This window comes from Manduca sexta, unplaced genomic scaffold (genome assembly GCF_014839805.1).
Source record: "Manduca sexta isolate Smith_Timp_Sample1 unplaced genomic scaffold, JHU_Msex_v1.0 HiC_scaffold_1041, whole genome shotgun sequence".
NCBI classification, from domain to species: domain Eukaryota; kingdom Metazoa; phylum Arthropoda; class Insecta; order Lepidoptera; family Sphingidae; genus Manduca; species Manduca sexta.
In genome coordinates, this window is record NW_023591867.1 from 1 (window position 1) to 67,111 (window position 67,111).

At 33.9% G+C, this 67,111-nt stretch overlaps 3 protein-coding genes and 1 pseudogene across 3 annotated transcripts; 3 read left to right on the forward strand and 1 right to left on the reverse strand.

Annotated features, from left to right (window-relative positions):
- The first annotated feature begins 12,808 nt into the window (after positions 1–12,808).
- LOC115445594 (homeotic protein proboscipedia) lies at positions 12,809–55,201 on the forward strand. Its single transcript, XM_037444988.1, has 3 exons — positions 12,809–13,462; positions 52,816–52,958; positions 53,051–55,201. The coding sequence occupies exons 1-3, from the start codon at positions 12,976–12,978 to the stop codon at positions 54,455–54,457; spliced, it is 2,037 nt and encodes a 678-aa protein (XP_037300885.1). The 5' UTR covers positions 12,809–12,975; the 3' UTR covers positions 54,458–55,201.
- A 1,514-nt stretch (positions 55,202–56,715) lies between these two features.
- On the reverse strand, positions 56,716–61,273 carry LOC119191106 (annotated as a pseudogene).
- LOC119191105 (glutaredoxin 3-like) lies at positions 59,557–63,611 on the forward strand. The gene is made up of 4 exons (XM_037444987.1): positions 59,557–59,846; positions 61,353–61,521; positions 62,713–62,972; positions 63,352–63,611. Exons 1-4 carry the CDS (start codon positions 59,797–59,799, stop codon positions 63,527–63,529), a joined length of 657 nt encoding a protein of 218 aa, XP_037300884.1. The 5' UTR covers positions 59,557–59,796; the 3' UTR covers positions 63,530–63,611.
- A 520-nt stretch (positions 63,612–64,131) lies between these two features.
- Positions 64,132–67,108, forward strand: LOC119191104 (golgin-45-like; the record flags this gene model as incomplete). Its single annotated transcript, XM_037444986.1, is given in 7 exon segments — positions 64,132–64,143; positions 64,227–64,664; positions 65,200–65,233; positions 65,236–65,336; positions 65,904–65,965; positions 66,768–67,077; positions 67,079–67,108. Coding segments are annotated over 7 exon segments (987 nt in total), but the record flags the coding sequence as incomplete, so codon positions are not given.
- Between the last annotated feature and the right edge of the window lie 3 nt (positions 67,109–67,111).

A 67,111-nucleotide genomic window follows, 5' to 3' on the forward strand; every position in this document is an offset into this window, starting at 1 on the left:
TGTATTAAATTGGCCGCGAAGTTTTATTTAAGGTTTTTATTTCCTCGAGTTATATAATATAACTTTCCTAGAGGTTTCTATAAAAATATAATAAAAATATAAAGTTATATAAATATATGTTATATAAACTACTATATAACCTCTGTTGTTGAACACAATACATTTTTCAGCCAAAGGTAGATCTAGTTTTCATCATCGTCTGTCTTACAGAAAGATTATCGATTTAATACCTAACAAACCTGCCTATGTATTAATTAAATTAAATAATAAGCACAGAAGCAATGCAAATATACTACTTATAGTATAAGTCACATTTCTAATTAATTCACAAATTCCGCAGTTATAGTATGACATGACGAATGATGTAAATATTCCTGTTTTGTTACTTGATCTCTGCTATTGTTCAGTTATCAGTAGTTTGACTCATTCCTAGTTAAAATAAAGGAATTACCGCCGGTTTTTAGTCGTTTATGTAGAGATTTTAAACCGTGTAGCAAGTAACCGTCGATGTAACTAAACTGCGCAATACAAAACTAATAAAATTTTAAGAATATCTTTAATGTCTGATAGGATTTAACCAACTTAGGCAACGGATTTTTTTAGTGCAATGCAAGAAACTCGGGTAATATTTTGTGCTACTGAGTCAACGATTTAAACTGTTGGTTGTACGGCCAAAAACAAATCTACAAAATTAAAAAGAGCTAACTTTTAACTCTTTTCAATATTATGATCTAGAATTAAAGAAAAATAAAGCGAAGTACATTCAATATTGTTACCAATAAGTCTAAGCCTGCGATGTTTACCTCCAATTTTATTTAATAAATAAGCCTGAATACACTTCAATCGAGATATATTTCGTTAATCAAAAATCGAGACGCATCACGAGACATGGTAAATTTTTCAGTTTGGAATGATATGTAAACTCTTTACCTCGTCAATATATTTACAACGTTAAGCTGTTATTTAAAATCACCTAAAATAGCTTAGGAAGTTAGATTACTGTTTTCTGAGACCTGAAGAGCGTCATAAAAATATTAGGTTCATTGGTCCAACAGCTAGATTCTAAAATAAGACACGTAAGTGTAGAGTTTGTAGAGATAAAGTATCTCAAGTTTTGTATCAAATCAAGTGTGAAATGTTAAGGAATATGATTGTGTCCATACACAATATTATGTTATCCATATAAGATGCTATGCAAGGGTTTGTATTGTTACCGTTTTGGTATAGATTTTGGATTTTGAACAAAAACAAAAGAGGTAGAGGCTTCCTTGCAACATACATTTGCGATGCAATTGTAGGAGATCGAAGGTTTGGTATGGTTCTGGTATTCTATAAAGTAATAATAATTTAACAGCCTGGCACAGGCCTCCTATTAGGTAAGTTTGAGTTTAGGCCATAGTTCACTACGCTGGTCTAGTGCAGGTTGGCAGGCTTTACATATCTTTGAAATCATTTTATAGAATTCTTAGCCATGTGGATTTCCTACCGATGCTTTCCTTCACCGTTAAAACGCATTATTATTAACAAAAAATACACATGTTAATTCGAAAATTCAACGGTATTTCCGCGAATCTTCGACTCGACACTCCGTTCCAATCATAACCAAGCTATAGTGCACTATTTCATAAAACACAAAAAAATAGCATCTTATTATAGCTTTTCTGAAGCAAAAATATTTTATCAATTTGTATTTTGTAATCTCTGTTACATTATTTGAAATAGAACATTTCATCATAAACACAATCGCGTTAACAAGAAAACTGTTTAAATTCTATGATAACTATAGATACCTCTGTTTCATCAGTGAACAATCAACAACAAATTCAAATAGTACTTCAAAATATAAGAACATTTCAAATAAACGTAAAAGCACATTTAACGGTGAATCTAACATCATCTGCTTACAGAACAAATGGCATGAAGTGGAGTAAACAATGTTCCCATCTTACGTGATAAGTCGATACAAGTACATCACCCCTTCGTGATCGATCACTGACTCAATCTCGGAAACGTATTTCGTGGGACGCCACTCTTTATTATGTGGGAACATTGAAATTTCCACTGATTAATATTATTGCTTAATGGTATTGTGTGATAGTGACTTCATAAATTTGGATGGATATGAAATGAATACTATTCTAAAATGTATTTTCTTTTGTCGCCTAAAGGATACCCAATCAGCTTGATTTTTATTTATAAAGATAAATTAAACCAGGAGATCTACATCTATTTTTAACATTAGTTCTAATAAAATTTATAAATACGTTCATTCGTTCGTAGATAATTTAGCTGGTGAAAAGGGATTGCGGACTTAGTAGTCTTTAACCCCGCGGTCAGTCGAGCAATGGCTGTTTCGGGTTATTACGTAGGTTTTCTAAAGATAACATGTACGGGTCTGGATTTCCCAGTTGACGTAAAACCTAAGCCAACTTCTTTGCAAAACGCTTTATATAGTGTGACGCGCCGAACACACCTTTGTGTAGAATAAAGGCCCATGAAGATATTTTGAATCAATAATACTTAGTACTGTTTCGCAAACAGCGTCATCAGTGCTGATAGTTCAGACGCTTACGAGTTTAATCAGTACAAATTAAGTAAATGACCTGTTAAGTGTACCTGGCTTTGTCATAAAATTTTAATATTGCCCAGTCTTTGACTACCTATTTTGAACTTAAATCATTGTCGTTGCCGTAATCATAGGATATCAAGGGAAGTAAGCCTAGAGTATCCCTTCCAATGAATGAAGAGTCCAAAACTAGCGATGAATGGTAACCGCGCCACTATTGACGTACCTTAAATTACGAATTAAATTAAAACACAAACAAAACTTGCGAATTTTTTTGATGATATTGTCCTTTACTGTCTGATCTGTAAGTTCTTTTTTCATTAACCCATAATCTTTGTTAACCACAATAAGTTCATTCATTACCCTTTAATAGAATGTATCCAATCTCTACCCCATAGGACTTGAGAAAGGTGCAGCGCCCCTACGCCATCCATCAGGAATCCGCGGTGATGTACCCCAGACGTTTACGAGCTGAATTATGACGTATACTTTCCGCTACACGCACTTTGTCACAACTGCTCGCGCTTGGCTTGTAAAATTTATTGATACTCTATTTTAAAATGGGATATATTGTCTTAGAATGTGTGTTGTATTTGGAAAGTAGGCTTAATATAATGTTTAACTCTGATTCTTTATTTTTTTCTATTGCACTACAAAGTGACTCCACTACAACTGATGATCCCGAAATGCAACACACTTACGAGGGCTACTTCCCTTTTGTACGGTGATCGCTATCCGAGCAAAGATTCAAGAAGCTTTAAATTTTATACACAAATTTCTTAGACAATTAAATACTCCGAAGAGATTTTCCAAAATTCGCTCTCTGAGAAGGTTAAATTCCAGTGCCTAGAAACTAAATGATTTACTCCTTTAATAGAGAACTCTACGCATAACACAAGAGGAAGACCATAGCACACCAAGGCAATTGATTAGATAGAAAATAGTCAATTACATCGTCTTCTGATGTTGAATGATGATAATGATTCCTTATATTTACGCGAATGTTTAACATTGTAATAAAATTGCTACACAGATTTTACGCGTTTTTTATATTTAATTTTATCGAAGGCTTTGCATCCTTCATGGTCACGAGACGAACAGATTATTTTTTATATATTCGTGCAATTGTAATTATTTATTTTAGCTAGGATTATTAAAAATCTGGTTAAAATCCTAAATAATTACTATTTAGGTGTATAACATGAAGTAAGATCAGATCTTTATACCAAAAATGTTATTTTTAAGTGTATATTTGAGCGTACATGTACGTCCCATTTTATGATAGAGGACGAGCCATTTCAAGCACATAAAAATTTATATTCTACCTACACATTATGTATACAATATAAATACATACCTAAATAATATACATATTTCCCTATCAATTAAAAAGCTGTTTCCACGTCAAATATCTACTACAAAAAATGTAGAGTGGTTAACTCTACATAATTACACGTATAAAAGAAATAATGACAAACCCCTATCAACTGTAGCTCCATTGAAAATAGAAAGTCAACGTATAGAAAATAGGTAAATTTCTAATGAAGTCCATCGCAACTTTTTAGTGGGCGCACGGTTTCACTTCAGATTGATTACAGTTTTTCCTATACGTGTAAACTAAAATTATCAAATCTCTCTTTTATGCCTAGAGCTCTCTCTGCATACTGACCGAGCCCAAATGATTACTTTATCTCTTACATTAATTTGTATTAAGATTCTCAAGTAAAAAATACCTTGATATTATTTTGTGATTCTAAAATCTTATAGAACTTTTAACTATATATTTTGTAAGGTAAAGGAACCTTTAAGGACCACCTAATTTTAAAATCTTCATAATATTGTTTTATAGTATAAGTATATCAAAACATATTAAAACATTTAATAAAGAAAAATCATAGTATTATTGTGTTTACACTAAAACACAGAAAGTACGAAAAACATTGATGGCGGGCCTTTTAGTAACCGGGCTTTCTTCGCTCACACTACCTTTGACTTTAATCTATGTTTGATTCGATAAATTATTTGTATAAAACTGGTCCATTTAAAACCATAAATACTTTATACGTTATTCATTACAAGTACGTTTTTCAAAAATGGTTTAAAACCAATAATTCTGGATAGGTTATTTCATATATTTCTGCCACCACGCATGAGAGTGCCAATTTTTACTTCACTGTGGCCAATGTATATACTGACTACTAAATTTATAATTAAATGTTTTGCAGTGATAAGTGCAATTAATTTCTATGTAGAATTTTGTAATCGAATCTGAAGAATGGTGTTTATAATTATATTTATGAACAAGCATAGCGCTTATCTATCATGTGTGTATTCTTTGTGAATTTATCGTTCGCTGTAACGGTGAAGGAAAACATCGTGAGGAAACCTGCACATCTGAGTAGTTCTCTATAGGAATTTTGAAGGTGTGTGAAGTCTACCAATCCGCACTAGGCCAGCGTGGTGGACTAAGGCCTAATCCCTTTCAGTAGTAGAGGAGGCCCGTGCTCAGCAGTGGGCAAGTATATAATACATAGCTGATATTATTATTATTATTATTATAGCGCTTATCTTCGTATAAAAACTCTAAACTATATTCCAAATAGCATTATTGATATTTATGGCAACCGCTCTTGAGGAGTATATGTCATTATGAACATATTACCTACAATGGTTAAACTAAAAAGTTCACACACCTAATTCAAATTATGAATTTATTTTACTTGATTTTATAACGCTATAATTTTATAATAAAACTAGCTTTTGCCCGCGGCTCCGCCCGCGTTATAAAGTTTTTCAGGCTAAAGTTTTCCGTTATAAAAGTAGTAGTTTCCCGGGAGCCTATGTTCTTCCCAGGGTCTCAAACTGTCTTCATACCATATTTCATTTTAATGCGTTGGGTAGTTTTTGAGTTTAACACGTTCAGGCAGACGGATGCAGTGGGGGACTTTGTTTTATAATAATATTTTTAGAACTTTTTAAGAGGAATAATCCCGTCATACATCATTGTTGCATAACTTTAACCGTTTACGCAGCGCACGCAACGGAACCTCTCAACACTAATAAATTGTCCCCGTTTTTGCAACATGTTTCATTACTGCTCCGCTCCTATTGGTCATAGCGTGATGATATATAGCCCATAGCACTCCACAAATAAAGGGCTATCCGACACAAAACGATTTTTCAGTTCATACTGGTGGTTCCTAAGATTAGCCATTACTGCTCCGCTTATATTGGTTATAGCGTGATGATATATTACTTAGAGCACTCTACAACGAACGGGCTATCCATCGCCAAAATAATTTTTCAGTTTGGACCGGTAGTTCCTGAGATTAGCCATTACTGCTCCGCTCCTATTAGGTATAGCGTGATGATATGTAGCCTATAGCACTCCACGAACAATGGGCTATCCAACACAAAAAGAATTTTTCAGTTTGGACCGGTAGTTCCTGAGATTAGCTATTACTGCTCCGCTCCTATTGGGTATAGCGTGATGATATATAGCCTATAGCACTCCACGAACAAAGGACTATCCAACGCAAAAAGAATTTTTCAGTTTGGACCGGTAGTTCCTGAGATTAGCTATTACTGCTCCGCTCCTATTGGGTATAGCGTGATGATATATAGCCTATAGCACTCCACGAACAAAGGGCTATCCAACGCAAAAAGAATTTTTCAGTTTGGACCGGTAGTTCCTGAGATTAGCGCGTTCAAACAAACAAACAAACTCTTCAGCTGTATATAATAGTATAGATAAAAGAAGTGACGTAGCTGCGTAGAATGCATTAATATAAGACATATAACAAAATATTTTAAACACACATTTCTAATTAAACTGCAATTTGTGTCGGTGTTAAACTAACAACGTCATATATTATAATAAGGCTTCTGTTTGCAACTGGTTTTTTGTTTCAATACCTACTTAGAACCCGTTTATTTTACCAATATGATTTGCTTATTTTTTGCACTACACTACTGTTAGCGCTTGGTATTCGGTTTCTAAACAATTATGAACAATGTGTGTTGGTTGAACCTTAATCGATGTGCATCACGAAAAAAACTTATAATAAATTTAATAAATCGAATGAAGCAAGAAATCGATATACATTCCTAAAATTGATTAAAGCTCATTTGATTTTCCCTTTAATTCGAACAGGTTATTTTACATTTTTATACTCACACACGCGTCTAATTTCTAAAAGGTAGACAGAGACGCATTTAGAGCACCAACTTTACATTTGGGGCCATCATAAACCCAATAAAAAACATCAATGCATATGAAAAATCAACCTCCTAAGGCCGAGGCTCAATTAATAAAAAAAATATTTTATTTTTGTACAAACAGAATATAAGACGAAAGAGAAACATAGGTACACATAAGTATTTACATTATTGTAAATAACATTAGCGCTTATAACTAAATCAAACAGTAGAACTATTGGCAGAGGGTCCCAAACTAGACAGTGGACTGTATCTTAGGGAACCAAATCAGGAACACATACATTTCTACATAATTTATATTATCATCTTGTTTTTTTAATTATTTATTAATAACATACTATCAAGTACACACTTGAAGAAATGAGACTTAAAACAGTCAGTGGAAAAAAGAGTCCCGCATAGTAAACATATTTTAATGAATAGACCATAGATAATATTATCAATATCAATAATGAACCAAGCGCAAGAAAAAAACTAGTCCCAATAGTATTTTTTGTAATTTACTAAAACTAACATCAGATTATTAAGAAAAATTGCAATTGAGCTAAAAGTACAAATTTTTTAAATATTTTCCAACTTAGAGCAATTTGGCATAGTCGAAATAATAAATCAATGCATTTTGCAGATGCCTTTAATCATTGCAATTCACTTCAATATTGTTTTATAAAACACTGATTGTAACCAAAAAGTAAATCTAGTGATGTAGAACAAAATAGGGTAATGAAAAATTTCGGCTGGTAATAAAGGCGTGAATTAGAAATTTTCATACATCTCAGCCACAGGAAGTCCACTGGCTGAACATAGGCCGCCCCCAAGGATCTCCACGTGGACTTGTTGGAAGCGGCCTGCATCCAGCGACTTCCTACGACCCTAATCGTCCGTCCACCTTACAGGCGGGCGACCGACATTTCGCTTGCCTGTACGTTACTCTATCAATAAATATACTCTTACAATAAATTGTTTAATAAAAGTTTTTCTACTTCATAAAAAATAGGTAACCAAACAATTTTCCTAAAACAAAAATCTTCGAAACATAAATACAGCATTTGTATAAGTAGCGAAAAACATGCTATTATAATACAATGCTCGAGAGATTTAAATAAATATAATATGTATAAAAGTATACGACATGTTGGTCTTGTTAGTCAATAATATTAAAATGTCAATACTATAAGATGTTCAAGATCCGAGCGATGCTCATCAGCACATTGCAGGCTGTCAAGCAAAGCCCTAACAAACTACGCACTTATTGAACAAGCACATTAGATTGTAAGTTATAGCCTATAGGATATATAAACCCTCAAGTTTGTCTTTAAAAGCTTGTTAAAAGTTCAAAACACCCGTATTGGCTCGTATGCGTTGAATAATATAATCTTATTGATGTGCTAAATAGTTTAAAATCATAAAAATAAATTTAAACTTATTTATGACGAAGATATATTATAAAATTTCATTATAATGCCTCGGAATGGAAGTGAAATATAGTCTTACACGACATCTTAAGGTGCAATATTAGTATGAGGTTACAGAAAGCGCCATATTATGACTGAAAACTAATTAGCTACAGAGACTATGTAATATCCTGCAATTAAAACCTTCACGGAACCAGAACAACCGCAGTAACCTTGAAGTCATGCCGTTGCAGATAAACATATTTTACTTGCATAATTCCAGCCAGTAACAAATATTATAGCGACACATTTACAAACTGGCGACATATATGAATCTAAAAAAATAAAGTGTAGTTGGCGCGAAAATGTACGTTAAACTGTGCCTCGCATGACCAATGACCCTGCGTGCGACGCAGCATCGCGTGAGAATACGTATTAAGCGAAGATCACAGTGATTCTATCAACTTGCAGGCTCGATGACGGAGTTCCGCTCTTTGGACCGTGGATGACATTCCGAAACGTTGCCAAAGTTGATTGTACCAGACGAATGTGGTGACTAATTTTCTTAAATGTTTGAATGATGATGCTTAAATTGCTGGATATTGTTTTCAGGAATTTGTAGATAATAGAAATAAACGTACAAAATTATATTGTTTCGGTAATATTTAATCTCCCTCTTTTTCAGTCTGCATAAATGTTCGACAAAAATGTTATATAATTAAAATAATAATTACCATGCAACACAATATATGAAAACTAAAACTATTTTTCGGATTTATCGCGGTTTTAATATTTTAGTTTTTCCCGACATTTCGAAGACTTTGCAGCCTTCATGGTCACGGGGGGACTGAGGTGTTATTCGTCCGTAAAGTCAAAGTTACAAAATCTACCTACATTTTACAAATATACAACATTTTCAATTTTTACTACGTACTAATCTTCTTTGCTGTCTAACTTGCTTTTTAATTCGCGTAAACATAAGAAATCAATATGAAAACTAAACAAATAAAAATAATCGTAGCATAGGTAATACATTAATAACGCATGTATATATCAATATACATAAACCGATGTGGACCGACCGCAAAGTATACACCAAGGCACAAAACATACAGCCATGCAGTTGTCAAACGTGTGTGTGTGTCGGTGGGCGTCATCCGAGCTCACGCCATTCGATTCCCCGAAGAGGAAATCGTTACGGCCGGCAAATTGTGCCCTAACCACTAGTTTGGGCCACGGCCGACCCAACACGCAGATGTTATTTACTATATATGCTTGAATAACGAAATTGATGGTAATACGTACTTGGTAAGAACAGTGTTTAAGGGATATTAATTATCATGTTCAGTACGTATAAGTCCAAGATTATGTTTTTGTTTGGTTCACAGTTCTACATAATATGAATCGAGTTTAGAATTCCAGAGATTGTTTGAAAAAGTGTAACTCTCAAGCCGCTATAGAAACCTTTTTAAGTGATATATTGCCGTTTTTTACAGCTTTTCAATATCTATTATAATATATAAATTGTGTTGGTCTAATTCTTAAAATTAATTTAAATACAAATAATAAAATGATAGCAGGTCAATGTCTGTACATTATAGATAATGAAGAAACATTATAGAGCACAGAAGCCTAAACATAAGTTTTTAGAATTTTTGTCTAACTGTATGTTTGTACACGCATCACGCAAAAACTACTGGAATTTAATGCTGTTTTCATCGGTTTAGATATTGCTAGAGGTCTTACTTACAATATAGGCTCTATTTCATCCCGGGAACAAATAAAGCGGGACTTTTATCTTATTAATAAAGAAATATTGGAAAATAACTTTTTTCTTTATATTCACGACTAATCTCCAAACAGTTTGATTGTCAATACTTTAATATTTAAAAACACCACAACAAGCTGATTTGAAACAATTTACTGCTCAATCCGCCTATTCATATAAATAAAAATTTACAACTTTAAATTAGGAATATCGTTATTACCTATGCTTCAAGATTTCACAGTTGATGTCTAAAGAGGGGCCATAAACAAATTCATAAGTAGGCTACGCGCACGGTTTATGCGTTTTTAAGAGCTTACTCCCCTGGGGGAGCGACAGAAAAGTGAAACGCGGCGTAAAACCTGCGGAACCCTGCTGAGATGTAAAGGGAGGGATTTGAAATTTCACTAGAATCGAATAAACTGCTTTAGAGTGTATACGGGAACACCGGGAAAACAGGTATGAAAAGCAGATGGCACGATTGTTACAGTCAGGGATAGGTGTAGGTCAATAATGTTCGATTTTATATTTCTTTATATTATCAAACAATAATATAAGAAGTATTTTTTATTATTATATATTTTTTTATAGGTATCTATATTTTACTGGGCGTGTAATCATAATGGGGAAAAATATGTTATTGTTACTTACTTCCGTTCTGCGCATGCTGTTACTAACCCTTGTAAATACAGCGAAAAAAGGTCAGCTTAATCTCACGACCAACAAAATTTACAAAATCTCTTAACGTTTTTTGGCACTTTTAAATAATTTTCGTACGATAAAATCTTAGTCGCTTCGCATAGAACTTTTTTCAGCATGAATATATCAGAGAAAAGATGTTAACAAAATCATTACGTAGTCAAAAAACTATCCATATTATTGTAAAGTAAGCATAAAGAAACCATTTAAAAGTTTAACAATTACTGTAGACATGGTTATTATTTTTCCTTAGAAAACGAATAAAAGAAAGTTACTTTCACACAAAGAATTTGGAGAAACATTATAGTCTACAACAATACCATAAAGAAAGTACTCACCGCACTTACAATTTCCTATGCACGTAGTAGGAGTAGCAATCTTTAAAAGGAAATTACATTTTATCCTCCGTCCGCACACATTACTCTGGCAACACAGAAAATTTTAATTCAAAACACAGACAACCCATACGCATTAAAATAGGTTTAACCGCCAGCCGTTCCATTTTCAAAAAAAAATAAAATAAAACAAAAAGGCGCGTTCCCGCCATTTCTCCCGGGCGCGCCGCAAATTCCAGTGGAAAAAATCGTATTTCGAACGTGGTTTGAATTTTAATTGACATACAGTCGGCGTAGAAAAACGTGCCATACGATACAGGGTATCGCGTACATTTTCGAGTTTACATCAGTTTGACTGGGGACGCTCTATGTCCACCAGTTGCGGGCAATGAAAATGGCGTCACACGTCCGCATATACTTGGTAGGGCGAATGTTAACTGTAAAGAAGCTTGTAAATCATTCACTAGACAAGATTCTAGCCAGACGAGTGGCCAGGTAATTACGGCAATTTAGTTAGTGATAGGCCGTAAGTTACCTGGGTAAATTATTCGGCATTTTTGCAACTCTACGATGAGCTTGCCTTTTTGTCGGCGTCTAGGCCTACCTTACCAGTTCTATACAAGTATTACAGTTTATTATTAAAATGTAACAGTATATTTACATGCTTATATATTCGTTTTCTAGTGAATAATAATTTAATTAATCAATTTACTTTGCAAATATAGGAAGTAGGTACATTATTACGATACACGTATTATTACATTGTGTATTATTACATTGATGTTATGTGGTTGAATTTGAAAAGAAAACCTATCTAAGTATATTTAAAGTATTACTTCTATTCATTATACCAATAATATTATACAGTATATTATATCGAGACCCCATGGTACACATCTAATTTCGGCAGTTAGTGACTAAAACAATTGGAATTGTAACGATTCTTTTGACGATTCAAATGTGATCTTTATTACATCAAATATTGCTATTTTAAAATAACGAACCAATATTCCTATCGCGGTATTTGACGATCTATAAAATGTTGGAAAAAAAATCCCACAAAATACAAATCCTTATTAACTCCATCAAAGCTTTGAACCTTGAATTTATTTAATACAGGTCATCAAGACTGTCCATGAAAAAACATAATTTGGTGTTCATTACCATTTTTAATATCTTCATCGTACGTGCAGTACACAAAATTACAATAAACAATTCGGTGTTCATTAAACCGGGGTTCATCACGGCACAAATTATTCGACGCCAACCGCGGTAATGTCGAACGGTCGCGAATAATTACGAAATAACCACAGAACTCCTCCTGTAACGTTTAATTTGGCGCCTCTCAATTTGGAGCTAAATTGTTGACGATTAGACAGTGCTTCGGCCTTCAGCGACGTACGACGAATTGCTTTGCGAACCCCCGTAATTAAACATGGACATCATTTTTATTCCAATAGCTTCCTGTGTTTGAGCCTTAAAATGGCTTTGTAGCACAAACAATATTTTTAAACTTAAACTGGTCGTATCTTCGTACATTGGTGTTTATTGTTAATCGGAAATACCATACGTGTGTCTTGTTCATATTTAATTCATTTTTATTCATATATAAAATTTTCATATATGGTTCATATATAAAAACCTTCTTCAGAAATCAATACTTAAATATGCCACTATTTAATAATGAATAACATTTAGTACTCAGACATTCCCATTACAATGTTAATGATAATACGTACGTCTGCATTCGTACATTCGTACAAAACAGAAATACATATTTTTTAAACCACTGCAATACACATGAAGCGTATTATTAACTGGCTTTCATTATTTCCAGGTATCATGGCGCATACGAATGTAACCAGCGCTGCAATCACAAAATACCGTTACACCAAATGAACAAATTGAACAGATGAAAATGTTCACGTATGTCGCAAAAAGGGAAACCAATTCTGCACATGTATAATCAAGATTGGAGAGTGTTGGCGCACACAGGCAGCTATGCAAGAGATATGTAACACAGCCGCCCTGCCGCTAGACACTAACCCACTAGTTAGAAAGATAAAATGCGAAGAGTTTCCCGCCATCAGAGGGAAGCAGCCGACGAGAATTGGCATGGGGGTGCGCGATGAAATGGAAGAGGACTTCGCGGTGAAGACCAGGAACACACCGCCAATGGGACCAGCACCTGGACAGGAGCATCCGCGCATGGAGCATGGTGGCAACGGCTTCTGGTTGGCAGCTGTCACGGCTGCCGGCGCGCCGCATCCCATGCTCGAGACCTGCACGGAGACCGGCTTCATCAACAGCCAGCCCTCTATGGCAGAGTTCATGACTGCCTTACCCCAACTGGGAGGAGGAGAACTCAGTCCCCAACACACGCCCCCTGGATACGCGCCCGACCTGCCCTCGCCTGGAGGCGGCCTCAACGTACCTGAGTACCCTTGGATGAAAGAGAAAAAAACAACAAGAAAGAGCAGTCAACAAGGTGAGTGTAATTTGCTTATTATTTAGTATTCGGTGATTTTTCAACAAGCAAGACTGTATTCAACGTTAGAAACGACAAGTCAAGCACTTATCAGACCACGTCATCGAGGTCACTAAAAAGAAAATGGCTCCGCAATCACAAAGAGGTCCGACATTTTCGTTTGTAAGTGCGTCTAACTGCGGCGTGAGTAACTACTTCGGAATTATTATTGTGCCTTTCAACGGCCACAACAAATGGCCATTCAACCATTGTGTTCTGGTTCACGGTCCCAGAGTTACTTTAATGAACATCAAATTACTACGAAATATATTGAATTGTATGCGGCGACGACGTTTTGTGTCTGTACTGTGTAAGTAGAGACGCGCCGGTGTGGGAGTGGTGCGGCGCGGTGGAGCGGCGGCGGAGCGGTGTGGCCGCGCTCGTGGTGCAGGCATTATCCGAGCCACCGACCCGCCGCCAACATGGCGTGTAACGGAACGGACTCGACATGCACTGTAACCACAAATTATAAGTGAGAACATTTTAGAGCGCCATTTTTATATGCTGACAAGTATCGCTGGTAAACGCAAAGAAGTACGGCCATTCATTATTTTATCTATGCAACTTCAAAGATAGTTTTTTGCACAATCAAATATTGCTTTGGAATTGTATAAAAAAGGAAATGACCCCAAATTTGTCGCCGGGACAAAGCGGTGATCGTTGGAGAACAATGAGCGCGCGCGATGATCGATCATCATCCGTCGACCGCGCTTGTGGGAACGCGACCTCACCTGGTGTGTCGATACGTCATCCGTGGACGAGATACAAATTACAGCTTCGCCTGTAGCGACTCCTTGGGAATCTCGGTCGCTATAATTGAAATCAAATCGCATAAAATTAACTGACATGATTTTGATGTAAAGTTTCCAGTAGCAATTCAGTGAGCTAAGTTCTGTTTTGTTTTTTGTACCGACATGGTGAAACTGGTTCTTTTGTTAGTTACGAACCAAACGGAGGGCAAAACGATGTTATAGGATTTCTTTTCTGTTGTATCTCTACTATCATTTATAACTATGGCATTAGTTTAAGATTATTAATCTCCGTTTTTTATGATGATATTAACTCTGTCTATGTACCTCTGTATGTACTTTTCCAGTAACTCTACCACACATAAAAGTAAGATCAATCTTATAACATAAAATATGTACCAAACTTTCCTGCCCTCTTTACCTTGAGATACTGGTTGCTGGTAACCACATCCAATAAAGATGCAATTACGTTCCTTTTCCTGGCCGAAAACTATTTTGCTCAGTGTCCAAGCGTGTCATAGAATATGTTCATAATATATTTGAAGACGATTAACGCTGTTGTCGAACGGGAGCGACCTCCCGCCGGGCGCCGCGGGGGTCCGCGCCGACAAAACGCGCGTTAACACCATGTTTTGAGTGGCCGACGAACACGCTGCCGGGTTTAAGTACGATTAGCTGAGCCTATGTTTACTCGTAAACAATTTTGAAATGAAAATAATTATAGCGAACTTGTTTTAATTTCCAAAGGATAAATAACTGACACGAGCCACGGTTATTTTTTAAATTTAGAAGCAATGTTATAGATGAATATTAAAACTATGTAATAGTAAAAATCAAGATATTTGAAAATGGAATCGAATGTTATTAAATCGTTTTCGTCTAATGCTATTTATAACTTGTTTTAAATTGCAAAAAATAAAGAACTGACGCAAACCACGGTTTCTTTTTAAATATAGAAGCAATGTGGACATATTAAAAGTATGATAATATAATAAAAATCAAGATATTTGAAAATGGAATTGAATGTTATTAAATCGAATTCGTCTATTATTTATAAACTTGATTAAAACTCAGAGAGCTTTAGACAAAAAGGACGCTAACATTTAATTATTCCAGATCTAATTTACGATCGTTATACTTACTATTTTCTGCTCGTTCGTACCCTGTGTTCAAATGAAATTAACGTAATTATTATTTAAAGCAAACTTACTCGTAGAAAATAAGATCGCACCACTCAATGTAATTTCGCATAATGGTAGGGTTGCCACGAATTTTCATCCGACTTTATTAAAAATGTGAATGAATTAAAATGTATTACAGTGTTTCCTACACGCTGTTCATTAAAAAAACAACTTGTTTATTAAAATAAATTGAAAACACGTTATTTATGTTCAAGTTTATTTAACATAAAATTATAAGCAACCAAGTACAGTCAGCCGTAAAAATAACAACAAATTTCAAATCGCCTTTTAAATATTGGGTCAGAATCAAATATAATTTTTTTCTTCACAAAATACAATTTCACTGGGTAACTTTATTTTTGATACAGAAAAAATAACATTCATATTAAAGTTTATATGTAGAAGCGTTTTGAAGTTTTGAGTTTGTTAAGACACGTTTGTGGTTGACTCTGCAATTAAATTACTTTAGACTTTAAGCCTTTCACAGCATTCCTTGAACTTATAATTTAACTTATTATCGACTTTTTAACAAGACCAAAGACACGCGTTTCCAAAAAGCACAACGTTTTATTTCTCCATGGTAGATGGTCTCATCCGAGTAAAAAAACTAGTCTATTTCCGACTATCCAAAATACGCGTTCAAAACCCGAGCCAGTATTTTTTGGTATGGCAACCCCGCACGCAGGGCTGCGGATCCGGCCGTGAACCGGCCCGGTGATCCATCACTGTCAGCGCTATCGAGCGATGCACGCCCGCCGTCACCGTCTATGCAACTCGCTCAGACGCTTTGTGCCCGCCCGCTAAACTTCGATATTGGGTTTACCAACTTTGACTGATTCCTTAAGTGACGGTTTAACGTCTAATTTTGTGTTTATATCCGGTATATCCAGCGATGCAGCCGCTTTGAATAGGTCTGTTAATATTTAAGGTCTATTTTCAGTGATGGACTTCCTACGCCTGAGGACAATGCTCCTATCTGTGGAATATAACTAGAAGATTTTTACACAATTTATTAACTTACTATACAACTCATCTGATGGGTAGAAAAATATTAATCTTGTTAATTATAATATAGACTCTCATCATTAATCTAGATAGAAATAACTGAATACAAGAAAGCTACGACGAGTAGTATACCATATAGTGGATGATACTACCAAATTAATGAAATAATTTTGTGAAGAAAATATCAATACAAATTTCACAACGATATAAGACAACAAAAACATTACTCTCATGCATACAAAAAATAATTTAAGTTCCCCATCAGAATCTCCCCACAAAGGCAATATCATCTACTTACACAAATCTATCACGAGCTGTAGGTAGATACCTATTAGGGACATGAAACAAATTGTTCGCGGAACCACGCCTCCGGCCGTATCTCCAGAGATCGAAATTAAAATGAACGCCCTGACACGATCGATCATTCCGATTCCTCTTTAATACAATGCCGTATTATTTTTGCACTGTCTCAATTTGTTCAATATATTGTGATTGACTGACGTGTGATACGCGTTCTCGTTTTATTTATGCTTTGTTCATCAAAATTGCTTTAGCTGTAACAAAAGATTTATTCAGCGGAATATTAACGGATATTATAGGAAGCTAGACTCTGTGCCCTGCCGTGTTAGATTGAAATTCAAAAACAATTTTATTGAATATTCTTATTGAATTAAAACACCTGGACTCGGTGTTCTTTTTACTGCTACTTCAGAAGGAACATTCTTGAAAATAGTTATTATAAATGAAATTTTCTTTTGCTCTTTTCGGAAATCAGATTTTTTAAATATATCCTTTATACTTAAACGATGAGGAGTCGAAGCGGCTTTAAATAAAATAAACAAAAATGTTACAAATGGTTTCAGACTCCGAGAATTGAGTTTCTATAAAAATAAAGCTTTGGCTACTCACGCTGGCAGCGGTCAACATTCACAAGGAGTGAGAATATTTGTACGAAACAATAATTGTACGAAAGTTATAAGATCTACTCAACAGTAAATAGAAACAATAGGAAAAGTCTTATTGTATAGAATTTAGAGGCAATTTCATACTAAATTTGAATGCAAACAATATGCCTTATCCAAGAATCCAAAACAACTATATATAGACACAAAAATATCGCGTGCCACCGATTGCGTTTTCTAAATAAACAGCTAAAATATTTACTCTAATACGAGTCTATTACATATAATGATGATGGCTGGGAACGTTGTCATTTTGCGCCTGCTTTATCTCTGCACCTACCTTTATTTCATATTGTTCGTTTGGTTATCGGTCAGGTTTTAAACTATGAATTAACTGCATTTTGTGAATAATTAGATGTTGCTTGCAAGCGCCACGCGAAAAGCCTTTCCTATTACAAAAATACTTAAATCACTTTAACGATTCATAGTGCAGTCAACATAAAAATCAAATTAAAAATAATTTATTTTCCATTGAAGTAAATTAACGAAATAAAAACTATATGTTAATCCACAACATTGTCTCTCCGTGTACCAAATTTTATTCAAATCCGTATAGCGGTAGCTGTGTTTACTTTTAACAAACATCTAACCATTTTCACAAGTATTCGAATTTCTATCTATCTATCTGCAATACCTATCTGAGCTTTTGCCTATTTTACGCATAACATGATTTCATTATTGTTTTAAAAGTAAAACAAATTTAATTATTAACGCCATCTATTTTACCTTACACATAATCGTTCCAATTTTAAAATTAGGCATGAACAATTATAATCGTTCGTCTCCTCGAAACAGTCAGGTAGTTTTTTGTCTATGATGAAAGTGACCATGGAGATCCACAAATTTAGCAATAAATCTCTTTGGCCGGTGCCCTTTGATTTATGTGAAAAATGGTCATAAATTTTAGGTTACGTTCATGGCAGTCCGGATTCTATGCGGTCAGCACACGTAACGCGACTTATCTAATTTTGTGGCTAATTTAAACCATAACTAAAATGTGACAAAAAATACAGCGATTTGCTTTACTTCCTCAATTTATTTTAAATGAGAATGTGACTAAAACTTGCTACATATTCTTAAAAACTATTTAAAGTTACGTAAAAAATGTTATTAAGATCAATAAAAATATGTAATTGCTACTTTTAGCAAAACACGGTTAATAACTTAGATTTAGTTTTTTTGTCATAAAAAAATTATTAATAGCAAAATAGTGTTTCTTCGATAGTCCTCTTGAACCTCCATTTAACATCACCTGTACTGCCGTGCTAAGCTCAAAATCGATATCAAAATCTCGGTATCTCAAAAAAACAAATCCATGATTTTTATTTCGTCAGATACCTTAAAGAAATACCCATCCAATGAACTTACCTAAATAACGTTACTTTTTAGAACTCGTAAATTTTTTTTACAAGAGTTCTCTATCTCATTTTTACATACAAAACTATAAAACTATATTTACAAAACTTCAATTATCTCGAAATAAGGTTTCCCTGACTTATCGCTTTTGCGCATAACACGGCAGTGTAGTGGAATTACTTTTCGTGACAATAAAAATATTTACTCTCATCATTTTTCCCTAACGCGCCATAAGAAGTATAACTTCAATAAATGTTAACATATGCCTAAGTATATCAGCCACTAATGTACCAACATTCAAAACAATTCACCAACTGTAAATTAAGTTCTCCGACCTACTAATAAAGTATAATTCTATTTAAATTTGAAACAGTCCAGTAGCAAACATAATAATTTCTCAGTTATAATAACGGCATTCACAGGCTGTCAATACAAACTCGGATATGATTTACGCGCCGGTACATGGTAACACTTTCACCGGTATCATTCGACGGACATAAATCAATGCGGACGGCGCAACTGCCCTTTTGTGGCTCTTTTATACCCGCACACAAATATCGCCGTTTCAGGGTTAAATATCGCGTTTTATATTTCTATTAATTACTTGGTAAAAATGTTGAATTTGTAGGGTTATGTCTACTAAATAATTGCGGATTTTAGATTTATTTTATAAAAGTAGAGTAAGTACTTAATAGATTTTTTTTAAGTAAATATTTATATACCTATGTTTTGCAATAAATAAATTGAGTGCCTCGGTGGCATAGTTGTACTAACGCGGTACAACACTGAGGACCCGATTTTCAATCCCGAGCCCGTTGGCGGACACAGGCGTGATGTGTATTGTGTATATTTGTATTTTATTTAAATTTGTTCAATACTGTATATTCTTATGCTTAAATATGATTATTTTTTATAACATTATAAATCCAATTCGTGTTACGTCTGCCAGTCTACCAGACATAAAAACTCTTCAGTACCCAAACAGGAGCCGCTAGCTCGCTCCAACAAACAAATAAACGAACAAACAATGCGTAATCCGCCGCCTAAGCCGACATAAAGAACGCGCCAATCAATAAATCACTTTCGCTAAGGGCGGACGCACACTGGGCGCCGGCCTTTGTCCTGCATTGTCGGCGCCGATTTTTACAGCAATTAGAGACACTTACCTGCCACGGTGTACGTAATCCTATTAGATTGGTGAAAGGGAAGGATGCATCGCTGTGGGCGGTCGTGCGAGCGAGACAAAACTCCATTGCTCAGCGCTTTTAATTCGTCTAATCCTTGGACTGAATGAATGTGATGATCTGGTTGTATTTGAACCGGTTGCGGTGTTGAAATTACGTGTTAATTGTTATTGTAACCCCTAGTACAAAAAACTTTTCCAAAAATAAATAATGGTAATAATGTACTGATTTCATTCATTGATTACTTTCTTTATATGAACTTTAATTAATTTTAAAAGTGTCAGTAGAATTTAACAATCTGTATTATAGTAACTGTTGTATGCTTTTATTAAAAATCTGTGCTAAGCAACATCATAAGATCATAGTGCTGAAATTTTAAAATATTATACCAAACTAAAGCTCAACGTTATTCCAATATACAATAAATATACGCACGTAGATTAATATTCAATCCAAATGTTTATTCAAAGCAATCAAGTTTAACGTTTCACACCCTCACACGAAACTCGAGAGAGGACGCAAACTGATTTATCATGTTTCCGAGTTCTCAAACAAGCATCATCTTACACGCATAAACCACGTATCGCAACCCTCAACTATTGTCGAACACAAAACATTCTCAACAATTCGACGTAAAACTTGAAGCACATATTTGGCTAATGCATTTAGATCATCTTTGGTTGACAAAATCAGAAGGTAGTAAGTTGTTTATATGAATATACCTTAAGTAATGATAATAAAGCGCATAATGCATTGATTTTGCGTATTGTTTGAGATGAGGGTGCGGTCTGGTATGTTGTCCGGTTCCGGACACGAGTTAACCCGCTAGTAATTATCTAAGTTTGAACACTCCACATGTGCTTCTTGATGTAGAAACATGTACTTTATAGACCAAACATATAAGACAAACTTCGTACATACTATGAAAATTACTGAATTACCTATACATTATAGAGTTTGCGCTTAAATTATTTCATTTTTATCAAAATATGTATCACAAAGAATATTAATATTGTTGAGACCAAAAGATACACTTGAACATGAAATAAATTACAACCGTCGCGTCGTCTTATTCCTGAGTATAGGTAAATGTGTTGTAGAATTTATAACATTTATTAATTGGCATTAGTTATTTAAATACAAAACGTTAATTAAGAGCAATTAAATTATAATGTAATTGTTCAATGTCATTCAATTCAATCATACGACGTCGAATAACGAATCACAAAAATATAAAAGTACCTTAGTATATACATAAATACAGGACCCAGACGATGTAAGCCGTGAATCGACTGAGAAAAACAATCCATCACATATGACTATGAAGACTCGTTAATTTTGCCACCTAGCAATGTATCTTCAAGTGTATTATACTGAGACGTTTACACCAACTCTCAAGAGAGCCTCAACACGGCGTATTAGCTCGAACATTATAAATCAAAGGCAACAGACTTAAAGCTAAGCCGCGAAATCCGTTTAATCATCTCGCACGTTATTAATAACGGCTTTGAAATTAAACAATAAATTTAGCGGGGCTAATCGCGCGAAGCGACCGCAACACAACCGCGCTGAGTCAACATTTATAGAGACAAATTGTTGCACCACTAACACAGCCTTTACGATGTATTAATCTTGAGACGGCTCGTAGACGCGCTACGCTCGTAGGCGACCCTCCCCTGCGCGATCATACGCGGCCCTCGGTCTAACCATAAAAACTGCTTAAGAACGATGGAGATGCTTAAAAATTCTATATTCGGTTCAAAAAATTGTGAAATAAAACCCATTGTGCTTTTTTTATTGAACGATGCGTAGGCGTTTGCATGTGCTGAATTTAAAAAAAAATATCTACTTACTGTTGCTAATAATCACCATAGATTTTTTACAGTGTGTCCATCCCTTTATGTAACTTTTCGCAGTATAAATTTTTCGTATTTGCGAGTGAATATTAAGTCGCACGCACACTGGATAACATTTTTATGATAATGCTAATGTTACCGCTGACTTGTTTTGACACGAATGTCATTTATTTAATGCGTACCATTATTTTAATTCTGGTCGTATAATGTATTTAATTCTTTGTAGAATAAAATTACTTTATTAAATATTTTTATATGCACACACCATATCGAGTTATAGTGATAAGCTATGGAGCATGCCGGTAATTTTTCGTAGCTTTCATGGAATTTAAAGCATTTAATATTATGTTTTAATTGTAGAAGAAAATTAGGAATATAATTTTTTGTGTAAAGGCAGGGTCACTCAAATTAGGCCAAGGTTCTCGAATGACAATAAAACATTCGTCAGAACTTTCACTAACAAATTACTATAATGTGATCTTTACTCTAACACATTACAAGGTAATTATAAAAATACACAAAAATAACATAAAACGAAGATCTACTGCTCAAACACAAAAACTTCAAAAATCCGTCACAAATCAATAACAAATTGACCGTTCAACGTAAAAATATTAAAGTGACAAAGTGGGCAAACAAACGATTGTTGACCTTATCACGTCGGAGGGTGATAGTGCCGTTTTCTTACCATTACCCTCGCATGATATATGGTGGCGGCGGTGGCGGTGGCGAATGCGACACAACTATTAGTGCATCCGTCATTAGTCTACGTCAGCGCAACGTTTAGCGGCCCCTGCCCGCTGCATAAACAACTACATCTCGTCTCCGGGGGCTCTTACTTCGGCATTGACGTCATTGTTAACCTATGTACCTTGTATTCACAGTACGTTGTTAGAAACCATTTTAACTTGTGTAAACGTGTTGAAAACAAGGCATTAGAACTTCAAAGATATGATTAAATGGTGCTAAATTAAACTAGTTATACTTAAATTGACAACGCAACCTAATACCGTTCAATTAAACTGAACAAGACGAATGTCGTAGTTAATTGAAAAAAAAATCATACGCGAATATTGTCAACATTCAAAACAGAAGTGTGAAATATGTTCGCGTCCGTCATTAATAACGGCGATAATGTACGGCCTGTCCGCAATAAGCAGCTACATATCCGAAGCCGGCCTGCAGGCTCGTTCGTCTCGTCACGAGGGTGTTAATTTGCTAAGACCCCGGCGTGCTAATGAAACCCGCGACTTACCGCTGACGCCTCGCCCGATCCCGCCGCCGATAAACGCTCACAAGAATCCACCAGGAAATTGGCGTTTTGAAACTCCAACTTGTACGTAAACTATGATAAAATCTATGCCATTATGATGTCGAGTTAAAAATTCAATGTTTAATTAAACGTGAGTTAGACACACACCCTCGCAATATTGAGAGTGCGATCGATCGACTCCGCTTTGGAACTAATTTGATTTTAGCATATTAAGGGGTGTAACATCTAGATATAAGGAGCGCGTCTTCGTCCCTCCCCGCTCGGTAATAACGCAAATGATGTAAGGTGTGCCCTTAATATCCATCACGCGCGTCCCCGTATTTGCTTATCTATGAAAACACGGAAGTGTAAAAATCGTCGTGAAAACGCCACACCGGGTTTCAAATGTTCCGCTCCACACTTAAGATTATTAAGTTTTTCTACAGAAAGTATTATGTTACTTTAAGACGTCTCGATCGAAGTAACTGTTAGAGAGGAGATAGAATCATAATATTTATTCTTGTATAGATAATATTATAGATAAAAATATTTTGATATTTTTCCATCGTCTTAGGAAACTTTACCTTTCTGAATTTCAAATACTTTTAAAAGCCGTGATATAAGATAATAACAAACATTATTCCATAAATATTTCAAATATATAATATAATAACTCTTACATAATTCAAAATATACATTATACAATAATGATTAGTAAGTACAGAAAATCAACCAGGTCCAGCCCAGTCTGCTTTGTTTAAATATTAAATTATATTGAAAGTTTTCGTATCTGATTCGGTATAGCAACAAAATCCCTTTCACGGTGGCACCAAACTCATTTAACTTTCCGAATCTGTGCGCTCAAAAATTTTCCTTTAAATATTTTCCTGCTTCGGTTTCGATTCTATCGATTGTCCTCATCCTCCTTTTACGATACATTTATTTTATTTATCGGATTAAATGAGATCTCGCGTAATGAACATTCAGGATTGCTTTTATTGTTACGATGTAAAAGGTATTTTATGTTTTAGTAAATAAGCATGAATTTATATAAAGAGTAATATAATATTAAGATAAATTTATTTATATTTTCATTCATTTCAATTCAGTGTCTCAATTAATTAACTTTTGGTATTGGGTGTGTGGCGAATGTAAAATTGAAATAATCCGTAAGTTCCGCGACCTAAAGGTTATGAATAACAACCTTATCTTTTTAACATAACTTCGCAATTAATACAATAATTTTACAGCTTAACAAGAACAATAAAACTGCTGATGTCTACATATTATATCGCTCGTATATCAAAAGTTAACCCGCTTCAATTAAATGACATTCGTAGGTACCGTCATTTTGTTTTTCAAAAGTAATTTCTATCCTACTTAATCTTACGTGTATTTTTATTTAACAAGGATAAATAACGCTGAAATTACACGATGTTTGATCTGAACATAAGACAAATTATCCAGGCAGTACAATAAAATGGCCTAGCTTGTTAGGTTATATAATTAGGCCCGCGGCAATAGACGCTGCATGCATGCTATAAATATTCTCGGTGGTTCGAGATAATAAATTATAGCTAAAGACATGGTACAGATATTTTCCAATATTTTTTTTAATTTTTAATGTTTTTTAACTAGTTTAGTAATTAGCACGCATAGGTATATAAATTATTTGTGGTCAGCTATATTTTTGTTATAAGAATTTTACTTCGCAACAAAATTCCTATTTTTAACATTCTTAAATATTATTTTTATTAAGTATATTGTTTGCATTTGTTAGCAATAAATTATTAAAAAAAGGAATAATAAAATGGGTTTCCTTCGCGGTGATAAAGAATCATGTGACATTGTGTAAAATCAGTATCCATATTGTGTTTAATATATTGTAACAAAAAATGTTACGAATATAACAACGATCATATTCCATTATACTTTATAATGTTATTATTATAATAATTTCAATAACACAAAGATTTTTAAATGTAATTCATAAAAGATATTGTTACAAAAAATAAATCACAAACAATAACACGTAAGTAATCAAAACGCTGGATGGTTTAAAGTACTAAATGATATTTCAGGTTAAAGATTTTACTGCTAATGATATTTTAGTTTTTTCTAAACAATCAATGTTTGCCTCTTTCTTCCTTACACTCAAAATATAAGCCACAAAAACCATCAAAGATTAAAATAATATTGTTAAGATGTATACCCAAAACTATAGTATAGTACAGTAGGTCGGCCTGCGGAAATAAATGTGGGTAGAGAAGGGTAGATAAGTAGGTGTGTAAATGTGTCGGTACTCGGTAGTCGACGAACTCTCAATCGGATGCTTCGCTACATAAATAAGTACCCTCTCTTATCTCACTCACTTCTTACCTTTGAATGTCGACGAAACCGAATAAGAGTTAACGTACTTGAATCGTATGTGATACAAGTTTTTTTATAAGACCAGATTTTGTAAAGATATTCCAAAACTAGTTTAAAATGTAGAGATTTTATATATCTATTATTAATTGCCGTCAATATCTATTTCTTTATGCAGGTTGCTGATCGAAATTTGAAATAACTAAGGTATTTCTTCATGCTTATGTGTACATCACAACCTATGGTCTATATGTAATTTTTAAACAACTATACTAAATTAACAAATCTTAATCTTGGTCTTCAATCGGCGTTGACGTCACTATGTGTTTATTCTATGCAATCATTTTTTTTATATCTTGCAGAACATATTATTTATTATAATAAATGCCCTAGATATGTATCTATACCAGGTATTAAAAAACACAGTAGACACAAGCTGCACGAATTTTGTAATCTTTTTGCAAAAGATTGTTCTTTTTGAAATTATTTTGCATAACATTTATGTATAAAAAAGTTCATATCTAGTATTTAAAAAAATATTATCTTACCAAGTCACCTTACCTATAACATAACAGCACGCTTTTTTCATTAAGTTTGACGAATAATCAGCTAATCTATACGTATAATAAAATTTAATTGTATATTTTCCGTCTCTAAACATAAAATATTTTTAGACAAAAACCACAGGTTCGAACAAAACCAAAAACATAACGCAAAAATACAACTTTTAGTCTGTTCGCTCAAATGTTCGTTAGCGCATCCTGCAACAACCAATCATTGAATTCAAAATCTAATAATTGAAAAATATTAAGCTTTATTTTGTGTAACAATAATATAGCTTAACATTTATTAAATTCAAATTAATAATTACTCGCTTGCCAGTTCGGAAAGCAGTTTCCTTTTGAGAGGAACAGGAAACTGTAATATTGCTCTTTTCAAAACCAGTTTACGGTGCAGTGACAATAATTACTTATTAGTATATTAATAAAATTCAATTTAAATTAACTGAAAGCAGCTCAATATTTTCGAGCTGTCATTTAATTTTAATCTTTTGTACAAAAAGTACCTAAACAATCCTAGTGAATAATCCTTACAACTAACATTCAATTGTTGTTTTAAATACGTTAATAATATTACTATGTTTAATTATTTTTCGCTGCGTGGTACAACAAGAAATGCAGAAAGCAAATATTTTTATAAAATTTGCATTAAAAATGCATTAAATTAATAAAAATCATTACACATAGTACACCAGCATACTGCGATGCGTTTGTGACACACATATAATAATCTTTTGTTTATGGTTAAACTGAGAAGAATAATATTATTTTTATTTAATGTCATATAACATTTAGTAATAGCCTTACTAAATGTTAAACACGTACGTAAAGACAAAATGTTGCCCTTTTTCTGCACGTTGCCGATTACACATTCCACGGAAGAATGTGAAATTTAGCATGTTTAATGTTCACATATAGAATTACAAATGTATTAAATTTGACAGGCGATTATCGAACGACGACTACAAATTTTTAAAAATAAGCCACAATAAATATGTGCATTGTGCATGTATTAAATTATAATCTCACTGGTTTTATAAATACGTAAGTGTGTTAAGATGTTTGGAAGTTTGTTAGAAGTAGGTGTAGTAACTGCTGAAGAGATTCGAAGGAAAATTTTTACACACATATATTATGTATAAAATTCTACTTTTTATCCCGGAAAAGTACTCAGTGAGACTTTTATACCTCATGAGGTTTTTCAATACAGACGAAGCCGTGGCGGACAGCTAGTTTATTATGAATTAGATTTATATTACGAAACTTTAGTTGGCGACTTTGTTAGTTAACTGTTAGATAGGAAGTGGTATATTAATTGTTTTTAAATTACATACAACGTCCTAATTGTTCAATTGTCGCAATACACTGCAATAAACAATGCATTGTTTGCAATATTAGTAGGTTCTTCATAAAGTGTACTATATTTGGGAGTGATAATTTAGTTTAACAAATTTATTCAAATAAAGAATAATTGAAGACAATATCATCATCAATAAGTTGCCAGTAATTATTATTTAAATATAGGTTTGTACAATATAACCTATTTTAATAAAATTATTTAAATAACGAATATCTCTGTATTCGATAACTGGCCAGAAATTTTAAAATACAACCACTCACAATCGAAGTAATTCGGCCAAATACTCTCGCTTTCGTTGGCTCGAGGCTCGTTTATTGAACCGCGAAGCATTTGTAATCGTTTAATACCCTCAATTCTTTATCAGCGGTGAGCTGTGGGGTACATCTTCCATTTGCCCGGATTCATTCGCCCTTAGAACGTTCACCTAACAATTTAGCGATCGTATTTTAGATTTCAAATATATTTATTTTTATTCGTTTGTTAATGTTTAATTCGAAGCTAGAAGTAATAATATTTCAGATTAGACAATTAGTTGTTATTTTAACTATTATATGTAGGTATTTGGTATGAGGTAAATATGATATAGTATACAATTTTATTGTAATCGTTAGAACCTCATAATATCTCTCTGATGTCTACGGGCTACAATGAGAGCATGTTTACACAATAATAAAAGACTATGATGTTACCCAAAACCTCACACGGAACATTTATTTAGGAAGTTCTCATTTTAAAACATAAATAAATCCATGTCCAAAGCTACAGAAAAACCTTTGGAGTGACATCTCCCAAAATGAAACGAAACGACAACGATACAAACTAAGGCGAACTCGATAATGACATCATTTACTTATCAGCTGACCATTACTGAAAATCGAATGCTACATTAGGCACGCACAGTCCGAAAACTGTGCCCAAATCTAATAAAAAGTTCTTATCAATCGCGACGCCATTGTAAACTGCCATCGATTGCAATATTTACTTTTAAACGCAAACATAAATTCGTTCCATTTATAAAAATAAAAACATTTCGGCCCTTATCGTGTTCGAATTTTTAAATAACGTCGCTCCATCGGTAACTAAGTTAAGGACAAGGTTTTGTCCCCGGTTCCCCTTTTTTCCTCTGTAGGAATTTCTTTTTGGCAATTTAAAGGCGGGCAGATAATAAAAGGGCTCTAACTGCTCCGATCACCCCCGTAATGAAAACTCGAAACTCCTCATTTCTTTTATCAATAACTTCTCTATTTACGTTGACACACGCAAACGTCCTATCGAACGGCGTAAAATCTAATAACTCTATTTCTTGAGCAAATAAAATCTTGAGGAAAATTGGTTACGTTGTTAAAGTAACAAAAGTACTACAAAAGATATTTGAGAATGAATCAATTTGTGTGATTAATGTTTACTCTAGGTATCAGGTACTTTAATGTTTTATAATTCTGTTATTTACGCAGAAAACAGTTTAAAACTTATAATAAATGGGGATAATTTTCATCCGAAACTCCGATATTGCGCCACTTCCTGTCAGAACTATCGCCTTACCATCTTTAAGTCGCAAAGGCAATAAATTCATAATAATTTAAAAAATAAAGATTATCTACTGCCATATAAAATGTAAACATTAAAATAATGTCGTATTTTATGCAAGATGATCCCGGTTGGTTGACTAGCACTTGACCCATTTCAGCTGCACCGGGGAACAAATCGAAAATCAATGTGCCAACGACCTTTATATTTGTCGACTCCCGCGCTCACTACCTTTACGATTCTTTGTTAGGTTTATTAATGTAAGAATATTTTTATAATAACAAGGAAATTATTAAGATATAAACTTGATTGAACTTCCGTAATGACATAAGACTACGTCGCTACTGGTTTAAAATAACGGTGTTTTGCGCACGATTTATAGTTTTTAACAGAAATTTGTATTTTTAGTTGTTTTTATGATAAAAATAAACACAGATCATATGATAGGAGATAAAATGTCACAACTACACTTCCAGTGTGGCTAAACAAAGAATATTTATTATTGGAGGATTAAGGACAACAATCTCAAACTGCATAGCGTTCGTTAGCATGCCTTCGGATGACCACCGTTCAGGGAAATAATGCTCTTCTGTTGCTACCTTTGTTATGTACTTTAAATGTAGTCAAAACAATACCTTTGGCGTTAAAGGTGTCCATGGCCAATGATCACTTACCATCACACCCGCTTGCTTGCTGTTGAATCTATTTAATAAAAGTGATCTAATAAGTAACACAAACCAACTTGGGTAGTTTAAAAAACCACAATACCTTTAGCATTAAGGGTGTCATAGGCCGATGACTACCATCACTCACTTACCTTTACTATGGGATCTACTTAATAACAGTGATCTAATAAATAGCACAACTCAAGATTCAAATACGTCACAATACATACAACACCATCACTAGTAAAGAAGTGTATCGACATTTCTTTGGACTTCGCTTGAATTAATATCAGGTGCCGACATTTCTTGGGACTTCACTTTACGTATCATCAGCTGCTCTGAAGCCACTTCCTCGTGCTACGTTAAAAAGGCAATTAATGTATAAACTATCTACTGTATTCATGGAACTGTGTGTAGTTAGTTATATACAATTCGGTATGTTTTTTGTGTTCGGTTATTCCCCTCGGTCACGTGGCCACTAATTGCTCAGCTGGGACAACCTGGGCTTACAAATGCTTACTAGTTTTGCATTCGTTTAGTATAGTTTTATTGATGTATAAATTTCTTGTTTAATTAGAAGGGTTGGATAATTGCATATAAATAAAAATTTACGATTAATATTTCTAATGCTTTTCATAAAACAATATTCTATAATGAAGGAGCCAAGATGAAGTAAACTTGGGACAGAAAAAAAAAATTTCAATGCATTATTATTATCGTCTTTAAAAGGATCAATGTTTTTGCTGAAAATGTTTGACAAGAATATTCAAATAAAAATAAAATTAGACCATAACCCACGTATATTCAAATTACACACAATGACTCGCCAAAAATAGGAGATATACAAAAATATCAACCACACATTTGTAACACAACACCGCAATGTAAAATTAACGCATCCGCCATATTGAGACTTCCAACTTGGGAATTATGTACAACGCCACATGTCCTTTCTCGGAACCCGGGAACTTCTACGCGTATTCGAATTCCTGCATGGAGTAGAAATACGGCTTTATAGGAGTAAAATCATACTTTCTCCTCGAAGCGGGGAGCGGGCTACTAATGACCGCGCGGGGAGAGGCGCCTACCTACCTATACATACACGCCACGACAACCACACTTTATATTGCGTTTAGCAGGCTACCCACACTCCTGCTCCACTCACACACACAAATTCTAGCAAGGTTTGTTTTTTTAGTTATTATTCCAACATACACTATTTTCTTTTGAGTTACACGTGCTTCGTGCAAAATCAACTTACTTGAATAACGCCTTCGGAGTTTAAAGCGAAGCGTTTTGCTTTATTAAAGGCATAAATATATGCTTAACTATGTGTTTTCAAATATGAGGGACTGAGTAAGAATTTCAGGTTGCATTAACATTGAGACGTATTAAACGGATGCGTAAACTTCTTGGCATACGTTAATTAGTAGTAAGGATATGCCAGTAAACATTTTCAAAATCTTTAGGTAATAGTTATTTATACATTAGATATATTCAGAATATTAAGTATTCTTAATCGTTATATTTTAATATATAAAAATTTCTATTAATTGATTTCATATTTAATATATTAAAATATAACGATTAAGAATACTAGTTAGTTATCTATCGCTACTCCTCAAAGAAAATATAAAAAAGCAAAATTTACAATATACTTAATTTCCAATGACCTTAGATCTCTAAAATAACATGAAGTTATCAATAAAAAAAGCAACGCTTTTTCAAAGCCAATATATTTTTATGAATTGACCCATCTACTGTATTGAATTGTCTAAGCTTACAAGCAATTAAAAATGCCCGTCAAATTTCCAGCAAGTCACGTTTCGGCGTGCATGTGTTAGGGTCTGAGGGCAGAAGTCGGCTAGAACCGCTGACTCACGGACCCTGTGTCAAATCTCTATGGACACAAGCCTGTTAACACATGTGTAGGATTTTTTAGAGTTCTGAAAAATATTTTACAATGCATGAATTAGGATTTCGTAGAAGTATAAAGAGTCTGTCGGTACGTTTCGATTGAGAATAATATACGAAAATTTATTAGAACACCGAAAAATATTGGATATTACTTTGCGTGAGAAGCAAATTATTTACTTATATCACATTTCGGCATACGCACTTTTGTTGCTAACTAAATAACCGTACATAGGTTAATTAGTCATTCAATTGGTATTTATTTATTTACAAAATTCTTATACATAAATGTACGAGTATAAAGGCTGACTTAATTCTCTGCCAGTCAACCTTTAAATGTACGAATATGTAATAAATAAGATAACATATGGAAATAAATGAAAATTAAACAAATAACTGTAAGCAAAAATATTTTTAAATGCATAAAGAATACAAAATATAAGACAATCATCTTATATTACACACAAGCTTTACATTAAGTTAATAAATAACTGTCCATATATTTCAGAGCCCACTGACTACCGATACGAAATAATCTGCGACAGCTATAACACATCCGTTCGCACGTCGTGAGGTGATTATTGGATGAACTAATACGTTCTATAAGTGTTTTGATTACTTACAACGCACGTACACAAATACATTAATGAACGGGTTTTTACATCGCCGGCAATATAAGTCAAAGTGTGTTTGAGTTCGATGTTAGGCCACTTTTTGCTTTGCATTAGAAGATAGGAAATTGTTTAAAGCGCAAAGTTTTTATTGTCTGTAATAAACTAAATATCTAATAGGTAAAGTTAATGGGTCGAACGAGTAATTTTTATTATATTTTTAACAAAAATAAAGGTCAAAAACCATCGTATCACTGCTCTAAAAATAAAATTTAATATTGTAGATGGCAACAATGATGAAATATATCTGCACAATTTAAATAATTATAAATTAAAGTATATGTAGAGTTCTATTAATTGAAGACACGAGTAAAGTGGCACCATACTTTTCTCCTGCAATCACATATAGCGAACAAATGTCAGGCTCTCAAATATTGAACATACGATATTCAAATTGTTATTGGAATAACGCATCATCCATCAGACGGCGCGCCAGAGGGTGAGCGGGACGTGTAGAGACAGACAGAGCCCGTGTGTTGCGTGCAGAAAAGGGATAGACGTAAATTTCAAGAATTTGCATAATCTGCTCGGGTACTTTATCATTGAACCACGTGGCAGTGACTAGTGCACTCGCGGATTACGCGACCCCGAATTAAATCGACACTTCACCGGCGCAGCGAGGTCGTCTCACTCACGCTCGCATTACTTAGTTCCATTTAATACGACTGCATCAATATCGGCAATACTCCAATTATTAACAGCCCATATCCCGCCACGCACGACTTCAATAATAATTTGATTCAGAAACCACTGGCCGGAATCAAGATGAAAACACAATTGGATAGCTAACTTTTGTACGAAATGATAAATATCACACCGTCAGCCACGGTCGCCCAAAAAACGCTTAACTTGTCCCGCTACAAAAGGAAAAAGCCAGCGTCTTCCGTTCGGCCAGATCCAAAGAAAAAATCTTCGCGAGGGATCCGAGCCTTCCATTTATCATATTCCATATTCATTTATTCGTCAAGTTCTGGATTCATTTATTCGTCATGTCTTGATTTCGTCTCATTTATTATTAAAAATGAACTGTCTAGAACAGAACGCGAACACGACATCGGCCCGGGGCCACTGTTTCAATCTTCGTATAATTTCATGCTGAATTAGGTCACTATGAAACCGTGCAGTTTTAATGTCGAAGTGCGAGACAATAGGCTCGTGTGAAATATGAATTTACTTGGAGGTTTTGTGTACAAATTGGACGTTTAGGGTGCGATCACGGGGTCAGTGTGTTACGGGACGCGGGAAGATATCGCGGCATCGCGGTCGGTGCTGACCCGGGACTCCGTGATGATGAATAGCGGCACATGAGCACGGCTATCGGGATTGCAGTCATTTATGTCAACATAGGAACTTTGAAATTTTATTACGAACAGAATTAGCCTTCATAAATAAAGCTATAATTTATTGTCGATCAATATTATAGTATTAGTATAGGTTACGTGGTTTATTCATAACAATCGACGTAGTAAAAACACGCTCCATTGAACCTTAAAAAAAACAATTAACATTTTTTGCTCTATATTAAGCTTGTTAAGTTTGGCAGTAGAACATAAACAAAGAAAAAAAGCAGCTGTAAATGAAAATGACCAAAGGCATGACCCATGAGGATTATCTCATCCACTGAGTGTGTCGCACTCCCCGAGTGATAAATGGATCGGCAGTGCGCGACCCTTCGTGCTTTCGTCCACTATTTAACACAGAACTTAATATGATTCTTGTAAAAACACTACCAGGTAATTTGTTAACGTACTTAATGATTATTTTTAACTTTACTTACTACGTAATTATAAATCTTAAAACTCTGAATATTTTAAAAAATATAAAATGTTTAAGTCTTCAACCATTTCGTTGAGATACTTTTCCAATTTAAATATTGTGGTTGTACAAAAAGTTAAGAGCTTAACTAAATTCAATGCTATTGCAAACTATCCCGAACGCAATTTTAAAAAATGCAGGAGTTACCTCTCTCACCATACTGTCGTAATTGCTTATTATTGATCTGATCAAAGTTTACAAATAGAAGGAGGTCGTAACGTTATGCTCTATTTGTACGCAATCTGTAGAATAAAATGATGTCAGCCTTTGTGAAGCTGTCGGCGGTCTACACTCTATGGTTATTTCGCAAACGTAACAAATGAGGACGCATTACTAGCCGGCTCCTGCTCTATGCCACACACAATAATGTCCACCAGATATATATTTTTAATTACATTAATATTTGTATTAAATAAAAATAAAAATATAAATGTTAAACTTTCGTTACAATAATATGTATTGCTACTTTAGGCTGCTCGATATAAATACAATAACGACATTTATAAAAGAATAAAAAGTTAACACAATAACACATTTAATTTTACAAATCCGAATCGCGTACAGGCTACCGTCTTAATGATCTGTCAAAACAGACGCAAGGTCAGGGCCTATTGCTCGACTAAACCAGAACAAGTGCAGTTCGCATAACCACCGAAAAAACTGGTATCGGTGTTCGGTTGATGGGCATTGGGCACTCGATGGCGCTGGGCCGGGACCCGCCCAGGGCGCCGCGCAGCGACAATAACAAATGACCCCAACGCATCATAATAAATAAAACAATTTGTTCTTAATTAGATTTCGTGAATTTAATTTTCATGCCAGTAATTGGTCGGTGGCCACAAAGAGCTGGCACTCTATCCGTGATGGATGATCAAACGGCGCCTTCTTACTATTTGCCTTGCTCCGTTCTACAATAATTAGGGGGTTCGGAAGTTTACTTTCATTATTGCTTATGAACCTATTACTGTTTTAATATAGATTTCATTTGGTATTGTTTTGTTGGGCTCCAGCATGAGAACCCAAGCATTTTTTGTGTTTGATAATTTTAGACGCCCGAAGTCAAAAAGAACAAATTGTATGTACTAGTATATTTTATAAACATTTATGAACAAAACGCTATGCTTAAGACTAAGTACTAAGTCTTGGACAAAACCAGTTCATCACAAATTTTCACTACTCCATACCGATATATATGAAACCCAATAATTTTATATTAGTATGAGCAAAGTGATAGTGGACTTTTCTATTCAGTATCAGTCCCGAATTTAGATATTGTGTCCGATATGGCGATAGGCTTACCTATCATATCATAGGACGGAAAACACATGGCGGAAAGTAGCTGCACCAGTTGCGCCTCTGCCTACACCTTCAAGAATAAAAAGACACGAGTGTCTGTGTAATTACCTATTCATGAACTTATTAATATTGCATAACTATTATTCAAATTAATAACCACATAAACAAGTAATATGTATCATCGAATTCTGCACAGAAGTCAGGCTACATGAACAGCTATATCACGTACGGCGTGGGAATAACGGGCAGAGCTCCAGTAACTGTTATAAAACGACATAACCCATCACAGAGCGGATAAAAAACACAAGCAAACCAACGGTATCAATAATACAAAAACTCGCAGCTACCTTACCAATCAATTCAACGATTATAATGTGTGTATACGTCTTAGAAAACATCCGATAGGATAATAGATCATAACTTTGGGACGTAAAACTTCATTGTAATATACGAGTTATCTCGCAGCATGATAATTAAATGATCGCCAAATAAAAATGTACCGCTATTCTCCTCTGTTATAAAAAGAAAATGTTAAGGAATAAATAAAACGAGGAAAACAAAAGACAAATCGGAAAACGCTCTCTTTTATATACTCGCTACAAACGGCGCGGCGCCGAGCGTAAAGTTTAAAAAATAAACGCCGAAAAAATCTTGAAAAGTCACGGACGCTTAACTTTCTTCCCCTGTTTTATTTTTTCCCTCTTCTGCACTTTGTTATCTTTTTCTGGCACGGCCTGTGGAATATCTCCGTCCCGCTCTGTTTAACTGATAAGTTACTTTTTAAACTGCAGGAAAATCGAAGTCGCTCACTGTGCGAAATTAAAAGCCGGCACTCGCAGACATAAGTCATAAAATGGAAATATGGTGAACGTTAATCAAATGATTTATATTAGTGCCGGGCTAATGTTGTAGTAGCATGCTTGTATTCTTTTATCGAGAGACAGAATGTTATTTGGGTTCATTTTAACTGAATTTTATGCATTCCAAATGTGTGTGGAAATCTCATTATGGTGAGAGTGTAGTATCGATTATAATATGTTTTTAACTAATACCTACCCAGAACCATAAATTTAATGTCTCGTTGCTACAAATCCCTTTAGCAGTATCAATCCAGGGCCCTTATTCTGTATGATAGAGTAAACGCGTAACGCGGCCGTGTCATGTTATCTTCGAGAAATGTGCGTGGAATGGTATTCTGTAAGCCAAATTTCTATAGTCCTAAACATGATGCGTTGTGTTACGTGCTTGTTACGCACTGTTAAAATAACGTGCGGGATAGAGAATAAGGCCCCTGTTAGACAGCCTAACACAATTCTAGCAACAAATAAGGCATGTAACTGTGCTCATTAATTGACATTATATGTGGAATTAATGCAGTCCCTTTACCTAGAATAATATACTGTCATCATACATATACGTAGAAGAATTATTATCTAGTATAAATAAAACAAAATCAGTAGTTAAACCTAAACCTCATTTCTATTGGATAAAAAAAAATGCAGGTACTAACCACCGTGCTTGTTTAGTTTCTACATGGAATCAACGTCATTACTCCGTAAATATCGAGTTCGCGGTGAAAGTATCTCCAACCTCTTTAGACAGTAAAATGTTGATGGCAAAGTGCGGAGACCTAGTGTAAAAACTTAGATGATTAGAAATCTAACGTAGGTATTATTAGAAATTTCCCCTGGGTCGCTAATACACTAATACACGTGTGTTGCTTGTTATTACCTTGAGCGTCCGTGAACGAGTTATATGTATAATACATAAGCCATATATATACAGAATATTATATGCTAATAACGTGTTTAAGTATAAATTAAAACAAACACTTCTACAAGCATAATAAATGACTATAAACTATGAACACGTAGTTTGTAGCGATCACTCTCGATTTGTACTAAAACTTTGGTTGCAAGTTGCGCAAAAACTGGTGAAACAAAACGTTGGCCCGGGGCACGGGACGCGGCCTGATATTGATATGAGTGACTTGCACTTACCGCCCTTCGGAATACGGTTATGGACAACTAGCGCCCTCGCGCTCCCAATCTGCATACCAGACGTCTAAAAATCCCGAGCAAATCGCGGGAATATCTAAAACGTGCCTAAGATATTTATAGATGTAAAAATTACATTGAATTTGTCATTAAATAATCCTTTAAGGCTCTTTGATAACTATGTTTACTACAACGAGCATTGTCGAAAAATTTCGTTTTTTTGATTACCTAATATTTTTCTTTTAGTTTGTATTTGCTATTATTACTCGATATTGGCAAAATCGCCGATAAATAAACGGTGGCAGCCATAACATAAAAGAAGAAGAAGGTATTAAAGCAAAAAAAAATACATCATAACGTCCTTTATATTCTTTTTAAGACATTTTACAAAACCTTATTTAGTTTTCATTAAGGAAATATTGTATGTAAACTCCGTGTGTACCGCCCGCTGTAACCTTACCCATGAGAGAACACATTATAGTAATCCTCAAACGCAATTTACATACCGTGCTTGAATTGCGATGGAAAACACTCTGAGAAACATCACGTCGTGAGAATAAAATTTCTAATATATACGATTTGTGTCCGACATTGCTTTGCTTTCACTGTAGTTCGTGTGTTACGAGTGTTATTCAGTATTTCGTACATACTATTAAGGCATCGTCTTTAATTATAAACAGTACAAGTCGCATTTTAAACAAAAAAAAATAAGCATACATAATATTTTACTTGTACGATATCTGTGTACCTTTTGCATGTTACAAATAGAATGTTTTTGAAAAAACCTGTTTTGATTTATGTTGGTCTAATAACAACCCCCCCCCCCCCCCAATATTGGTTTTTCTTTAATATCTATAATGAACAGACATCAGCCAGTTACAACACACAAATTTCCAGTAAAAAAAATATATATGCTTCGTATTAGAAGGTCAAATACATGGATTTATCATTTTGTCCGTGGCAACCCCGTTTCCGAATTCACCCTCGCTCCCGGGTGCTGTTTGCCCGGCAAATATTGCCGTTACAAACATTACACTCACATCGTAATCTTAGTTAAGTGTGAGAATAACGCGTTTAATAATCCCTCAGAGCGATGAATCATTTCATAATCAATTTCACTCATCTCGGCGGAAATTTAATATTTTATTTTAAGTCTCTACGTTATATTTAATTTTTTCTGTTATATTTTTTGTCAACCCTACCTAATGATTAGTATCGCATGCAATAATTCATTTTATAACAGAAAATAAAAAATATACGCCTTATAGAACAATAAAAATGCAATATGCAAGGCTGCCAGTTCTACATCGTTTCTACAAATCTAATATATTTTTCTTCAAGAAGTGTGGAAAATGGAATGAATTTTAATTACCTATAATTAGTAATACTACGTTTTCACTGCAATTGTATCAATACTAGACAATGCTTAGCAATTAGATATATATTTATAAAATTTGCATAAGAAAAATTGACCTCGTAGAGATGACGTTAGTCTTTCATTCGTGGGATTTTAAAAGAATAACAGCATATAAAAATATAAAACTCCGTATCTGAGGAATCCTTTAAGAAATTTTGAACTAATTAAAAAAAATAGCGATAAATCTCCAAAATACTGAATTAATAATTTTTCTTAAAAGTCCGTCTATCCATCAAAGCCTAGTCTTTAGCCACGATACTAAATAACAACGCAGAGAAAGAATGCATACGAAGAGATAGAGTGAGCCTCAGGGCCTCAACATGGGGACTAGTCACCTAACTTGTGTTTTAGTTTATTTACATTCATAAAACTTTTTCTATGACAGACATATAAAACAGTAGTTCCCTCAGCATCTAAATCTTATCTGGTGACACTTAACTGTACATTTGCACGAAAGTTGCGAGACCGCACTGGGGGCGATATTGCCGCAGCATCGCCCATAAACAAGTGGGTGCTCCGCGTGCGGAATATTCAAGAGGAAAGTTGAGTTCGCCGAGTCCACTCAATGTTCAGAGTTGGAGACGACAGTTGCATGTAACGGGCTGAGTTCGGACGCGCGTCACGCCATGCATTGTCCCCTTAATGAAGCCTCATCCTTAACAAGTTTGCGATATAACTTATTGCAAACTAAGCGCGTTTTGATGGCCACTTAAATGTTGTGACCTTACTTAATAGTTTGCTAACTTTCACCATTATAAACTGGCAAGATTTTGTACAAAGATAGCTTGGAGTTATCTGGATATAATCGACCTTTTGTTCTAAAGCTGACTGACAATCGTATCGATAACATTATCAAGCCACATTTTTGCTTCATCGTGTCTTCTACTTAATTAAAATTATAATAGAATATAGAGTAAAATATTTTATCTACAAAACAAACGTAAAAAAGACAAGCGGAATATTCGGGGAGGTCGCAAGTTTTCTAGTCGTAACAAAATGTTCGCGAAGTTTTGTGTACAGTGCGCGACACGACGCGAAGTTTCCGAAAACGATCCAACTGCGAATATGAATCCTATTATTTGCTGCAATAAAAAGTTTCTTTTCTAACACATTCGGGACAAGGCCTCTCACTAGCTGAATAGTTGTAATATCTGTGTAATGCTATTACACAATTCGTGTTGAAAAGGTTTGATAAATTTTATTGTGCAATCGAATGATGCGTGATTTTGTGCGGCCTTTGTGTAATCGCTTCCCGTTAGTCTTTTAATAAAATATGTTACTAACATGATACTTGTTCATTTAATTATGAATTAATTAGACAACATTCAAGAGACAAAACCCTTGTTTATTATTCAAATATAATTATAATTATTCTAATTGAAGACAACCAACCTCCTTAAACGTTTCATAAACGGTTAAAGATTATTTTAAAATGGAATACACATTATGTTGGTACAAGACGTGTCATGGAGTCCGTAGGAGTCGTGCCGCCTGCCGCCCGCTTCTTTCAACAAAACGTCCGACATGGCAGACTGTGTTGGCGGACATGTCGCTAGCTTCCAACACCCTGACTAAACAAATAAAACTTGTCAACCCTATGTTGATAGCATTGATTGTCCATACACATGTGTTTGGGTATAAACTACAAAAAATACTAATGTGGAATATCGTTAGGAATTCGATTGAAATTGTCAGTCTGTCATCACTGATACGCTCATTGATATTCATGTGGATTATACTGAAATATAATTCTTCATTAATTTCAAAGAAATACCAAATCGGGATAACAAATATTGTATTAACATATCACACTGCACAGAAAATTATTAAGTATCTGAATAATATATTTTTATACAATGTAAAACTAACGCTTCTATTCTCGAAGGGACAGGCAAAGGTGGAATGACTGCCCGCACAATTCGCCGGGCTAGTTTGCGTCATAGGTATTATGAGCTATGACGAAGTGTTTACCAAGCCTATCGCTTTTTTCAACTTTTACGTTGTGAACAATTAATGTGAGGTTTACGATTCCAAAATATAGAATAAATAAAATGATCATAATATTGACCTAAGTATACTGAATATAATGAGTATATTCAAAGTCACGCCAATTGAAAATATAAACTTACAACATCAAATCGTTGCACAATAAATTTACAAAAGAAAATGCTGTTATTAGACCGATAGTTATATTATTTAACTAACTAATTACTGTCATTTACTTTTTAACATTTCAGCGAAATATCGTTAACAACCATTTTAAAATAACAAATCGTTCGAGCACGAACTATCAATCAACTGCAAAACTTAAACCTCTCTAATTATGGATAGTTTGATCTATCTGTTCATGTTAATACGCATTAATTATCTAAGATATTAATTATCGTATTGTGGGAACGTCATACAACAAGTAGTTCCTACATAATACATATCGCTCACTCACTATTACAAGGTCCTATGTTAATTTTTACGTGTCTTAGAAAGAAAGATAAAATTTCCATGTTAATAAAAATTTGAATATACCATAATTCATGGTTCCTTCTTTATTTATCTTTCGGAGTTATTCGGTTTTTTAACAAAAAGACATATAATCGTTTAATATATATAATTCTGTTCGTGCAAGAATTATAATATAGAACCTTGTAATAGTGAGCCAGCGATATACCATTAAATATAAACTTAATACCTAGTTACTTGAAGTCAGTTTAAAAAAATGTGTTAGATACGGTTATGTATTTTTGTATGATAATATGTAAAAATATTGTATATCAATGTCTTTACATGACCTAATCTAAGTAATATAATACGGAAGTTTCTGAAAGTATTTTTATATTTATTAGAACTAAAAGGAGAAACAACTGAACGGATTAAAATTAAAATTGGCACATGTACAGACCGTGTCCTGAATTAACATATAGGCTTTTTTATCCCGGATTCTATAAATACAGTATTTTAGATATGAGATTTTTTAAATAAATGTTGCTTATATCGGACAAATGGCACTGTGCATCGCTACAATGTTTTATGGATTTTTATAACGGAAAGGTCTTTTAACGCGCGCGAAACCGCAAGCAAAACCTAGTGCAAAATATTCATAACACAAGTCATCAAATAATTAGAGGAAGGTTGCACGTAAAGATTATATAAGTTTCAAATAGTAATAAAACGTAGACCAAGACCTATTCAAGAGGTAGAAAACCAGCTTAATCTCTACCAAACATGTTTCTATTGTAATAAAGAAATCTTAGAAAAATACGGCAAAATTGACGAGAATGCGTATATGTTAATAGGGCAAAGATTCATTGCCTAGCATTGCTGTTCATAGTCATAAATCTTAATATACAATGCGCGTACTCAATTCTAGTTATTGTACCAGTAGTGTGATATAATACAAGCATATTATAAATAGATACAAAGTTTTTATTTGTCCGGAAAGTCCTCACAGGGGCATCAGTCATCGACTCTTCGACATTACAAAAATAATTCTCGTCTAAAAACAAAACATCGGATATTGTCTGTCCGTGTGCGAACAAATGTCAAACGTTTAGAATAAAATTAGTTTTACATTTCATGCTTTTTATAACGCTAGTGTGAGCCAAGTGCTATATTGCTTATTTTTCGATATTTATCACTATGCATGAAAATAGACTACGAAGTATAGAATTCTTATTTTGAAATGAATTTACTGTTTCGAAATTGCATTACAATAATTACTTAACAATTCAAAATACAAAATTCAAATAATTCATTATTTAATTTTTAGATTTTGGCTAATGGGCAAATACCAAAAAATCTGTTAATACATAATATTTACTCCAATTAACTTAGTTAAAGCAGGGTACACATGTCATGTATAATTTGATAACGTCAAATTTTATAAAACTAACTCATCGATCTAACCAATTTAATAGGATCAAAACTAGCCAGAAAACGAAAAAAAAAAACATTCAAACTTCCGCCGCCGCTTCTGAACGCATTGTTTCTTTTAATCTGCTGTTGTGAATGAAGCTAATGACGTCCGACCGGCCGACCGACGTCGGACCGACGAGAATCGCCGGTCGGAGCGGCGCGGCTCGATGGCGCGGCGCTCACCTAACGGACCCGCGCACTCATTCATCACAACTGTCAGCGACATCTATTGACAGCTTGACTTCTGTGCCACGCTCGGCGAAATGAACACATTCTTATTGTTTATACTAAACAAAACGGAAGAGTCATGTGTTCTATAGAATTTCTATTACACAGTAACACACTTCGACTCTAATGATGAGTTGCTGTATTGAATATAATGGTATTTCTGACGGTATCAACAATAATTTTGATGGATACAGAATAAATAGCAGCGTGTATATTCAATCCGAGACTAATATTTATATCGCATTGGTTTTTAACAAAAAACTAAGATATTATTTTATGGAACGCGTCTTTACGTCTTTAAAAACATCAGCATCCTGCACAGGACTACGCAACAAAACTACTGATAACAATATTAAAGAAAAATAAACCATTAAAATATCATCAGTCATGGGCGACCCCCGCGGTGGGCAGGTCAGCGGTTGAAGGAAAAAATCTCACAATTCATACGAATTCAAATGACGAATGATTCATCTATGAAAATGAAATGACAGATTGAGTATGAGCGGCACAAAGAAGACAGCCGGCTACTGGCCGCTGCTTTGTGCTCTTTGTGACACGTGCTCCCACGCATCTCCGGGGAATTGTACTAGTGCGCGGCGGCTTGTACTAGTTGTTCAAAGGATATTTTAAGGTTATTTTTTATCAAAAACCTAAATTTAATAAAATACTAAAAGAACGCATGGAGTTTTGGCCATTACGTATGGATATCTTAAGAAATATTAAATATGATTTTATTACAAAAAACACACGGATTAACGAACACTAGAATAACACAATAGAAAATGGTATCAATCCTCTTATAATCCATTGAGTTGCTAACAGATATACTCTATCGTAAAATATTCTGTTGCCAAAAATAACTTATCATCACGTGCAGCGGTTGCTCTATAAAAAAATCGAATAATATTCTCAGAAAATATTTTATCAGACTACATTACAAAAGTAAATAAGTACAAAACAACCCCAAATGTAACATAAAATATGTTTGACATTCAAAAGTTGTGACCTTATCTCGTAAAAATGGCAATTACTCGCTACCCTTGCAATCAGAGCGGGAGCAGGAGTTAGTGAACTCCGACAAACACTAAGAAAGAAAGAATGGGCAATGAAATTAAAAATATGTCTTAAGGGCAATTAGCTTTAACTTTTACAGTAAGTGCCCTATCTGGGTAGCTCCCCCGCGCTTTTCAATTGTAGGGAAACCGGCCAGATTCGCTCCGAGTGAATTTTATGAACTTACAAAGAGTTCGGACTTTTGAACGAGTTCACTTACCCCACCATTTTAACATCTGTTTAAATAAACTCGTGATTTATTCGTTTATGTCTACCAATAATCCAGTGAGTATTTGATCGTTTATTCTCAGTATACATAATTAAATAATTAAACTAAATTACCTCAAGAACAAAAGGTCAGATAAAATAGAACAAAACGCTGTGCAGACGAAAGACAATAGCGGTCTCTAGGTAGAAAATTCTACGCTACTTCACCGCCTTGACGAAGTGTTTAACAATAAATTTCCATTTAAAAAGCCGCAAGCAGGCGGTCTGGGCGCGGGGCGGGGGCTGCAGCTTCCGCCGCTTTTTTCCGTCATTTCCTTGAGGCCAGGCTAGGGCGCGCCTCCCTAACTGCCAGCAGAATTAAAACGTTTGTTTGTTTTCTTATACAATATCGTAATTATAAACATACAATATGGCCCTTAATAAATTGAGCTTGCCTTGCTAATGATATTAATTAATCGATAAACAATTCGCTGTTGGTGTACTTATTAGAATATTATTACTTTTTTTTAAACTTTGTCTAGTAAATCAAGCAATTAGTACTTAGTTTATTTAAGATATCAATTAAATGTTAAGTAACATCTATGATAAGGAATCGTTTACCGCTAACGGTAAAATTAAATGTTTTAAGACATTTAAATATAAGAAAATATTTTTTTTTTATGTATTAAAATATCTATAAGGTAAAGTAACCGAAGAAAACCCAGTTCCTAACAAGGCCCACCATCCATGTATTTTTGTATTATCTGTGTTATGTATTATGCAAAAACATAGTACGTTTTTATACATGTAATGATATTTCGCAATTTAATCAATTAAATTTCTTTATATTTTTCATGAAACGATTCAATAAAATATTAAAAATTAGTTGGGCCTTCAAAGGTGCTGTTACCATACTATTCAACAATAAATAATAAAATAACTTCATTCCACTGAACAAGCACAATAATTCAATCACAAATAAAATCTACCCGCAATTCGACGCCATTTTTACAACAAAAAATAAATTGCGCGCATAGAAAACACAAGTAGAGGGTACTAGCAGGAGGCATAGTGAACGGAGCATAAAATATCGGCTGGATAATAATTAAAAGAAGCGATAATGTCCCTACTGCGGTGAAAAACGACCGCACCATCCTTTTTATTTGATAAATAAAATTTATTCGTCGACGCAACGCTCGCCTTGTTTCTTTGTGGATTTTTATTTCCTACAAATTACTGTTTCAACCTGTCGTAGAAACTTCGTGAATCTGCTCAAGAAAAGGGACGCGAAAAGATTATTGAAACTTAACGCGTGTTTCGACTGAATTATAAATTATAATTTTATATTTGTACGTGTCACTATTCCAGTTATGTTTGCCAGAGCGGATCCTAAAAACTATGCTAAATCCATTATAAAATAAGCTTAAACGACTGTTGCGTAGATAGATCCTGTGTTGGAGAAAAAGAGAACGAAAAATAAGAAGACTATGCTTTTATATTTTATGTTTATTTTGTACTTTTAATAAATTGAAAACAGAATAAAACTGCAAAATCACCAGCGTTTTGCCATTGTTTCTAAAACATAGAGTTGACACTGAAAATAATAGCTCAAACTCTGGATTTCTGTTATTAACGGTGAAGGGTTGATTTTAACGATAATTTTCCAACCGCGATCACTGAACTTAACTAAGTCATTCAACCACCTATCCTATAAACGTGTAGCAAATATTCAAACTAATCGACCCACATACCAAAAATAAACATAAAGAAACAATCAATTGGCCAAATCTTGAGTGCAACCCTCAACTATTAACCTTCCCCGAACCCTCGGGATAGCAATCGGGACGTTTTACTGCGCACTAAATATTCTCCCGGCGACAATTGCGATTATGAAAAGTGCACCGTTATTTATATCCCACCGCAGTTTATTTTTTGTCGCCCCTTTCAAGGGCAATTAAATACCGACAGTCTTAGCCGCTTTGCATATTCGGCGCTGTGTCGCTAATAAAGATACGAAAGGTCGAAACGTAAAGTTTACGTACGAAGGTTAGTATGTATTTCGTGGTGGAATTGCAGTTCCTTTTTTATATATAATATATAGGCTTGCGTTAGACCACTATCTCGCCTGATAGTAAGTGATGATGTATTCACTGGTGGTGAGCAAGAGTTTACGGTGAAAACATGAAAATCAAACCACATGGAACACACTATCAAAATGCAGGATGGATTTTTGAGTCGGAGCAGTAATACCTTAACCACAGTAGCTACAAGAAAACTGTCTTAGTCTTAAAAGACAATTAAAATTAAAATCGCATTTCGTTTAAAATATATGGAGAAAGGTCTTTGCAATTTCGAACCTTAAACGTACTCAAACCTCGGATGATCCCATATTCTTTGGATAAGCAATATGATCGATTGATATAAAAAATGTTCTTGCATAAATTGCTCATTGTTTTGCTGACAGTACATTTTTTTCAAAATTAGTGAATGCGGATCTTAATGCTTTCAAAAATGATGGACAGTCTCCTAAGCTGCTCTTGCTACCCCAACTTAAAAATCCATGCTGTATATATATTTTTTTATGATGGAGATCGTTATGAACTGCCTTCATCAATGTTCTTACACGTGGAAGAAAATTTCTAGTTTCTACTACAGTATATTGGCTTAATTGATATTACGAAATCCCGATACCAAAATATATTTAATACCTGTGTATTTAGCTATAAACAAAACAAAATCTCTACACTTAGAGTAAAGTACTACGTTTATTAAACTTATAAATAGTTAGCCATTTTGCTACGTTTTCCAATTTAAAACCGTGCAAAACTTTGTCCCAACGATTACGCAAATAACTTCTTAATAAAGGGATTAGCGTTTTCGCCGTTGGAATCGAACCGAAGTCCCCCCAGACGAGCTGTCAAACTGCTCAGAACTCGACGTCTACGGAACAAGTTTTAATAACACTCCGTGTCGTCTAAATGGATCTGGCAATATTAGTGTGCTATATATTTGTGTTCGTGATTACATTTGTTTTCAAACATCAGTCAAAATTACAAGACTTTCACGGTTGAACATGACTGAATGTTCAAAGTACTTGTTATAATTTAAAAACATAGATAAAGTATAGAAAATATAGAAATTAAAATAAGACGCAATTATAAAAGAGGTAAACGCAATTAAAAATGGAAACCAGAAAAAGCTTTCTAAATATAAGCTAATTGTACATTAGCTGCTAAATTTACCGACAAAAACAATATTATAAATCTCGTAGAACCACCGCGGAGACATTTGTCTACAACATGAATGTTGGACTAGAGTAATGCCACTATTTCTCAGAAAACCGAAGTAAAGTAAAACCTTATCGTTGCGATTTGTACGGTGAGAAAGTCAGCAAATCTAAACAACGCCAATTACGGTTCTTTAAGACTAGCATCACTACATACATACGTGGATTTTTACGGACCGTGGAAATACAATACACGACATAACCTACTTGCTTATTAAATTAAGACTATGCTGTTAAAAAAATTAAGTACATTTTTCCCAAACACCAAACAAACGAGCACGAAAGACTTAAAACATCCCTCACTTACCATTAACAAAATGCAACGAAACATTTTAAACCGTAAAGGGGAGCCTTCATCAACTGCTGATAAGGCAATCTCGACTCACTTCCTGATACATCCCCCGCTGTACCCCGATGGAACGAAATTGAACCGTCTTAGATCTGTCTCGTGTAATCCACGCTTATAATTGATGCGAATGTCAAACAGGGCAAGATACAGCTAATCGGAAAAATACAAATCCTTATGATGGATTGTTTATCAGTTTCCAACTGGAACTCAATTGAATTAGCTTCTTCAGAAAATATGAGTACAATTAAACTTAGCTGGTTTGATTTTAACAACAATTTTATTTCTATTTGATAATTTATCTTCTTGTTATATATTTTTTAAATTTTGTTTATGAAAACAAACAGCATAATATAAAATATGAATTCAATACAAAAACTTTTCCACTACCCAAACAGTTTTCACGAATATTTTATCCAAATTGAACACAGATTTCAGGTTTAAAAATTAGTTTTAATAAATGACATAATGGGTATAACCAGTAAAATTACTTTTATTCTTGAATAATGACGATATCATTCTTTTATTATAGACTGTCCCGTTGCTTTTTTACTCATCATCCCTTCGAAATTCAAATAAATCAATGAATACCGAAAGTCCTAAGCTTTCGGTATTCATTGATAATGATAACGATAACAATGAATACATTTGTAATTTTAAAGATCAAAGATGCTGCCAATGATAAAAAAGATACTTTTACCTTGACAGTAGGTTTCATTCTCTGCTAAGCGATCACGCCTTTCATATCATATGGGATAGAAACAGCCAAATCAACACATTCAACAACATACAAACAAATTAATCTCACATACCATAAAATTCCCCAAACAATAATGCCTCGAGCAAGTCAAAAAAAACATTTTTACGTTGGAAATATTGAATTTTTACATTTATGTCCTTTACACCTCATAACGTAATATTTTTCGTATAAGCCCCTTCGTAACTTTCTGTTGCAGCGGCAACATTCAAAATAAATGTTAGGTGCTTTATCACAACACGGGCGGCTTTACTGACATCTAAATATGTTATTGTGTAAAAAAATCGTTGCTTATTTTAATAATAATATAAATTACCTGAAAATAGACGTAATTACAAAAATATCATTACTTTTTCGTTTTTAATTAAAAATCAAAAAGTGCCGTATATAAATTTAATAAAATATTCATATATTTTTTTACTCTACCATACTACATTGTAGTCAACTACAGATATATTTCTGGCAATACTGACAAATCTAATTGTAAGATATTTGGCTTATTAATTCCAATACCATCACAACAGAAGAATTCAGCATGTTTCAGTATCTGGTCCCACACAGAATACTTTAAATAATATTAGACATTTTATATATTGTCCTTGAGAAATCATAACACTATTGTAAATGATCTCACTTACCAATTCTTGTCTAAAAATTCTCTTTTAACCGACTCTTTCTAAAATCTAGACCTAAATAGATGTACTTTCTTCCATCCATAACAAATTGAGAAAATCAATTAAATTTGTAAACATCCTTCACCATATGGCTACCCGGGGCCGACACAAATAATGTGACCGCGGCATTTAGCGGGTGACTCGGGGGGCATCGAACGATCTCTAATGGCATCCAACCGCCAACTGGCCACCGCATTAATCCTTTACCGGCACTTGATTAATTATTTAAACTTGGAGGGTGCACTCTAACACATCCTCCAGGAAATGTTTACGTGTTGGTGAAGATATTTGTGCAGGCATCGTGTGCTATTTCTCTATGTACTCATCTGAGATTTTTAGATAGCGGATTTGTATTTAGTGTTGACAGAAATATTATTAATATAACGATGTTTAATCAAAAAATCATGGGTATATCAAATGTATTGTGTTATTATTCATTTGTTTATTTGTAACGATACTACTATACTTATACCAATACTACGCTACTTATAAATGTGTTCATTGCATACCTATTGATATTAAATTGTATACTTAGCTTAAATTCTACATAGAGTTTCATTCATAACAGACATTATATAAATCTGGAGTCCATAATCCATCTACTACTGTACACAGCATTCAATTCTACACAAAATCCGTAGGTAAAAAGAAACAAATCCGTAGATAACCATTATTCTTGAAAAACTTTGTCAATACCAAACTACGCTATAAAATTATCATCAACGCATATAGAGCAAATAACTAGTTACTTATACATTTTCTTATACTACAGGTACAATCCTGCACCGCTATCATAAAACGAACCCCGAATTTTTACATAATTTTTCACAACATTCAGCCTATAACAAAATTCAATGAAAGCGCAGCAAGTGATAATATCAAATTAAGTACGGACATAGCGACTCTTGACTTGAGCGATGTAAGTGACCCCTAATCCGCAGTAAATCTTCGGTCCAACCGTCCCCGGGCTGTCCGCAACCGGGACGTGGGAGGGTTAAACAACCTACTTTACAATCATTTATTATATGTAGAACAAGATGTGTGGTTTTGTTAAGCATGGGCTAGCGATATTTTAGTAAGTACTTAGTAAATATAGACACAATACGGTAGTCGTCAACGTGAAATTTTTTCATATTATAACGATTTCTTTTATGTAATATAATAATATAATATCAGCCCTGTATTATATACTGTCCCACTGTTGGGCACGGGCCTCCTCTACTACTGAGAGGGATTAGCCCTTAGTCCACCACGCTGGCCTCGTGCGGGTTGGTAGACTTCACACACCCTCGAAAATTCCTAATAGAGAATTTCTCAGGTACGCAGGTTTCCTCACGATGTTTTCCTTTACCGTTAAAGCATGCGATTATTCACAAAGAATACACACATCATTTTTTTTGAAAAATCAGTGATGTGTGCCGTTGGGATTCGAACCTGCGGACATTTATCGCTCTATGATGATTTCTTATGTTTACGCGATATTAGACATTAAAATAAAACTATTTATATAACACGAAGGCTGCAATTTTCGAAACGTCGAGAGAAGATTATAATATAACAAACCGTGATAAAATCCGCAAAATAGTTTTATTTTAATATTTCATATCATTTGATAATGTGACTTCACATTAAATGACACATGTTAAATGAATCCCAAGTAAAATGTTAATCAGTAAAAATTGTTGTATCTCTTGATGGTGGACAGTGGACACGTTAAGTCGGATTCGTAGTTAAACTCAACTGCTTTTTTGCTTTACATTACGAAATTCAGTAAATTATAAGAACTATCTTTGAAAACGATTACAGTCAATTATAAGTTCTTTGAAATACCAGATAAAAATTATTGGTTATAAAAGAAATCATGTTTGGTACTTTATATTATTGTGTTTGAACATATTGTAATCTCACAGATTGCGACACACGATGCATTTAACTTTCAAAACCTTGCATATAGAATTTACTTTTAATAACTTTATTTTAGAAATAGGTATAAGTAATTGTTCGTTGAACATCCAATTACAAATATTATATATTATTTTGTCATTTATTACACGTCATCTGATATAATACTTATTGTATTCACCCGAACTTAAATAAGGGATTTGCAATATATAGAATTCAGTTGGCGGTGTTCAGTGAAACGGAACGTGTACATCGTGATAATGCGAACATTATACGCGACGGCTCTCGAGCTCGCATAATCGCGTCTATTACGGCAAGCAAAAACTTACCAACTTGCATCCTTCGAACATTCATCCTGTGTGTACTCGCGCACGAAAGCTGTTTTATTCAGATATTCTTAAAAATATTACGAATAGTGAATATATTTCTTTACTTCAAAATATTTTTGACAGTATGCTATAATACATATTGTTTTTAAGTGCCGTATGTAATAAGGAAACCTATATTTTTTTATGGAAATGTAGAATGTTACTTCTTCTAATATTCTAATTCATAGTCATAATCTTGAAAATACACTGGCTAGCTTTCCGACGAATGAACCTGAGGTGTAAACAGTCTAAAAAGCCTTAAACATTAAACCAGTGTATTGTACCAAACACTTTATTTCACTACAGATATTTTTTGTACATACGAGTACGCAAAACAACAGCACTACTTATTACAATACATAACATAATCACCCGTTAAATAAATCTTACACTCGCTCTTCCAAACATTTTCAATTTAAATTCAAAGGCCAGCAAAAACATGATATTTTTTTATCGACAAATCAATTATCGAAAAATATTTGTTGTTCAAATAACACTTGTGTTGATTATTATACCTACTACACAAAGTCATAATAATTCTAGTGGCTGACCAAGGGCTATCGAGTTTCGGCTCCAATAAACTCATAATTTACTGTTGTTCAAGAGTCTACCGTATGCACATTAGTTTGGTATAGAAACTATGGGTGTACTTTTGTATGTACATACATACTATAACATTGTGATAGAAAACAATGTCCAGTAGAGGTATAGAGGTTGAAAACCCTTAGAGGTAACATTATTATTAATGAATTTCGTGTTTGTTATACACAAACTAAACACGGGAGTGCTCGAGAAAATGGTAATTTTATTTGTATTAATAATTTAAATGACTAAGATTTTTATGAACTGGTTTTTTTAACTCTTCTAATTTAAATACATAAAACAAGGGTCAGTGACCCTAACCCTACCTCCGCACCGTACAGAGTAATATTAAAACACCCAAACTAAGAACCGCATTGTTTGATTGACAACTGCCCTTGTCCAATCGCAACGGCGCGTTGTGACGCGCACGTCAATCATACGTCACTGCAGAGCGCGCCATTCCGCTATGCGACGCAATATAATCTTTATTGCTATATCAACAACAACTACAGCCGGTGATATCGCAGGACTATGCCATCACGTGAACGCGATCGCCCCATTATTCGCCGCCCTTTTGTAATTTGAATTTCGAATTCCAATTCGTATTTTGTGGTAAAATAAAAAGACCAATGTTTCGACACAATGGCGTCAAGGGCGGTGCTCTGACATGCGATCAAGTTATTACATTAAAGGAAAGCGCACCCGCCGGCCCGCCTTCCAACCCCGTTATTGAAAGCTTCCAGGAATAACATTCTATAACGTTAATTTGAAATATGGTGTTTTATATTTTAGAGCGGACTAAAGCACACGGAAACTAATAACGTTTCATAATTTTATACAAAACTCTAAGATTTATTATTTGTTACAGAAAATGGACTGCCCCGACGGTTGCGAACAGCTTACACTAATACTCAACTTTTGGAGCTGGAAAAAGAATTTCACTTCAACAAGTACTTGTGTCGGCCGAGGCGAATTGAAATAGCCGCTTCGCTTGACCTCACTGAGAGACAGGTAGGTAATCCTAAAATCCATGACTAAGGATTGACATCATAATAGAACTTTCACATTTTAACTAAATAAATAATACAAAAAATTGCTTACAGGTGAAGGTTTGGTTTCAAAACAGAAGAATGAAGCACAAACGACAAACGTTAAGCAAGAGTGAAGATGGCGACGATAAAGATTCAACTACTTCTGAGGGCGGGAAAAGTTCCAAAACCAGACTTGATAAATTCCTTGACGATGATGGCCCATTGTCAGGGAAAAAGAGCTGTCAAGGTTGCGAACTTCCACCAGGAGCACTTTGCTCACCAGCAGAAGACTTGCCAGAGCTCGCTTCGCGTACTAGAAACAATAATACTCCCAGTGCTACAAACAATAATAGTTTTGCGAGTGATGGCGCATCCAGTGTTACATCATCCTCGTCTCTCGACAAGTTAGCGGAAGAAGATTCCCGCGATGATCAACCTCCTGTCGCTACAGTTGGAACTGCACCAAGAAACTTCGCAAAAAGGATCAAACAGGAATCAAGGAAGCGATCGCCCTCGTTAGATGCGACGACGTCTAAAGTCTCTCCCTCTTCATCTAAAGATGGATTAGGACCAGTTGCAGGTATTTCTGATGGCACTAAATTTTCTTCCGTCAGTTTAACACCGTCATCCACGCCAGGGACGCCTTCGAGTATGCACCCGAGTCCACTAGGACATTATCCGCGTCCGTCACCACCTAACGTTCCGCCAGGTCCCCCTCATCCTCAAGCCGTGCCCAATGCCATGCCACCCTACGTTATACGGGGTAACGCGCCTCCCGGCCAGTTTGTGCCTCATCCCGATTTCCGGATGGACTCGAAGCAATTTGTAGGTAAATTGGCCCAATATCCACAAGGAAACAGGAGTTATGAAAGTTACGGCCCAGGAATACAGAGTGCTGATCAACACAGTTACAGCCGGACCCAACAACATGCAAGACAAGAGGGATCTCCAACTGCTAGACCGGTTAACGGTATAGGTTCAAGACAGGCTTACCCGCACGAAATGTATCAGAATTACGGCTATCCTACATACGGCAAGGAACAGGCGGCATATGGCAACCCCGGGTATGATCAATCGCAAGGATACGCGGGCGAGCATATGGCGTACGCGAACAGCCACTACGGCTATCATTACCATGAAGGTGGACAGCATGAACACGCCCATGCCTATTACGCGAACGATGGGCAGAAGAATGCGCATAGCAATGAATACACGAAGAACGCTTATTATGATGCGAGTGCTTATGGGACACAGCACGCGGCGACGGCGACGGCACCAGGGTACGGGCCGAACGGAGCTCAGGGGAACACGTCGGGCGAGCCGTACGCGGGTGAGTGCGCCGACGGATACAGCTCGTTCCAGCAGTTTTACGAGGCGACGCACGCCACGCCCGCCGGTGATAACTCCAACTCTTCCTCCGATTTCCACTTCCTCAGCAACTTGGCTAACGACTTTGCACCTGAGTACTATACCATTTGAGATAAGGACTTCGCCGAGCAGGCGAGTGATCTGTTCGTGTAACTGTATTGTTTCTTATTATTATAGTGAATCAAAGATAAAATGGGTTGCAGTGATGGAAATAAATTGTATGCGCCCAAGGCGACGAGGAATATTGCTAATAATATCTTTGTATCGATCTAAGTTAAATTTCTACTATAAGTACATCAACAATAGTATTAAACGAATATGTAATAAAATGTAAATAGATACTTTAGGTTTTATTTTGAATACGTAAATAAGTAAGTAATTATTAAACTTTAACACAGAAATAAAAGATGTTAGGTGCTGATAATAAATTGAACAGTATGAACACACTATACCTAAACTGTAAACTATTTTTAAATAATGCAGCGCTAGTCTGCATATGGTATTAAATATAAATGTTGGTAAATCAATGAAAAAAAAAAGATAAAATGTTTGAACATCACATATAAACTTCTTCCAAATTGCAAAAATCATTGCATATTTCACGGCTACACCATTTAATTGTATGTATAATTTTGAAATCAAATTGGTATCATTGTAAATGTCTGATTGCATTAACCTTATATAAAAGTTGTACTCACTGTATCCAAAAACCTTTTCACGTGTTCATTGTAAGATATTGGATTGAATTAAAAATTTGATTTATGACTTATTATTAGAAAATCATTTACGTACTAAGGAATAGTCGTTGCCTTATTTAGTTAATACATAATTATTATTTTGTGACTATATGACATATTGTAGATACTTTATAAAGATAGCTTACAATAAGTCATCGTTATTGTAGATATCAATGCTATCATTTTGGCCTATTAAAAAAATAAATCATTTGGTGTCACAATTGTTTCTTACATTTAAGTACCTACAATTTACATCCTTGACCGCAAACTTTGTTATAGTATTTAGGAACCATAGGTACAATTTCTAGAACCCCTAGATAACGATAGGTACACCTATAAACTTTTCAACATTAACTCATAACTACATAATATAATGTAATAAGTATATTAATTGTTAGACCCTATAAAATAATATGGCAATTAATTTTCCTTTCATACACGGAAGAATCCAATCTCCAAGCCAGTAAAAGTTACTGAATATTGATTGATCAATTATTATGCTACATTCAGGAAAATACATAAAAATATTACCGCAAACCTCTTACATCTATCAACGTGATTAAGTTTAAAAACACCTGATGATTTTTAACTGTAGAGCAAAGCTATAGAGTTGAGACCACAGCGACGTTTATATGGCTATACCATCATTAACTGTAAAAGTCATCATTAACTTTCTTATAAGTCGGCTAACAAATATATTGTCATCATCTGATCTTAAATAGTCCCTAAAAACACTTATATCAAAAGAAAAATATATGCCAACAATCCTTAAAAAGGAATATAGGTTAGAAACGTGGGCTTTTGAAGCTCTTCAAATCTTATCGTACAAAATACAACGCCAAGCTCTAATAATAGGTTTTCGGTAGACGTAGTATTACCGCAGAATCAATCTAATTATAGCAAATTGTCACCATAATGTGGTTTACTATTTGGAAAACGTTTGCTTAGTAATTAATAAAGTGAAGCAATTTTGGTTAACAATTTTTTTAAAGCCTCTGCAAAGTGTTATGCATATGATGGCAAGAAGAGTGGGGTCACGTTAGTTTCCACGGATGATAGATTACAATTATCCCTCGACAGTCGACACAATTATACGGGCCGGTTGGAATATTCACCAAACGGTGTTTGAAAACAACATTCTAAATCTCAAATTGCTACCGAGCTAAACCAAATTAACTGCATGCCTAATACTGGAAACTGTTCGTTTCTTTCAATCTGTTCAAGTATAAAGGTGGTTGTCTGGGTAGTATGCCAAACTTTTGAGCTTATAGAAATCCTGTTACCAATTTATCCCATATAAGGATTAATACAAAATTTGATTGTATAAGTGTGTACTACCAAAATCTGAATTTTCTCGGCTTTTACCTGAGTTCAACAATCGTCAGTCTACACTGTCTCAACAAGCTGTGAGGAGAAGAATACTATTTCATGGAACCCTGAAAATGTTGATACAAATTCATTCGTCCATAAACCATATTATGGTAGAACCCACAATCATAAAATACAATAGAATAATTTTCAAGACACGTTTCGAAAATTGTATTGTGGAACTTTATTTTCGTGAAAGTGTAGACGGAGTCGGGAACAATAACATCTAACAATACATTTTAAAGGGAAAATGAAAACAAAAAATATTAAATAATAATTTATTACTGTTAAACGAAACAAACGCTACATTGTGATTGATCACAAATTTCTTAGAGACAGTTAAAAATATTCAAATGCATAATTATTGTAGTAACGAAAAAGTAAAGCTCAATATTAATAAAATACGTTAATAATAGAACGTAAATAATTTTCTAATAAGCGCTACAACTTTGTAATTAAACTGGTCTGTAATTGACAATAATGTGATTACATAAATTTCTTATTGAGTTTTGAGTTTATACTTGCACATCACCTACAGCCGATCATCGAAAGCAGGCTTACAATTTATCCATATGTAATGGTAAAGTACCATAGTATTGTGACACTATACTGTATAGTATGCGCTTTTGCAGTAACTAAGGCCATTAACATAGTGGGGTTCCTAAATGACGCGAGGCTCTAGGCGAAATAAAAAAAAGACGCGAGGCCCCAGCGAGAACAAAAAAGTTCTCTGGTTTACCGAATTCGCTGGTAAGATCGTAAAAGAATGTCCTCCAAGCAACCGGCGAGGCCCCACGCGATTGCCCGATTCCCCCAAAGGATACCCCTGCCTGTGTAGACGCCAGATCTAGCTTCAGAGTTTCTATATGGCTTAACTAATCGAGAATACGTAATGTGATCTAACACTGATTAGGGCTGAAAATATCAACACACATAGTGTACAAGTTCAGGAGACCCACTACATATCCGTATTTCATACTTCCAAATTGCCTGTTTTAAATTTGGTTGCTCTTCATATCCTGCCTTCAAGTGTACTGCAGTAGGAAATACTACATAGTGTCAGCAAAATGTCATTTAATCATATCAATACTATGACCATTACATCCGTAAATACATTTCATTGATTCTGACAAGCCAACTAAAAAATTAAAATAAACATACAATACTCAATTTGAGAATATAGCGATAAGGGACTTTTGTTATGATGCTGGTGCCTTCTGTGCTTGTAGTTCTGATTGGAATTTCATTTCCATTATCATACCAACAGCTTGTCGGAGTTTTGACTTCTCCATACCCAATAAGTTAATCTTTTCCATTTGCTCAGCAACAAACTCTACCTTTCTTTTGAAGTAATCTTTACCACCATCAATATCCTGGGAGAAAGAAATTAATTAAATAAATTACACTTTATTGAAGTGCAGAACAATTAGCAAGGACAGCTGCAAAAAATACAGGGATATTTCAACAGATTAATAATAACTATAACGAAAATAAGTATAACTCAAGTTTACTGTTAAACAAACCCCTTTTAATAATTAAATAAGATATTTGTACATTGCAGACACATTATTGACATTGATAAGTTTTAAGAAATCCAACATTTTTCAAGAAGTAATTTGACTCAATTTTAATCCTCAATGATAAACTGTCCTATAGATAAATGTTGTCACAGCCAATATTACATAGATTGTTGCATGCCCCCTAAAGTCTACTAGATTACCCTCACTGATCTCTACTCACTTTCTGTGCATAGTATCCGTGCCAATGTCGATGACCACATTATCAACATCAGCCACTGTGCCAGGTACATACATAGATCCTGTGAGAGGCACCAAGAACTCGTCTTGCCTTTAATTGCAGGTGTTATTTTTCAAGACTCTCTCCGATTCAACAAATTTACTTTTAGCTATTTGCAATGTCTGTATTGAGTCTTGGAACACGCTTAATTCCTGGAATAGAAAAGGGAAATATATATTCATAATTGAACGGTTGTCTGATCTTTTATTACGACACTATTGATCACGAATTATATTGGATTTGTCTATTGTATAATATTAATTATTAATGAATTCGCTTTAAGTTCGTTCTACAGTTTCATCCTATAGTACTTAAATAAAACATAAATACGCATAGGAATATATATTTTATCATTAATTATAACAAATCAAATTCATCAGTTCCATAAAAAAAACTAACCACAAAAATACTACGAAGTAAAAAACTACGCAAACAATTTTAAAGTATTTCATTAATAGTACTCTCTAATGACTTGTAGTGTTTACTATGTAAACAATTAATGTATTTGTGAGGTATTACCTGATCTAATTGTTGTTTTAACTGAGCCAACTGCGGCAGACTCAGCTTAGTTAAGTCGATTTGCTGACTTGATGATGCCGATGCCATTTTGATTCCGTAGCACTGCCGATAAAAAATATGTTTTAATATTTCTGTTCCATTAGGAATACCTAGATATTAATAATAAAATGGCCCACAATTCTTAATTCTAACCTCAAATCAAATAAAATGAAAGAAACAATTCCAAAAATGCTAAACTGACATTGACAATTACATTTGTCACTTGACAGTTTCAGTATTTATAAAAAATACATTCTATGTAGCCGGTGAAGGTCAAACACCATACTGCCAAGCAAAGAGGGTTAATATTTTTGTCAACGAGCAATTTATAATAATTATTCTATAAACATTTAAAGTGTATAAAGTTTAAATAAACAATTATTGTGTCAATATGTTTCCATTTTACAATATAAATAAATAATTTATTGTATCGATAACACTCCTCTATCAATCAATCAATCGACTCAATAACATATAAAATAATGTGAATAACACTAAATGTGAGCTGGTACCTAATGATATAAGCCTACAACATATACAATTACTTTCAACATGATTTAATAATAATATTCAATTAATGACTGTATATAAAGTATAGAAAAGCATGGGAAACAAATCAGCACTCTACTACGACGCGATGCTTTACAATTTCTAATTCCATTTCCACGATCTTTCTAATTCCATTTAGGGTGCGGTGAGAATTGAAAAATGATGTCTAGTCGATTATTTAGCAAATCAATTCGTTCTATTTTTATAATCTTGCAGCACTAGTCTAGAAAGTTCAGGCATTGAAAGAACTGATTTGTTTGGTTTTCGAGATTTTGATTTCTGCTGTGGTCTGTGGTGTAAATTTTACTTTTTATTTATATGTGTCTACGTTACAAATGAGAGTGTTAAAGTAACATTTTATTTAACAAGGGATTCAATAATATTCTACTTACTGATATAATTTAAAATATAAATAGGACAAGTTTATAACCTTGCTTAGAGATGTCGGTGAATAACTTAGCGACGGTCCAAAGTTTCGAAGAATTTATCAGGTAATAACAAACATTTTCACCTGTCTATATTTCTGTACAAATGTATTATGTCATATAAAACAACTACGTCGTGTTTCAATTATTATTATTCATATGCCGGCCCCAATGGCATTCTAAATTATTATAAAATCTACATTAATTTTATACACTTACAAACCAAACCTCAAGGTGAATGGTTTTATTTAAATAGGTTTAGAAGTGGTTAATTAGATTGCAATAAGTTATGTATTATTCTTGATTTTGAAGTATTATAGATCACAACTGCATTATTTTTATTAAACTATTTTCATCCGCCATAATAAGCCAGTGACCTTACAACCTTTTATCATAAGTGAAGAATGCTTATAAAATATAATAAATAGTAAATTCTACAGCATAAAAATACATATGGGTGTAATAAATTATTGTATGGGTAATATAAAACAAACAATCATTTTTTTCTGATACTTGATTAGTGTTTGAATATTACAATTCTGTTTTTTGTTTGTATTATCGTAAAAATAAGTTTTATTTTGTACCCAATATTTCCAAAATAATATAGAATAATTTTTATCTGAATATAGCTTCAACTTGTCCCTTTTTTAGTAATAAGTACATTATGTTTTCTGTGAATTCTTTTAGCACAGAATAGTGAACATTATTTTTATACTACTTGATTATAGGCTATATATATCCAAAAATTTTTGTTGTTTGTATTATATAACTAGTTTATGTTGACAATTTTGTCTATAGCGTGAATTATCCAAATTAACCAAATTCGAACAGAAAATTCGAGTGGTGGCAGCTTTGCTGATATACCTAAAGCAAAGAGTAACAATTTTTTAAAAGAAAATGTTATTACAAATAGCATTATATGGTCCCATCTTTAAACATTTATCAAAAGGGAAGACATGAATATAAGTGCATTAACAGCAATTAATTTGCTTTTGTTTTTTGGTAATTTTCACCTTCCGACACTAAGGAAGGGTGGTGACACCATCAAGTGACCCACATATTTAAAAAAAAATAAGAAAAATGGATAGCTTCTATAAATACTCCATTGTAAGTTGATTTAGGTTAAATAGGGACTTATCTATGGTATCACGTTAGATTAAAATGATTGCCCAATTAGCTTCATACACATTCAACAATTTTATCTTTATATGTTGAAGATATGAAGGTTATCATTTTGTTTTTGGTGTTTTATACTGAATAATAATATGATATATGCCCTGTCCTATATTTTAGCAAAATTATTATTCTGCAATAAGATCAGTTATAACCTCATACTGATTTATCAAGATGTGGTGTAGAACCGGTGGTTCTAGGTTCAAATCTCAAGCCACAACTTACAAAACACATTGTGTGGGGTTTTAAGTTTAGTGGCACTTTGTTTGATGAGAACAACATTAATGATTACTTACCTTACCAAAGAAAAAAATTTTTTTTAGGTATAGCTTATCCCTACATTTTAAAATAGTAGATAAAAGCTAATAAACTCATTTTTCATCTTTTTATATATTTCAGAAGTCCAATATTGACAGTAGTACATTTCTCAGCTGAATGGGCTGATCAATGCAAGCAGGTGACGGAGGTACTTGAGGAATTGGCCAAACTTCCAGACATACAAGCAGTTGGCACTAAGTTTGCTGTCTGTAATGCTGAAGAACTCTCTGAAATCTCTTTGCAATATAAAGTAACTAAAATCACATATTATCACTCATAAATATAAATTTGTAAAAATTATATATTAGAAAAGTATTGATGGTTAATGCACTGAATATAATAAATGATACAAAAACATATTTTGTAAAATACTTTACACTTTGGCATTAAATTGCCAGACAATGAGATCTGAAAAATATATTCATTAAGGTGACATATTAAGAAATAACCTTCAGTCTTGAATCATACTTATAATTATCAAGTTTTTACTAAGTTGATAATATCATGAAGTATAAACATTCAACAAGTTAAGGATTTGATTTGAATTTGTAAATTGCATGTCATTTGAATTCAATGGTATAAATAAGTGTGTCATGCTTTAGTTGAGAAACAATTTATTCATTTAATTTGAAAGTTTTATAAATCTAAAAATCTAGAAACATGAATTACAAACATGTTTACAAATCTTGCACTTCTAGTAACTTACTAATATTATTAGTAAGAAATAGGAATCAAGGCATATTAAACAATATGATTATTTATAATTGAATTAAAAAATACTATACATTACATTTTCTCATATTATAGATTAAAAAATTATGCCTTTTTCACCAACTGCCCCTTAATTACCTTAAGACATAAAAACAATTAAATTTAAATTTGCCAAATATACAGCTGTTCAAACACTGATGGATGAGCTAGACATTTAATAAGGAAAAACAGACTTAGTTTAGTTTAGTTCTCAGTGGTGATAAATATCCACCTATAGCGCTTTATAATTATATCTGCGTATTATAGTTTAAAAAACTTGGTAATTCCCAAAATGGATAAAGGAAAGGTATAAAAGTACTTGTAATTTTAAATAATATTAAGTATATTGTTCTGTTTTAGAATGTTACTGATTGCAATTATTTTTACTCATATTATGAATTATGCATTAAAATTTTCCCTTTATAATCTATATATGTATATCTGCAAATAAATGGTATAAAAATGAAGAATCCAATTACCTTGAACAATTTTATATTACAATGTCCTTCAAACCGAAACAAAACAATTCTTAGCACAATTGGCACTTGCGTTTGGAAAGTACGTACAGATGTGAAAAACTCATTTTATTAGCTCCATTATTCGGGCCAAATTAGTGAACATATTTTTACAATATTTTTTTTTTTGCATCAATGTTTTTACATTTATAAATCATATTAAATGTTCATTACAGGTAGATTCCGTGCCAACAGTAATCTTATTTAGGAATGGTGTACTAGTAGACAGAGTAGATGGAGCAGATGCAGCCCAAATCTCCGCAAAAGTCAAGACACTTAGCCTGGGGAAGTCTGGTGTCGCAGAACCGAAAAGCTTGGAGGAAAGACTAAAATCACTTATCAATAGACATAAAGTAATGCTGTTTATGAAAGGAAACCGAGATGTCCCAAGATGTGGTTTTAGCAGAACTATTGTTCAAATACTAAATGGAATTGGGTAAGTGAAATTTATTACGTATTAAAATTCAAAGTCATGGTCAAAATATAATTAAAAAAATTTGCTGTATGATATTGTCTAAAACCTGTAAAAAAGCAGCAAATCATTTTTTATGTTTAATCTTTTTTTGTGGGCAGCCATTCATCAAAACTTTTTTGTCTGTCTGTTGGTTTGTCAGCAGATCTCTCCGAAACTTGTGTATGGATTTTCATGTGGTTCTCCCAGGTGGACAAAGTATAATTAAGAGCAAAACGTAGGCTTTGTTTCAATAAAATCGCATATCGAAAAAAGTTTCGTCATCTTAAAATATGTGCAATTTATAAATGAGATTAAAGTAATGAAAATATACCTCACTATCTGTTTGTTTCTTTTATTTCAGAGTTGATTACGAAACATTCGATATTTTAACCGACGAAGAGGTACGCCAAGGACTAAAAGAATACTCTGATTGGCCTACATATCCGCAACTCTACGTCAAAGGGGAACTAATTGGGGGGTTAGATATAGTCAAGGAAATGATAGCCAGTGGGGAGTTCGATTCTGTTCTCAAAGCGTAATTAACGTAGCTTGTAGCTTTTTTAAAAAAATGTAATAGGAATAATTTATTGTAATTTAATGCAATAAACGCTTTTAATTATTTTTCATCTTTATAATTACTATCATTAATTCGCAAGGTATTAAAAACCCATATTTTAACAAATGTTCGTTCGCTATATTTGATTTTTATACTATGAAGAGAGGGTGGATCTGAGGGGTGGATGGTAAGCGACAGGACTATCCAAGGAGATCTCTAGCTAAAAGATCACAACGTACACATTACCTGTGTTAAAAGTCATGATTGTGCCGGAGGTGGCAATGCGAACAAAAAACGCCATCTAAACGGGATCTATGGAGATCATAATCTGGTTCAATTATTGTGTACGAAATATAAAATTAAAATGGGGCTTTTTGTCTACTTTATTATTTCTGGGCGATTTTGTCGCAAAACCCTATTTATTTTTAGGTTTTTGTCTATGTTGGGGTTTATCATAAAGTAGACATTTGGCAACACTGCTTGCAAATCCTATCAGTGTTATATGGAAGACAGGCTCAATAGACTTGTATCCAGAGCTGTAATAAATTTATAAAAAAGGGCTGTCAGTGTCAACTGTCAGAATAAATGTCAAGACTTGTAAATACTGCTTCGTCCTAAATAATAATATATACTCAATACCCAAAATTTCTAAAATTTATACATTTCTGTTAATCTTATAGATAAACAAATCCGAAACGGCACAAAATAGAAGAAAAAACAATGATCCCAAAGATACCGTGGTACCTGGACGATTAATACAAATTTACCCTTCTAACGTTATAACATCGCAGAAAACTAAATCTATTAATGTGAAATCACCTAAGTTCGTTCCATATGAACCTTACCCAGGAGCAGTGAAACCAATAGTGTCACAAACAGTGAAGAAATCCAAGAAATCTAAAAACAACATGGATATAAACACATTAATATCTCAAATGTCTCAAATGAACACAAATTTAAATGAGTATAAACCTAGACCAAAGTTGAATTCAGTCGGTAGCAAGTCTCTCATTGAAGGGGAACAGATTAGTCCAGAGAATGAGGAATTGCAGAAAAAAATTACCAGTTTGATGCATGAAAATGACTCCTTGAAGGAACAACTAAAGCAACAAGTTCAGGTAAATATTACATTCATAACTGTGATATTGCATAATGAAGTAAGCATACAGCCCAGCTTAATTATTGGGCATGTTACCTTTTATGACAACAAATGCAGTGGGTTGCCACGCAGTACTTTGGTAGTTCTACTGATTATGGGGGTTGTATAGCAGGCAAGTGACATGAATATCTCTGTCATTATGTTTTTAATAGATGGTAAATTAATCATTAGAGTGGGGTTGCTTGCAACCATCTTTATATTAAATATTTTTAACCTATGCCATGTCAATTGCAGAACCGTAAAGCATACAACATGCTCAATGAAAATGCATTGCATGCACATGCATACATCTACATTGTAACGTAATAAACTAACAGCTCAGAAAAGAGGGATAAAAATTTGGTTATAAGTTCAGTTATTTATCAATAGTATAAAAATTGTGACCACTAAAAGTGTTATATTATATAAATTCATTTTACTGGATATAATTTTATTAAGTAATTAACTATTTTTGATTTAATTATAAAACATTATCATTTTTGTCCTTTTTTAAGGTAAACAAAGAACTGAAGACAATGTTGGTGGCTTCCATGGAGAGGACCTTGAAACTCAAGTCCAGTCATTGAATGAAGACAAAAAGCATTTAGCAAATGCTTTGCTTAACTCAGCTCAACATTTATCTACCCATCAAGTATGTATACAATAAGGCCATTTTTTTAATAACACTCATTTAAAACTTTATTTTATAAAGAAGCATCTATACTGATATGATTGTGTCAAATGGCATTCATTCAGCCATCTGTTGCCATTTGATACTGTATCTGGATGGCATCATGTACACAATCAGGTGCAGTGTAATCCCTTTGCCGCACTGGAATAAAATAAAAAAAAACTGCAACATGATAATTTTTGTGTCCAAAAAAATATTTGTTTTATAAGCTTAGCATGATATAATATATGCAAATGTAGCATTTATCTAGAAATATGTCATAAAACATGTATCATAGTTTTAGCAACTTCAGCTATATTACTATAAGATTAAATGGCTAGCTCCAGAGAAATATGTCTATAGAAAAGAATATTGTTTATAACAACTATTCATTGTTGGCTATTTGCATGTAGGAAATTAGATTTGTCCTCTCAATGTCGTTATAACCGGTTTTCACTGTATAATGTTTATAAATAATCAATATCAAATACACATAGATATTTAAAAATTCAAATGTAAGTATGAGACTCAAAAGAGATTGTTTAACAGGAGCAAACGGAATGGCTAGCAGGTCAATGCGAAGTCTGGAGGAGCAAATTCCTTGCAAGCAGGTATTTGTTTCACAATTTAAATATTTATATGTTGCTAAAAATGAAATTAACATAATATTTCAATATATATCCGTGATTTCAGGCATTATGTATTTTTTTTTATATTGACCTTGAATCTAATTAATGAAGTCTGTATACTTATTTAATAGATTCAACTTTGATATTGTTGAAAGAAAAAATCATTGAGTTACTGATATACATTGAATCACAACAGAAGATAATAAAATAATTATATAGTCTTTTTTTTTCTTATAATAACTTAACAAGGCATTCCTAAAATAATTTTAATGCTGTACTTGTATTAAGATTTATGTTTTATGACTGCTGTAGATTTTATTACATTGTAAAGCTGACAATACCCTTTGACCGCGCCTTTCCAAATGGAGACCAATCTCAATGTGTAGATAGCATATTTGTCTTGCGTTGCTATCACTCAGTGTCGATTGGGTAATTGGCGTAAGGCAACCACCAAAATATGTAAAACTCATTTGGCGTAGCTTGTTACAACTCTCAGTTGCTCGCAATCACTTGCTGCACTGATACAGAATAAACTGAGAGCGCAGAATGTATGAGCAGCTACAGAAAATTTGTCTATATTGCCCAATTGTATTGGCTTTATTCAAACTCGCCAAATGACTCGACGATAGACTTGATTTGTATCAAGTTTTTGTTGGTTTGAGCTCGACTAACATGTATAGCCGGCTTAAGATGTAACTTCTTGCATGCTATATAATGAAAAAAAATCTAATAATAAACGGAAAAGTTATCTTAATAGTTAATCCAAAAATCCTTTTTTTTTCAGTTTAATGGTAGAAGAATTGGCAAATTGCAAGAGACTATTGAACGAAAAAACCGAAAATTTACAACAAGCAATCAAGCAATTATTGGATGAAAAATGTAGAGTGAGAGACATGCAACTCTGTACTTACAAAAACTTGTACAGTCTTCATGAGAAATGGTTGGAAAATATAGCAATATCTGAATACTCTGGTAGTAGTATGTACAACCGCCCTATTGGAAATCTCAATTTTAATGCAACAATGCCGCATTCCACAAACATTATAGATTTGGCATCTGTTAATTTGAAATTATCGGAAAATATTAGCAGTTCGGGTTGAGAAACAAGATGTCAGCTATTTGAACAAT

Excerpts from the sequence above, each read along its gene's own strand:
- LOC115445594 (XM_037444988.1), top strand. The coding sequence starts at position 12,976 with ATGCAAGAGATATGTAACACAGCCGCCCTGCCGCTAGACACTAACCCA. Across the intron at positions 13,463-52,815 it reads AAGAAAGAGCAGTCAACAAG|AAAATGGACTGCCCCGACGG; the intron begins GTGAGTGTAATT and ends TATTTGTTACAG. Across the intron at positions 52,959-53,050 it reads TTGACCTCACTGAGAGACAG|GTGAAGGTTTGGTTTCAAAA; the intron begins GTAGGTAATCCT and ends AATTGCTTACAG.
- LOC119191105 (XM_037444987.1), top strand. The coding sequence starts at position 59,797 with ATGTCGGTGAATAACTTAGCGACGGTCCAAAGTTTCGAAGAATTTATC. Across the intron at positions 59,847-61,352 it reads AGTTTCGAAGAATTTATCAG|AAGTCCAATATTGACAGTAG; the intron begins GTAATAACAAAC and ends TATATATTTCAG. Across the intron at positions 61,522-62,712 it reads AAATCTCTTTGCAATATAAA|GTAGATTCCGTGCCAACAGT; the intron begins GTAACTAAAATC and ends TGTTCATTACAG.